The 69,665-nt window shown below is 50.6% G+C and overlaps 3 protein-coding genes across 3 annotated transcripts; 1 reads left to right on the top strand and 2 right to left on the bottom strand.

Moving 5' to 3' along the window:
• Positions 1-16: 16 nt before the first annotated feature.
• ZNF335 (zinc finger protein 335) lies at positions 17-14,639 on the bottom strand. Its single transcript, XM_070744378.1, is given in 26 exon segments — positions 17-351; positions 908-1,121; positions 1,217-1,282; positions 1,383-1,466; positions 1,558-1,638; positions 1,998-2,086; positions 2,597-2,739; positions 3,284-3,426; positions 3,507-3,821; positions 4,294-4,369; positions 4,484-4,707; positions 4,801-4,895; positions 6,085-6,151; positions 6,244-6,467; positions 7,637-7,797; positions 8,291-8,367; positions 8,455-8,571; positions 8,777-8,795; positions 9,835-9,947; positions 11,952-12,129; positions 12,216-12,284; positions 12,286-12,475; positions 13,598-13,732; positions 13,819-13,965; positions 14,038-14,247; positions 14,511-14,639. Coding segments are annotated over 26 exon segments (3,417 nt in total). The 5' UTR covers positions 14,590-14,639; the 3' UTR covers positions 17-250.
• A 23,887-nt stretch (positions 14,640-38,526) lies between these two features.
• LOC139163539 (matrix metalloproteinase-9-like) lies at positions 38,527-54,655 on the top strand. The gene is made up of 13 exons (XM_070744371.1): positions 38,527-38,803; positions 39,187-39,416; positions 39,607-39,761; positions 42,156-42,287; positions 42,379-42,552; positions 44,473-44,646; positions 44,874-45,047; positions 46,112-46,267; positions 46,995-47,181; positions 47,282-47,436; positions 47,571-47,721; positions 48,022-48,125; positions 54,048-54,655. The coding sequence occupies exons 1-13, from the start codon at positions 38,645-38,647 to the stop codon at positions 54,155-54,157; spliced, it is 2,061 nt and encodes a 686-aa protein (XP_070600472.1). The 5' UTR covers positions 38,527-38,644; the 3' UTR covers positions 54,158-54,655.
• A 4,191-nt stretch (positions 54,656-58,846) lies between these two features.
• LOC139163542 (interstitial collagenase-like) lies at positions 58,847-64,297 on the bottom strand. Its single transcript, XM_070744374.1, has 7 exons — positions 64,053-64,297; positions 63,440-63,663; positions 63,068-63,216; positions 61,346-61,477; positions 60,383-60,538; positions 59,773-59,884; positions 58,847-59,152 (listed from the first exon to the last, which is right to left on the bottom strand). The coding sequence occupies exons 1-6, from the start codon at positions 64,209-64,211 to the stop codon at positions 59,778-59,780; spliced, it is 927 nt and encodes a 308-aa protein (XP_070600475.1). The 5' UTR covers positions 64,212-64,297; the 3' UTR covers positions 58,847-59,152; positions 59,773-59,777.
• Between the last annotated feature and the right edge of the window lie 5,368 nt (positions 64,298-69,665).

Here is a 69,665-nt window from a genome sequence, read left to right as displayed (position 1 = left end):
CCCCCACGCACACACGTCCAGAGTGCATTTTATTCAGCAATGCCCCGCCAGGCAGCCCTCGGGCGAGGAGGAGGAGGCGGCTGAGTTGAGCCTCTGTCTGGGCAGGGGTCCCTGGGGACAGCCCCCACCCCCACCCCGACCTGGCCTGCCAGGTGACCTGCAGAGCGGCCAAGAGAGAGGAGAGAGGGCCCAGTCCGGAGGGAAGTCTGGGCTGCCCCCATGGAAGGTCCGAGAAAGAGGCCGAGTCCAGTCACTCTCCGACGGTGATGATGTCGTAGTGGACGCCCGGCTGCAGCGGCTGATCCTGTCCAGACTCTGTGGCGAAGGGAGCCACGGCCACGTCCGCCACGGCTGCAGGGGGAGAGGAGGGGGGCAGGAGGGGGCTGTCAGGCCGGTGCAGAAGTTGGGGGTCAACCAAGGGTTTGCCCCGCTGTCTGCAGAAGGCCCTGATGCTGGTGGGAACTGGGGAGGGGGGACTTCCAGGAGGGAGCCTCCTTTCTTGCGGGGGTTCAAGGCCCTCCTAGGCCCACCCACCTGGGCGGAAGCGGAAGGAGGACCAGACATGCTGGCACCATCTGAGGGGGCAACACGACACGTTTGTGGGTGGGACGTGAACTTTCAAGTGGGGGGGAAGCTGAGATTCGGGGTTCCCCACTGTGGGTGCCAGGAGGGTTCCGGAAATAAACGGGGGCTGTGACTGGGACTCGGATGTAGGTTTGGATGCCACCTGGAGCCTCGAGAGGGGGGGAGAGAGCAGAAGGGAGGGGAGGGGGCAGCTGGATGGGAGACAGCGGGCAGGTCAAGGGCAGCCGTCCGCTCTACCCTGGTGGACAGAGGGGGGGGGGGGGCTGTGGGGTGGGCGGATCCAGGCCCAGAGGGTTCAAGTGCCCCCCTCCCCCTGCGTCACCTGTGCAGAAGAGGCAGCCGGGGGGGGTCTTCCCTTTGCCCAAACCGGCTGCAGATCTTCCCAGAGTGACCGGCAGCAGCTCCTGCTCGCCTGGCGCCTCCTTGCTGCCCCCGGCCCCCCCGATCACGGCCACGGCGGTCGAGTGTCCTGCGGCCTCCAGCTGGGCCTGCGTGACAAGCTGCTGCTGCCCAGGGGAGAGGGGGACGTACTGGATCTGGGGGGGGGGGAGAGAAGGTGTCCGTCAGAGAGAGACCCCCCCCATTGCAGACCCTGCCCCCACCCAGGAGCTCAGCCTCCCCCCCTCCCTACCTGGGGCTCCTGCACGAAGGAGCCGCCTTGCTCGTACTGGATGTGGGTGATTTGCCCGTCCTGCACCTGAAAGAGCCCCCGGGACCCCTGTCAGACCACGTTGGGCTGACGGAAACAAACAGACACCCCCCTCCCCTCGGTGTTTGTGGGAAGGGGGAGGCCTCACCTGGATGTGGTGACCCTCGGGCAGGACCACGTACTCGTGGGGCAGCAGCTGCTGGACGCCCTCCTGGGTGATGATGTACTGCACCTTTGGGAGGGATGGAGGCGGGGGAGAGGTTATGGGGGGGAGGGCCCAAAGCGCCCCTCCCGGGGTGGCCAGAGGGGGGGAGGGGGCTCACCTGGTTCTCGGTGGTCAGCAGGTGCTGCACCATCTGCCCGTCTGCCGTGGCCATGATCTCCTGGATGTAGGTGGCCTCCTCCTGCAAGGAAGCGGGCGAGTGAGGGTCCGGCCTTCGCACCCAGACCGGACGCCCCACAGCAGGGAGGGTCCGGGCCAGGCCGGGTGCGTGTGTCAAGGGGGGGTTGGGGGAAGCAACTGCCGACGCTTCCAACATGGGGGCTTCCCAGGGAGCAGCAGCGCAAAGACCCACAAAACTGAGCCCCCTCCCCACCACCACGGGTTCTCTGTTAATTTGCATACTCTCCTCCCCCCCCCCCCAATTCTCATGGCCATAAGATCTCACCCGGACAGGTGCTTCCATAAACTGCTCCCTAGCCTTGGGCTGTGCCCCCCCATGTAAAAGAGGCGCCCCCCCCAGGTAGGGTCAGCCGAGCTCACCTCGTTGGGGTCCCCCTCCTCCTGGGTGACGATCATGTGTTCCTGCTCCAGGGCCTGCTGGAGCGTCTCCGGGCCGGACTGCAGGGCCGCTGAGGGACGGAGAAGAGTGTTAGTACTAGGTCCATAACCTGGTTGGGTTTGGCAATATATAAACCAGCCATCAATGTATGTTTAAGTGAATTATAACACTGTCGCTTTAAGAGTTAGTGTTGCCCTTAGCCACAAGAGGGAGCTAGACAGGGCTCTCTGGTTACTCTCTGCCATTTCCCCTTTGTCTGTGTTCAAATGATGGTTTAATGCATTTTGTGAGGCTTGTGGTGGTGTTTCAGGGACTGAGAGTTATTGACTGGGTTAATTGTGACGCAACTGTTTGCCAAAGTGAACAATGTTTTATATACTTAATGTATCTGGATTGGATTCCTCGTATTTCCTCGGCCACCTCCGTGTTTCCCCTGCGCTTCCTTGCCAACTCCAGGGCTACTCTGCTGACCCCTTTAACAAAGGAGCTGGGGTGCCCCCCAATGGCCAAGCGGTGGGAAGGCCCCACCCACCACCCTCCTTCCCAGGGAAGCCCCCTCCCCCTCCTCCCGGCCGCTCACTCTGCAGCGTGGCCAGGGTCTCCTCGGGGCTGTTCAGGAGGATGGTCTGGGAGGCGGTGGGGAGGGGCTCGCAGGCCGGGACCCCCCCCTCGGAGCTGTGCAGCCTCTGCATGTGGAACTTCAGGTGGCCTTTCCGGTTGAACCTGCAGCCAACGGCACCGAGACTCATTGACCGCTCCACGGTGCCTTTCCAGCCCTCTCTGGTCAGCCTCTGCCCCCCAACAATCTGGGCCCCCACCTGACCCACCAAGGAAAGAAGGGAGGAAGGGAGGGAAGGGAGGGAGGGAGTAGCCACAGCATTCAGACTTATCTACTGCTTTTCCAGCCCTCTCTAAGCGGTTTACACAGTCAGCCTCTGCCCCCCAACAATCTGGGCCCCCACCTGACCCACCAAGGAAAGAAGGGAGGGAAGGAGGGAAGGAAAGAAGGGAGGGAGTAGCCACAGCATTCAGACTTATCTACTGCTTTTCCAGCCCTCTCTAAGCGGTTTACACAGTCAGCCTCTGCCCCCCAACAATCTGGGGCCTCATTTGACCCCAAGGGAGGGAGGGAGGGAGGGAGGGAGTGAGTCTGAGTCAACCTGGAGCTGGTGGTGAGATTTGAACTGCTGACCTACAGCTGGCAGTTAGCAGAAGGAGCCTGCAGTGCCCTCACTCAGACCCCCCCACAATGCCCCCCTCCCCCCACCTCTGGCCGCAGACGTGGCAGGCGAAGGGCTTCTCGTTGGTGTGGGTCAGCGTGTGTCTGCGCAGGTCCTTCTTGTTCTTGGAGGCGAAGCTGCAGTGCTGGCACTTGTGGGGCCGGAGGCTGGCGTGCTGCTCCAGGTGGCTCTGGGGAGGGGAGGGGGGGGAGAATGAGAGGGGGAGGCCCCACAGTCCCATCTCCCCTTCCCTCCCGCCGGAATACCTACCCGGACGTCCGGCCAGGCCGCGGCCGTGAAGGGGCAGTCGGGGCACTTGAAGCCGCTGGGCCGGACGTGGGCCCGCTTGTGGCTCTCCATCTCTGCCCGTCCAGCAAAGGAGGCGCTGCAGATCTTGCAGGAGAACCTCTTGGCCAGGGGGGGCTGCTGGCCCGGAGGGGGCTTCTTGACCGGGGGGGCCTGGCCCAGGGACGGCTCGGCCGGCGGCAGAGGGACAGCGCTGGTCTCCACTGCTGGCTCCGGGGCCCCCCAGGTCAGGCAGCGCACCACGGGCCACTGGACGGCCGGCAGGGGGTCCCCGCTGACCTGCCGTGGGGAGAACCAGCACCATAACAGAGCGCCCCCTAGAGGTCAGCAAAGGCCTGGCTGCTCTGTGCTCTTCCCTCCCCCCTCTGAGCCCGAGAGCCGTGTCAAGCTCGTATGGAAGTGAGTGACCACTGAACAGCCTGCCACCCTTGTGTCCAGAAGGCCTGGTGTGGATGGTGGATGCAGCCACAAGGCCTTCTCTCAGTGGGTTCAAGGCCATCCTACGCCCACCCACCTGGGCAGAAGCGGAAGGAGGAGTTGCTATGCTGGCATCACTTGAGTGGGCACCGTGAAAAGCTTTGTGTCCAATGAAGATTGTGTTCTTTATAAAAATGGGAGGGGGGACAAGGGGGCGTGAACCCCCAACCAGGTGTTCCCCAGCGTGGGGGCCTTGAGGAATGCCTCGGCTTCGGCCCCCTAGGACCTGGAGGGCTGGGCTGCCCTGGGCTCCCCCCTCCCCTCCCCTGCTCACCTCCCCGGAAGGCGTGGGGGGGGGCTGCTGCTGGCCCCCCCCCGTGAGGGACTCTTCTCCGGGGGCCCCCTCCTTGCTGTGGAGAGAGGGGGAGAGGGTGGGGAACGGGCATGAGGAGGAGGAGGGGCTAAAGGACCACTGCCCCCCCCTCTGGTTTCTCTTCCCCCCCCTTCCCCAGACGGGGGCTCACCCGCAGAGCGTGCTGTCCACTTCCTTGCTGGCAGAGGCCTTGCTGTACTCAGAGGCGCCGCAGAAGGGGACGGTGATGTGCTGGACCTCGGAAGCCGCCGTGGAGGGCTGGACGAGGGGCCCGCTCTGCTCTGCGCCCTGGGCGGTCAGCACGTCAGGCCCCAGCTCCTCCGCCTGCCCCTGCTGGCCCTGGGACTCCGAGGGAGCCTTCTCCCCCACGGCCACCTGCGCGAGGGAGGGGCAGAGCCAGGGTCAGGCTCAAGGCTCGGCCACCTCCCCCCACCCCCAGGAGCTGGGACCCCTCCCCCCGAGCCTCACCTCCAGGGCCGTGGCCGGCAGCTCCCTCTGGCCACTCATGTTCAGCAGGAGGTCCAGGGCGGTTTGCGTGGTCACCTCTGCCAAGCCCTCCACCTCTGGGGAAGGAGGGGGGGAGATCAAAGTGAAGCCTTACACACACACACACACACACGGGGGGGGGGGGGGCTTCTGAGCTACTCTCTCTCTCTCCTGCTCCCATCCCCCCACTGGCCCTCCCCTCCAGGCCTCCCCCAAAAGAGGGAGGGTCTCCTTGGCCTCTGACTGAAGGAGTGAACCTTTTGAAGACCTGCACCCAAATCTGGCTCCGAGACCCTCTGGAGGGGGGGGCTGGGGGAGGGGGATTGCTAGCCCAGTCCTGCCCTAGTGAAGCCATCCCCTCGAGGCTCAGTTACTGCAGCGCGCTCTCCTTGGGGCGGCCCTTGGAGAATGTTCGGAGACTTCAATGAATGCAGCACACAGCCACGCGAACAGCCACGCTGAGCCTGCCCAGCCACACCCACATCCGCGGGCTGCACCGGTTGCCGATCCCAGGCACTGGCTCTCCCCTACAAAGCCCTCCATGGCCCTGGACCAGACTGTTTATGCAGCCGCCTTCTGCCTCCTCTACCCGAGGGGCCGGTTCGGCCGCACAAAGTCCGCTATCTCTGGGTCCCGTCGGCTAAGCAAAGGCTTGCAGGGAAGGGCCTTCTCTGTTGTGGCCCCGACTCTCGGGAACACACCTCGGGCTGTGAGCGATAGTTCCCGCTCCGCCCAATAGTGAGTGACTGTGTTATGTTGGGATTTATTAAAATTGTTCTTAACTTTTAAAAACATTGTTCATAATTAACTCAGAGTCTACGGAGGGGGCAGCATACAAATCTAATAAATAATAATAATAACAATAATAATAATAATAATAATAATAATAATAACTATTTTATTGTTCTATTGTATTTCATTTTTGTAAGCTGCTCCGAGTCCTGGTGTCTGTGTCTCTGTGTGGGGGGAAGCAGGCAGGGTTCCCTTTTGGTCCCATTGGTTGGGGGTCCAGGGAAAGGGAGGGTCCGGCCTTCTCTTTCTGCTCAAGATCCCCCTGGACAATTGGGGGGCCACTGTAGGGCAGAGAAGGCTGGACTCGAGGGGCTTGGGCCCCATTCCGCATGGCTCTTCTTAGGCTCCTATCTAATCAACCAATCAATCCACCAGCCCCTTCCCCTCAAAGGCCGAGGGAGTCTGCCCCTTAAGGAGGGAGACTGCCCACCTCGAGGGCCCCCCTGCCTGACCCTCCTCCCCCCGGGCACGTACCTGGCTGGAAGAGGAGGATGGCTGTGCCCTGCAGGGGCTCCTGGGGAGGGTCGGGGGGTCCCGGCGCCTGTGGGAGAGAGCCAGCCGGTCACCCAGCAGCCTCAGCAGCAACAAGCCCCCCCTCCCACCAAGGACGGGGGCCGCCGTGTGTCCACTCACGGGCGGGCTGGTGGTGGGGGCCGGGGGGGCCTGGCCGTGCTGCTGCTTGAGCTCCTCGATCTGCTGGGGGCTGAAGAAGGGCCGTCGTCGGCAGGGCCCCTCCTCCGGGTGGTGCTGCGCCCACTCCTCAAACTTCTCCGGGTGGCGGCACTGGACATGGAGGCGCAGGTTCTTCTTGTGCTTGGTGGAGAAGTGGCAGAGGCCGCAGGCGAAGGGCTTCCCGCCTGCAGGGGCCACCCCAGGCTCAGCGGGCCCTCCTGGCCACCAGGCTCCCAATCATGCCCCCCACCCCACCCACACGCACAATCCCCCCTCCTCACAAAGGAGGAAGCAACGCTACAGCCGAATCGGGCAGTGAAACTGGCTGACAAGCAGAGGCAGACAATGGGGGGGGAAAGGGGCAGGCGGGGGGGGCAGCCAGCCCACCCACCAGTTCTCCCAGTGGGGAGTCATCAGACTCTGAAGGGGACATCATGGATGACCCAATTTTGGATCAGGATTATGAGACGAAGGGATCAGTTGCACAGGTGTCAAAGGAGATAAGAGCGTACAGCTGTTCAGGGGATAATTATGCTAATGAGGCTACAATAAATAAGGGAGGTTGGGAGTTTATCCATTTTGTGAGAGTGTTTGGAAGAAGATTGGAGCAGCGTGGGGTGCTCACACTTCAGGGCAAAAAGAGCTTTGAGGAATTTGGGGTGTGAGAAGTGGGGCTTCATAGCTTCGCCATTTACTCCTTTGTTTTGGCAAACTCCAGCGTCAGTGAACTTTTAGGTGAGAGTAATGTGACTTCTCTTGGGAATTGTGTTGCAAAGACTGTATATAAATGTGATTTGTTTTAGTGGCTGTGTGTTTGAAACTCATTCTGAGCTCGTAGGGGGCTAATTGTCAAGAGCCCAGCATAGCAGCCTGGGGGCCACGAACTCTGACATCAGACGTGCCTGAATTATGTCTGGCTGGTGTGTATGTTTGTTAGACTGTATTTTTTGGGTGGGTGGGTGGTTTACAATGGGTTCATTGGGGTTATAATGAGGTTTTAATCTACTGTTGATCTTTGACTTCTTTTTATTATTGTACTATTGTGTTATTTTATATAACACAATAGTACAATCCCTGAGTCCTATGGGATTGGGCAGCGTAGAAGTTGAATAAATTAAATTAAATTAAAATTTCCCCGCGAGAGCTGTGTGCCTTGTAACCTTCCTTTCTCGCAGCATTGGCACAACCAAAGTTGCAGCTCAACCTCTTGTGGATGGGGGCGTGGGGGGCTTGAGTGAAAAGCCGTGGCTGCTGCAGAGGGCCACAAATCTGCCGTCTCACCCCGAGGGGCCCCAGTTAAAGGGTTCAGGCTCCAGGCCTTCCACGGCACCCCCAGGCGCCTCCCCCCACCCACCTGTGTGCTTGACGGCGGTGTGGGAGAGCAGGAAGTCCTCGCGGACGGTGGCGTAGGGGCAGAGGCCGCAGCGGAAGGGCCGGTCGTTCACGTGCATCAGCTGGTGGTTGAGCAGCAGCTTCTTGTCCTCGCACACGTGGTCGCAGAACTCGCACTTGAACCTGCCCAGAGGAGGGGGAGGGGGAGGAGAGCCTGGTGACTGTTGTGAGGGCCCCTAGTGCCCCCCCCAGGCCGTGTCAGAGTCTGAGGAGGATGAGCCCGGCCCCTCTGGAGACCCTGGGCCAAGGGGGGGTTGCCAGCGGAAGCAGAGAGCGAGAAAGTGTCCTGAGGAGCCACTAGGGGGGGCTGGTGGGACAATGGGCGAGTGGTCCCAGTCAGAGGATGAGGAAGACAGGGGAGTGGAAAGCCAGTGGACGGACCCTCGCTATAGATGTTCTCTAAGGAATTCCAACCAGGCCGAGGAGGAAGACGACTCCTTCTCTCTTGCCACTCAAAACCTGCTTTTGTTACGTGTGATTTTCTCAATAAAGAGTTTAGCATAAAATAAGGGATTTGTGAGTCGGGGGTTTCAATCCAAGGGCCGTGCACGGAACAGTGAGAAGAGCCGCAGCCCTGGAGCCCCCCCCCCCGGAATGTCCCGCCAGCCGCTCTCACCTGTGGTTGGCCACTGCCTGGATGTGGGTCAGCAGGTGCATTTTGAAGGTGTAGCGCTTCTTGAAGGACTTCCCGCACTGCGAGAGGGGGGATGGGGTCAGCTGAAGGGGGAGGGGCTTTGTGCCACCAAGCCCCTCTCCCTCCCTCGGCAGGCCCACACCCACCTTGTCGCACATGTGGGGCTTTTCGGAGCTGTGGGTCTTCATGTGCTGGGTGAGCCTCTTCTGCATGGGGTAGACTCGGCCGCAGACCGGGCAGGGGAAGGAGCTCCGCTTGGGGGCCTGGAGGGGAGAGGCTCCGCTGGGTCAGGCCCCGGGGGAGGGCGGGGGCTCCTCTGCAGGACTCCCACTCAGCTGCCCCCAGCCCAGCACGTCCAGAAACACGGTGGGCCTCCCGGAAAGAGCTGAGCTGCTGCAACCCCCCCCCCCCCCCCCAACTGAGGGCAGGCAGGGGAGATGCTGGGCTCACGAGACCCTCCTCGCTTACCGGGTCCGTTCGCTTCTTCCTGGAACAGAGCAAAGGGGGGGGGGAGGCTTCGTAAGAGAAGGGGGAACGGATTTCTACTTGGTATGCTCAAAAAAATAAAGGGAACCCTCAAACCACACAATATAACTCCAAGTCAATCAAACTTCTGTGAAATTAAACTGCACTTAGGAAGCAACCCTGATTGACCATCAATGTCACATGTGCTGTTGTGCACCTTCGACTTTGCACAGAACCAAGTATCCCATGAGAATATTTCATTCCTTCAGATCTGGGATGGGTTCTTTGAGCAGCACATAGGAGTTTTTGCTGTCTACATAGGGATTTATATTATTTTTATTGTTATTAATGCTCGAATTTGACTTCTTACTGTATTGCTCCATGGTTGTCAGCCGCCCTGAATCCTGTGGGATTGGGGGGCATAGAAGTCAAGTTATTTGCTACTTCTTTGTTATTGAATTCGACTCCCACGCCGCCCAATCCCGAAGGACTCACGGGGGCCGGCAATAACATAAAAAATACAAATTACAATAAAAAAAGAAGTCAAATATAAAAGTCTAAAACTATAAGACCCCAGTTAAAACCCAGTTTGACCATCCAATCCACACACCTGCATACCATTCACACAATTTGGTCGTGATAGGTGTCAATTCGTGGACCCCAGGCCCTGCCACCAAATAAAGCCAGGTCTTGCCACGAAATGAATTTTAATCTATTTATAAATACAATAAAATAAAGAAAGGGAGGGAGGAGGGAAGGAATTGAGATACCCCTGGGCATATATTGTTTATACATAGTATTGATTGTGTTGCATGGTTTTAATGACGGGTTTTAGATGTCTTTTAAATATATTGGATTTGTCACATTGTTGTTATTGTTGTGAGTCTCCAGAGAAGGGACGCATACAAATCTAATAAATTATTAATTATTATTATTAAGGAAGGGAGGGAGGGGGGGAAAGAGAGAGAGAGGAAGAAAGAAAGACCCCCTGCAGAGGCCGTAAAAGGCCACACAGGTTGTGTGTGTGTGTGTCCAGGCAGGCCCCCCCCCCCGGCACTCACTTGTCGCGGTTGTGCACAGCCGAGTGACGGATGACGTCCTTCTTGTACACGCTGGTGTAGTCGCACTCCTCGCACTTGTAGGGCTTCCGTCCCACGTGGTTGAACATGTGCTCCTGCAGGGGGCAAAGGGGACAGGGGGGCGGGAGGGGGCCGCTCACTCATTCATTCACAATAATCACAACAAATAAAAGCAGAACAAAATACAACAGCAATGAAAGCAATGAAGAGCATTAAAATACACGAACACTCTGCCCAAACCAGGCATGCGCTCGATCATTTATTTATTTATTATTATTTATTTACTATTTGGATTTGTATGCTGCCCCTCTCCGAAGACTCGGGGCGGCTCACAGCAAGTAGTACAAATCATAAATAATCCAATTAATTAAAATATTTAAAGATTTTTTAAAAAACCCATATACTAACAGACACACACACAAGCATACCATGTATAAATTAAACGTACCCAGGGGGAGATGTTTAGTTTCCCCATGCCTGATGGCAAAGGTGGGTTTTGAGGAGTTTACAGAAGGCAGGAAGAGTGGGGGCAGTTCTAATCTCCGGGGGGGAGTTGGTTCCAGAGAGCCGGTGCCGCCACAGAGAAGGCTCTCCCCCTGGGGCCCGCCAACCGACATTGTTTAGTTGACGGGACCCGGAGAAGGCCCACTCTGTGGGACCTAATCGGTCGCTGGGATTCGTGCGGCAGGAGGCGGTCCTGGAGATATTCTGGTCCAATGCCATGAAGGGCTTTAAAGGTCATAACCAACACTTTGAATTGTGACCGGAAACTGATCGGCAGCCAATGCAGACTGCGGAGTGATGGTGAAACATGGGCATACCTAGGGAAGCCCATGACTGCTCTCGCAGCTGCATTCTGCACGATCTGAAGTTTCCGAACACTTTTCAAAGGTAGCCCCATGTAGAGAGCATTACAGTAGTCGAACCTCGAGGTGATGAGGGCATGAGTGACTGTGAGCAATGAGTCCCGGTCCAGATAGGGCCGCAACTGGTGCACCAGGCGAACCTGGGCAAACGCCCCCCTTGCCACAGCTGAAAGATGGTTCTCTAATGTGAGCTGTGGATCGAGGAGGACGCCCAAGTTGCGAACTCTCTATGAGGGGGTCAATAATTCCCCCCTCAGGGTAATGGACGGACAGATGGGATTGTCCTTGGGAGGCAAAACCCACAGCCACTCCGTCTTATCCGGGTTGAGTTTGAGTCTGTTGACACCCATCCAGACCCCAACAGCCTCCAGGCACCGGCACATCACTTCCACTGCTTCACTGACTGGACATGGGGTGGAGATGTAAAGCTGGGTATCATCTGCATATTGATGATACCTCACCCCATGTCCTTGGATGATCTCTCCCAGCGGTTTCATGTAGATGTTAAATAGTAGGGGGAGAGGACCGACCCCTGAGGCACCCCACAAGGGAGAGACCTCGGAGCCGACCTCTGACCCCCCACTAACACCGACTGCGACCGGCCAGAGGTAGGAGGAGAACCACTGGAGAACAGTGCCTCCCACTCCCAACCCCCCCAGCCGGTGCAGAAGGATACCATGGTCGATGGTATCGAAAGCCGCTGAGAGGTCAAGGAGCACCAGGACAGAGGATAAACCCCTGTCCCGGGCCCGCCAGAGATCATCCATCAACGCGACCAAAGCGGTTTCCGTGCTGTAACCGGGCCTGAAACCCGACTGCTGGGGACCTAGATAATCGGCTTCTTCCAAGGACCGCTGGAGCTGGAGCGCCACCACCTTCTCGACAACCTTCCCCATAAAGGGAAGGTTGGAGACTGGACGATAGTTGTTAAGTACGGCTGGGTCCAGGGAAGGCTTCTTGAGGAGGGGGCGCACGAGCGCTTCTTTATCATTCCCAGTCCCAGGCCTGCTGGAAAAGCCAGGTGGGGATAGCACAGATCTCTGAAGGGAGTTGATTCCACAGGGTCAGAGCCACCATAGAGAAGGCCCTTCCCCACGGCCCACAGCATTGTTTGGCGGGCGGGACCCGGAGAAGGCCAGCCCTGGGGGCTGTGACTGGCCGTTGAGAGGTATGGGGCAGGAGGGGGTCCCGTAAGCAGCCTGGCCCTGAGCTCCTGGGGGCTTCCTCGCTCACCTTCAGAGAGGACCAGCGCCGGGAGTGGTAGCTGCACTGCAGGCAGCGGAAGAGCTGGGGGTCCCCGGCCTCGTGGGAGTTCACGTGGAAGCGCAGGTCCTCGTGGGTCAGGAAGCGGGAGCCACAGATCCGGCACAGGTAGGGCCGCATCAAGGGCTTGCTGGACTTGTAGCAGTACCTGTGCAGGGGGAGGGCTGTCACCCGAGGGGGAGGGGTCCGAGCCAGAGGCCTCCCTCTGAAGCGCCCCCCCTCCCGACCTCTCACCTTCGCCCCATGTACTTGCGGTATTTCTTGCCCAGGAGCCGGTGGGAGGGACGGCCTCGTCGGCGGGGGGGGTGCTTCGGGCTGGCCGAGGGAGGCGGTGCCAGAGGGGTCCCTGTTCTCCGAATCTGACTGGCCCACCACCACTCCCGCCAGGCGGCCGGGGCCCTCAGGGGGGGAGGCTGGGACGGCGGCTGCCTCGGAGCTCCTCGGGGTCCCCTGCGCGACACACGGGGAGGGGCCGGCCGGCTCTGCATCGCCACCTGCCGAGGGAAGAGCTCAGGTGTGCAAAGCAGCACGGAGGGCCGCGGGAATCACCCAGGAAACGGTCAGCTCTGCGGATCCTGTCCTGGACGGGAAGAGTGGCCATTCCCCAGAGGGATCTCGGCTGAGACAGAGCAGAGGCCGCCAGGGTCAAGGGGCCTGCGTGGTGCTGGGCCAGCAACATCGAACTGCCCCTCGGAAGGCCAAGAGAAAAGGCCAGGAGTGACCAAAGGTCAAGAATTAACCAGCAGAGAGACTGTTGGGGGGAAATCAGGCAGCGGCTAGAGGAGATTTTAGAGACAAGTCTTAAATGGAAAGCTGAATTATTTTTGCTGGGGGTGTCTATCGATAAAGACCAGAAGAAGAGGAAGAGGAAGATATATCTAAGGCCACATAGCATCACTGTGACAAAGACACCAAACGTCTCCACAGAAGAAGAGAATTTATTTAAAATACTAACATGTGGAGAAATGGACAGATTGACGTTAGAGTTAAAGGACAAATTAGACAGGGATTATTACAAAACCTGGAACAAATTATATAATTGGATAGAGAGGAGAACCAAGATTGAAGATTAGAAAATATGAAGAAGAAGAAATTACAAATAAACCAATATTAGAACAGACATTGGATAAAATTAATAAAGGGGGGGAAAGGGGGACAATTAAACACTGAATAGACAGGCAACTCTTCTTGTTTTGGTGGTCTGTCTGTATTTTATTATATATTGTAATATATGTGTTGTTTTTAATTGTTTCATAAATCAAAACCTTTTAACTGGGAAAGCCTCACTGACTCCATCCATCTGGATACAGAAGAAAAATCTCTGTAGTGGACCCTGAAAAGAGCGGGAGGGGTCCAGCCCTGCAGGGAGGCCCCTTGGCCAGCGGCAGTCAGTCTTTCTTCGGAAGGGAGATTCCCCGGAGACCCTCCGTGCTGTGCCTGCCTGCAGGGGCCACGCTCAAAGGGCCCCGTGGCTCTGGCCCTCTGGCTACAGCCCCTGCTGAGCCTGCAGGACAGAGGGCAGCCCTGGCCAAGGGAGACTGCCCAGTGACTGGGTCCACACGGGAGCCCCCCTATCCCTCCCGCCCGGCCCTTCTCCCCCTTCTGCTCCTCCTCACCTTCCAGGCGGGTGAACTTGCGGGGCCTCCCGGGCCGCCTGCGCACTCCCTGCCTGGGGGACGGGGGCAGCAGGCGGCTGATCTTGGGCAGGCGGCCTCGGGGCTCATCCTCCGACGGGCTGTAGTCGCTGTCCACTGCAGAGGGGCAGAGGGGGTGGGTGGGTGGGGGGCCAGCAGCACAAAGAGAGGGAGGGGTCCCCCACACTGCCTCCCCCCCTCACCTTCAGGGTCATCGATGGCGCCAGCGTCCACTATGTCGTCCTCCTCCTCCTCCTGGGGCTCCTCTTTGGCCTCGGCCACCTGCTCCCCCTCCGGCACCGCAGGGCCCTTGCGCGGGCGGCCCCTCTTGGGGGTCCCGGGGGAGGCGCCTGCAGCCAGAGGGCAGCGGTCAGCGGGGCCCCTCCCCCTCCAGCCCCCCTCCCCCCCAGCCCCCCCCATACCTGGCTGCAGGTGCCTCCGCTGGACGTGGCGCAGGAGGGTCTGGCGGGCGGCGCTGCGGAACGGGCAGCGGCGGCACTGGAAGCGCTGCACCACCACCACCTCCACCAGCTCCTCGGCCGACGGCGCCCACCCGCCCAGGCCCCCCGGGGAGGAGGGGCCCCCATCCTCCGCCCCCTCCCTCTCGCCCGGGCCGCTCGGCGGGGCGGGGTCTGCAATGGGGGGAGAAGGGGGGAGGTCAGCCGAGGGGAGGGGTCGCGCGAGGGGAGGGGCCTGGAGTGTCTGTGGCGGCCCCGCGCTCCTCCCTCCGCCCCCTCCCTCCCTGGCAGCGGGGCCTGTGGGAGCCGGGCTGCCCCTGGCGCTGCCTGCGCCCCGCTCGCCCCTCCGCCATCTTGCCCGGCGGTCCTGGCCCCTCCGCCGGCCGGCAGCCCCCGCGGACGCCCGCGCCCCCTTCCCTTCGCCGCCCCCGCCTCACCGCCGGCCGCTCCGCCCGGGGGCTCCGGGGGCTCCGTCGGCGGCTCCGGTTTCCGTTCCGGCACCGCCGAAGACGCCATGGCCGCTTCTCTCACGCGGCGGAGGGATTCCACGCCCGGGACCTCCACCGTTCGGGACAGCGCCGCCGCCGCCGGAACTACTTTTGTGGGGAACGTGTGGGAGACGCGCTTCTACGCTGGGGTTTATTTTGGGTCGGCTTCCGCGGAATCGTCGCCGTCTTTGGAGGCGCGTGCGCGTGCCTGCGTGAGGGGCGGGGCGGCCGTGGAGGAGGCGGGGAGGGCGGGGCCGGAGTGGATCCCGGCCCTGCGAGGCTGCCTGCAAACCATGATGGCTTGTGTCCGACCGTGGTCTAAACATCAGCTGGGCCTACACAGGGACTTCCGCCCTCGGCCTCTTGAGCAAACCGCGGTTTGCGTGCTGGGGAGGCCCACAATCGTGGCTTCGTTGCGGGTGGGGGGATGGCGACGAGGCCCCCCTGAGCCCCCCCGGGCGCTGATTGGGTTGCGGGGGGGGGGCGGTGTTGGCTCTTCTATGACTTGTGGACTTCAACTCCCAGAATTCCTCAGCCAATCAGGCCCCGTCAGGAACTCTGGGAGTTGAAGTCCGTCTGGCCTAGCGCTGCCCTGGGGCGTTTTGTGGGAGAGGCAGCTACAGGGGCTGCCAGAGGTGGGGAGGGGGCTGCCTCCAATCGGTGTTCTTTTTCTGCGCTTGCAGGTGGAGGCCCCTTGGGCGGGGGGTCACCAGAAGACCGGGCCTAGAGCTTCGCGGCGCATCGGCTGCAGCCCCGCCCGTGCTCAGGCTCCGGGGGGAGGGAGGGTGCAGCTTTGCCCTCCACTTGCCCCCCCTCCCCAAGGCGGCCGCAGCTTCCGCTTTCCCCCACCCCCGCCGCGAGGGTCCCCTCCCGAGCCAATCTGGGCAGGATCAACACCCCCCCCCCCCCGAAAAAGCCTTGCTTCATCCGAGGTTGCACAAAGCTTCCAGGCAGAGTCCGCCCCCCCCCGGCATTGCCTCACCCTCCCCTGCAAGGGTGGGGGCGGGGGGGCTGCAAGTGGGGGTTTTGCCGAGGGAGAGGCATAGTGGGGGAAGAGCACTCAAGGGGAGGGCTCCTGCAAGCCCCCTTCGCCCTGGAGCAGCGGCTGCCCCAAGCCTAACGGGGGGGGGGATGTCTGCAAGATTTTAGGGAGGCTAACTGGCTGTCCACACCTCCCCCCCCCCCTGGTGCGAGTGCTTTGTTGAGGACAGGGAGGGGGGCCTTCCTTGAGTGGTTGGCTGCACCTTTCATATTTTGGGAAGAGGCCAGAAGCCCTGTCTGCACAAAGTGGGTGGGGGGGGGGAGAGGTTTCTGTGTGTTTAGGGACTTCCTGGGGGGAGGGGGAGGTTTCCCTGATGGGGCATTTGCTTGCAAAACTTTCCTTCTGCTGGGACCAGGAGAGCAGGAAGTCCCACTTCCTGGTGCCTTTGCAGCCCCCTCTGAGCCATTGGGAGAGTCGGCCTATTTCCCCCCATAACCTGGGGCCTCATTTGACCCCCCTGGGAAGGCTGAGTCAACCTGGAGCCGGTGGGGAGATTTGAACAGCTGAACTACAGCCAGCAACTCTAACCACTGCGCACCCGGCTCTTTTCTGAGTTGCCTCAGTTTCCCCATCGGGCAGGCAAGGTCAGTCTGGATTCCCTCCTTTGCTGGCTCTTGGGCCTGACCACCCGCAGGAGGTGACCAGAGAGCAGTTAAATCAGCTTGATTTAAATCCTAATTTTTTAAAGAGCAGCTGTCCTCCCTGTCCTGCAGCGGCCCCTCCTCTGACCCCCTGCTGACTCACCCACAGACCCACTCACCTTAATGGGGCACAGCTGGTGACGGGCGGGTGGCAGGCAGGGACACAGGCAGGAATGGGGTGGGCAGCAGCTGAGTGGGTGGCAGGGTCTGAAATGGCAGGTGCTCTTTAAATGTAAGGACTCGTTCTTGCTGGTAGTTAATATATTATTATACTTATTTATACTTTATACTTGTAGCAGCCCCAAGGGGAGGCATACAAAACTAATAAATTATTATTATTTAACAAAATCAAGGTTTCCTATTTAGCTTGCAGAGCTTGGATTCCTTGAATGAGTTTACCAAAAATATTGCATAATATTTAACAGCAGGGACTCGAAATTTTCTGAAGTGTGGGATGTATTTTAGGATTGGTGAGCAAGGAGGAAATAAAAGGAAGCTGCTCAAGGGGAATGTGACTAAGGTTGAATAGACAGACAGCTGTATTGTTAAGAAAGTAAAGAAGTAAATGTCTGTAAAAAAGATGGAGAATAATGAATGGAAGTAAGGTGATATAAACAAACTTTAATATAGGAAATGACACCAAGGGAGTTGAACACTGAACGTAAACCCTGGATATTTAGCACTGTAAGATTAATCAAGAGGAAAAAAAGTTGAGCTGTCAAGTTAGGATTGTTTGTATCTTTTTTGGATTTTATTTTTCCCCTTCCTTCCCTTTCCCTTATTTTTTTCTGTTTAGCTGTGTTAGGTGTTACTATGTTGTTAGGGTTACGATCTACACTTACAGATTGTGTAATGTTTATAAACGTTTATAAACTTAATAACAATTGTTTTAAACTTTTTTTAAAAAAGATCAGAATATTTACAGCCTCGTGCTACATTAAGCTCCCTTTCACGCTGAATAAACTAAATTATTAACTTTATCTTAAATAGAAAACTATCTTTAGAGAGATTTTTACTCCAAAAGCACCCTTTTATTCAAATACATTGGATGAAGATCAAGGAGAAAAAAAATCTGATTTAAGTTTAAAAATTCAACTTTTTAAATTGTTTTTTAATCATTGATTTTTATCTTGCCCTGGTTCCAGCAAGCACAGAGTTGAGAAAGGGGCACCAGGAGTTCAGGGCTGCTCTTGACCTTCTTTCACACAAACACCCCCCCCCCTCCGGCCTGCTTCTCTGAGCCCCCCTCTGCGGTCCCTGGCGGCCTCCCGCAGGCTCAGGAGGGGCTGATTCATCACTCAGGAGGCTGCAAAACAAGGCAGAACCACAGGGCCAGGCTGGAGCCAGGAAGCCCCCAGCTGGGTTGAGGTGCCGCCGTGGAGGCAGCTGACCCCCCCCGGAAGCCCCCTCGCTGATACTAGCAATGGGGAGGGGCTCCCCCTGTGACGAAGGGGGCGGGGGCTCTTGACAGCTCTGGGGTGCAATCGCTCTCTTTTGCCCCATCTATTTTATTTTATTTATCATCCGAGTTGGAAGGGACCTTGCAGGTCATCTAGTCCAGTGATTTTCAACCTTTTTTGAGTTGCGGCACATTTTTTACATATACAAAATCATGGGGCACATTGAGCAGGGGGGAGGGGGGGCTAAAAAAAGTTTGGACAAAAAAAATTATCTCTCTTCCTCCCTTTTACTCTTTCTCTCCCTCTTTCTCTCTCTTCCTTCCCCTCTCTATCCATCCCTCTTTCTTTCTCCCTTCCTCTCTTTTTTGCTCTCTTTCTATCTCTCCCTCCTTCCCCGCCTCTCTTTCTCTCTCTCTTGCTTGCTTTCTCTCTCTCTCTCTTGCTTGCTTTCTCTCCCTCTCGCTTTCTCTCTTGCTTTCTTTCTCTCGCTTTCTCTTTCTTGCTTTCTTTCTCTCTCGCTTTCTCTCTCTCTCTTGCTTTCTTTCTCTTTCTCTCTTGCTGAGCTTCGCGGCACACCTGACCATGTCTCGCAGCACACTAATGTGCCATGGCACACTGGTTGAAATACACTGATCTAGTCCAACACCCTGCTCGAGCGGGAGACCCTAAACCACCCCAGTCAGATGGCCATCCAATCTCTTTTTGAAAGTCCTGAGTGTTGGAGCCCCCACGACCTCCAAAGGCAACTTCTGTCCCACCGGTTGATTGCTCTCATCTTCAGAAAGTCCCTCCTTATTTCCAGATTGAATCTCTCCTTGGTCAGCTTCCATCCGTTGTTCCTTGTCTGGCCCTCTGGTGCTTTGGAAAACAGCCCGACCCCCTCCTCTCTCTGGCAGCCCCTCAATATTGGGAGACTGCTATCATGTCTCCCCTGGTCCTTCTCTTTGCTAGACTGTCCATGCCCAGATCCTGCAACCTCTCCTTGTAGGTTATAGTCTCCAGTCCCCTGGTCATCCTGCTGGCTCTCCTCTGCACCTTCTCTAGAGTTTCTATGTCTTTTTTGTAGTGTGGGGTCCAAAACTGGATGCAGGACTCCAGGTGGGGTCCATCTCAGGCTTTAGAGCCCCTGCGTAGTCCTAGACTGGATCCCTCTGTTAATGCAACTCGGAATTGCATCGACTTTTTTGGGCTCCTGCTCCACATTGCTGACTTGTGTTTAGTTGGTTGTCCAGCAAGACTCCGAGAGACCTTGAACCTGGCCGGTGAGGGGGCCTGGGCAGCCCCAGGGAAAGAGTGCCAGCTGGGTAGGGAGGCCACCCTCGACTTTTGCCACCCCACCCACAACCTCTACCTGGTGTGTCAGTTCATGGGATACAGAAAGGGCAAATAGGACAAACGGCTTAATTAAATTTAAGCAAGTATTAATCTTAGCACATAGCATGTCAAGAATATACACTGCACATTTTTTAATTTTAATTGTTTTTAAACTTTATAGTTTATTTTTTAGTATTTTGAATGTTTATTTTTTGTTGTGAGCTGCTCAGAATCCCTATTATTATTATTATTATTATTATTATTATTATTATTATTATTATTATTATACAACACAGCAAACGAGATAACTGCTGGATTTCGTATTTCATCCCCAGTCAGGCGCTTCCCAAGCACCTAGGACTGCGTGATGTAGCGGCGAATTATGTTTGCCGATCCCAGTAAAGCGGCCTTTTGCAATTGACAGATGGAGATTTTGTCAATTCCGATGGTTTTCAAATGTCCGCCAAGTACCACTGGGACCACTTTCACGGGCTTATGCCAGAGTCGTTGCAGCTCGATTTTTAGATCTTCGTATTTCACTAATTTCTCTAGCTGCTTCTCCTCAATTCTGCTGTTTCCTGGGATTGCGATGTCGATGATCCATACTTTCTTTTTCTCCACGATCACAATGTCTGGTGTGTTATGCTTCAGAATTCGGTCAGTCTGAAGTCGGAAGTCCCACAGTAGCTTTGCTTGCTCATTTTCGACCACTATTTTCGGCTTATGATCCCACCAGTTCTTTGCCACTGGTAGATGGTAGTTCTGGCACAAGTTCCAGTGGATCATCTGTGCCACAGCATCATGTCTATGCTTGTAGTCAGTCTGTGCGATCTTTTTGCAGCAGCTGAGTATGTGATCGATTGTTTCATCTGTTTCTTTACAGAGTCTGCACTTTGGATCGTCTGTTGATTTTTCAATTCTGGCTTTGACAGCATTTGTTCTAATGGCCTGTTCTTGTGCCACCAGTATTAGTCCTTCCGTCTCCTTTTTGAGTGTTCCACTTGTAAGCCATGACCAGGTCTTTTCTTTATCCACTTTACCTTCAATCTTCTCCAAGAACTGGCTATGCAATGCTTTGTTCCGCCAACTTTCCATACGGCATTGAGTTACATTTTTTCTGTACTGGTCCTTAGTTTGCTTCACCTTGAGAAGCTTCCTATTGTTGACCTCCATCAACGCTGACTCTTTGCTCTCCTTCACATAATCAGCTAATGCATGCTTCTCTTCTTCCACTGTCTGCCTCACTTGCAAAAGTCCTCTGCCACCTTTTTTCCTTGGTAAATACAGCCTGTCAACGTCACTGCGGGGGTGTAGTGCATGATGGATTGTCATTAATTTTCTGGTTTTCCTGTCCAGGTTGTCCAACTCTGCTTGAGTCCAGTTCACTATGCCAGCTGTGTATCTAATGACAGGTATGGCCCAAGTATTTATAGACTTGATAGTGTTGCCACCATTCAGTTTGCTCTCCAAAAATTTTCTTGTCCTCTGGATGTACTCTTTGCTGACCACAGTTTTCACATGGCCATGCTTGATATTATCCAGTTGCAAGATGCCCAAGTGTCTGTAGGCTTCTGGCTGGTGGCACTTGATGGTTTGACCATTTGGCATTTCAATGCCCTCACTTTCAGTGATTTCCCACTTTTTCAGTGCCACTGTGGCACATTTAAGTGTTGTACCACAACACTTAAGTGTTGTACCACATGATTCTTGACAAATGTATATTTTATTTTATGTACGCTGAGAGCATACGCACCAAGACAAATTCCTTGTGTGTCCAATCACACTTGGCCAATAAAAATTCTATTCTATTCTATTTATCCAGGCCAAACTCCATAGAAACATAGAAGTCTGACGGCAGAAAAAGACCCCATGGTCCATCTAGTCTGCCCTTATACTATTTTCTGTATTTTATCTTAGGATGGATATATGTTTATCCCAGGCATGTTTAAATTCAGTTACTGTGGATTTATCTACCACGTCTGCTGGAAGTTTGTTCCAAGGATCTACTACTCTTTCAGTAAAATAATATTTTCTCATGTTGCTTTTGATCTTTCCCCCAACTAACCTCAGATTGTGTCCCCTTGTTCTTGTGTTCACTTTCCTATTAAAAACACTTCCCTCCTGGACCTTATTTAACCCTTTAATATATTTAAATGTTTCGATCATGTCCCCCCTTTTCCTTCTGTCCTCCAGACTATACAGATTGAGTTCATTAAGTCTTTCCTGATACGTTTTATACTTAAGACCTTCCACCATTCTTGTAGCCCGTCTTTGGACCCGTTCAATTTTGTCAATATCTTTTTGTAGGTGAGGTCTCCAGAACTGAACACAGTATTCCAAATGTGGTCTCACCAGCATTCTATATAGCGGGATCATAATCTCCCTCTTCCTGCTTGTTATACCTCTAGCTATGCAGCCAAGCATCCTACTTGCTTTCCCTACTGCCTGACTGCACTGTTCACCCATTTTGAGACTGTCAGAAATCACTACGCCTAAATCCTTTTCTTTTGAAGTATTTGCTAACACAGAACTGCCAATACAATAGTCAGATTGAGGATTCCTTTTCCCCAAGTGCATTATTTTACATTTGGAAACATTAAACTGCAGTTTCCATTGCTTTGACCATTTATCTAGTAAAGCTAAATCATTTACCATATTGCCGACGCCTCCAGGAATATCAACCCTATTGCACACTTTAGAGTCATCGGCAAATAGGCAAACCTTCCCTACCAGACCTTCCCCTATGTCACTCACAAACATATTAAAAAGAATAGGACCCAGAACAGACCCTTGTGGCACACCGCTTGTAACCTGACTCTGCTCAGAATACTCGCCATTCACAACAACCCTCTGGTGTCTACGCTTCAGCCAGCTGCAAATCCATTGAACTATCCAGGGATTAAGTCCAATCTTCACTAATTTATCTATCAGCTCTTTATGTGGAACCGTATCAAAGGCTTTGCTGAAGTCCAGGTAGGCAATATCCACGGCACCACCTTCATCCAACACCTTTGTGACATAGTCAAAGAAATCAATGAGATTAGTCTGACATGATTTGTCTTCAGTAAAGCCATGCTGATTTGTGTCTAATAAGTTATTGTTTTTTAGGTGCTGATTTATCCTCTTTTTGAGTAGAGTCTCCATCATTTTAACGACAACTGATGTCAAGCTAACTGGCCTGTAGTTACCAGCTTCTTCTCTACTGCCCTTCTTGTGGATAGGCACAACACTTGCCATTCTCCAATCCTCAGGAACATCTCCTGTTAACAAGGATTGGTTAAACAAATCAGTCAGGGGGGTAGCAATGACAGATCTGAGTTCTTTAAGAACTCTGGGGTGGATGCCATCTGGACCCATTGCCTTATTTATCTTTAATCGTTCAAGTTCTTCTAAGACATCGGCTTCTAAGATCACTGGAGCTGAATCCGTACACTTGGAGGCAATGCTATATCCCTCTATAGTATTATTTTGTAAGGTGTCTTTTGAGAAAACTGAACAGAAGTAGCTATTGAAATGGTCAGCGATCTCCTTATTCCCATTAATGCATGTATTTTTCTCGGTACTAAGCTTCGTGATGCCGCAGTTTTTCTTCTTCTTATCACTAATATATCTGAAGAAGGTTTTATCCCCCTTCTTTAGAGATTTGGCAATTTCTTCCTCTTTTGAGGCTTTAGCAGCATATATTATCTGTTTCGCCTCCTTCTGTCTCATTTTATACACCTCCCTATCAGCTATACTTCCAGACTCTCTATACCTCCTATAGGCAGCCTTTTTTTCATTGACTATAGTCCTTACATCATTGCTAAACCATAGCGGTTTCTTCTTCCTTTTACCTTTAGTTATTTGTCTTACATACAGTCCAGTGGCTTTTAAGATGGCCTTTTTAAATACAGTCCACTGGGTGCTCGCTCCTGCCATTTTATCCCTCCCCTTTAATTCATTATCTAAATATTCCCCCATTGCATTAAAATTTGTTTTTCTGAAATCCAATACTTTGGTTGCATTATAGGATTGCTCACAATTAGTTTTTACATCAAACCACAAACATAGATGGTCACTGCAACCTAAATTTTCTCCCACCTTGACATCTGAAACCCAATTCCCATTCGTAAAAACTAAATCTAGAATATTCTCCCCTCTAGTTGGTGTCTTAACCAGCTGTGCCAGAGCTGCTCCTGTAAAGGCCTCTACTATATTCTTACTTTTGCATGTAAGGGCACTGGGGATATTCCAGTCAACATCAGGCATGTTGAAATCACCCATAACCACAATATCTCCCTTTACTGCCATTTGGGTAATTTCATCCACCATCTTGTTGTCATATTCCTCGGATTGCCCTGGAGGCCTATAGATCACCCCAATTCTAATGACAGAACCGTCTTTATTTTGCATGCAAATCCAGAGGGTCTCTAGATCTTGACATGTATTTTGAATTAGTGTTGTTTTTAGAGTTTCTTTAACATAAATGGCTACTCCACCTCCCCTTCTCTCTATTCTATCCTTCCTATACAGTGTATATCCTGGTATGGATATTTCCCATTCATTAGAATCCTTAAACCATGTCTCAGTTATGGCAACCAGGTCCAAATTATCTCTAGATATTATGGCCATTAATTCACAGAGCTTGTTGCTCAAGCTTCGAGCATTCGTGCACATTACACGAAGAACATTATTTTCATTATTAGTTTTCCCCTTATCATCAACAACTACATCTATTTTATTTGCAGCTCCCTTTTCATAAGCTTCCAAAAACTGCTTTATCCTCATTGGTCGGGGACAGAAATCACCCACATCAGTTACATCTCTGTCCCCTTTACCTAGTTTAAATGCCTGTCCAAAAAAGTTCTGAATTCCTCACCGAGTACCTGGGTACCTCTGTATGATGGATGCAAACCATCCCTCTTAAACAACTCCCTTTTAGACCACCTACTGACATCATGACTTACATAGCCAAAACCTTCAGCTTTACACCACTGCTTTAACCACACATTAAACTCTCTGATACACGTTGTTTTATCCTCTTGGCCACAAACCGGTAACACCTCTGAGAAAGTCACTGAATCTGCTATTTTACCCAGCTCCACACTTAGACATTGAAAATCTCTTTTTACTACATTGACATTTCTCTGGGACAAATCATTTGTGCCAAGATGCACCACCACATCAATGTTATTACCTTTACTCACAGTCTTAACAATGTTTGTAATCCGCCTCCTGTCCCTGCTGGCAGTGGCCCCTGGGAGACACCTCAGCACCTTCACCACGTCCTTACTCTGTCCCAAATCAACACCTCTAACAGTCGAATCACCCACAAGAAAATGTGTCCTCTTTATATTTCTACTAACTGCACTTGATGGTTTGGTGACATTTACAACAACTTCCCCTTTGAATATCCCCTCATTCTCTGCCTGAGGGGCCTTGCTAATATCTCCAACATCCTTACTATTTAAATCCGCAAGAACAGTATAGGAATTCGATAAAGAGAGACCAAAATTACTATGTTTTTGCTCAACTGCACGCAATCTTCCTGAACCGACAGTTGTCCACACAGCCCTCCTCCTCGGGTGGCGCTGTGGAAGTGGAGGCTGGACACATGGCTGCATTACAGCACGTGGCTGGGACAATCTTTCCACTTCTGACTGCAAGCTACAAACTAAGGACTGCAATCTAGAGATCTCGCCATCTAACCTAGATGTCCTAATGCAAAGAGGGCAGTACCCCAAGTTCCACAAGGTACTACGGAAGACAACAGCCAAACAAGTGTTACACTGCACCAAGCCAGTCATCTTAACAATGTACAGTGATCCCCCGTTTATTGCGTCCCCAACCATTGCGAACAGGGTACTTTGCTATTTTTCAACCCGGAAGTCAAAATACCATCTACGCATGCGTGCCCGTTTTTTCTATGGGCACGCATGCGTAGATGGCAACCGGGAGATCAGCTGCTGGGCGGCTTCCCTGAGTCTTCCCCCTCTTGCTGGCGTCAGCGAGGAGTTTCCCCACCGCCCACGCAAACTCCTCGCTGCCGCCCGCCCTTCGCCCGCCCACGCCGTTCATTCTCGCCGCTTTCGAGCTGAGTCCGGGAGCGAATTCGCTCCCAGACTCAGCTCAAAAGCGCCGATAGCAAGCGCCAAGGAACGGCTTGTCCACGCTGGTTCTCGGCGCTTTCGAGCTGAGTCCGGGAGCGAATTCGCTCCCGGACTCAGCTCGAAAGCGCCGAGAACCAGCGTGGACAAGCCGTTCATTGGCGCTTGCTATCGGCGCTTTTGAGCTGAGTCCGGAAGCGAATTCGCTCCCGGACTCAGCTCGAAAGCGCCGAGAGCCAGCGTGGACAAGCCGTTCCTTGGCGCTTGCTATCGGCGCTTTTGAGCTGAGTCCGGGAGCGAATTCGCTCCCGGACTCAGCTTGAAAGCGCCGAGAGCCAGCGCCCCCCGGACCCCCAACCCGGGTTTGGGGGGCTGCTAGGAAGCCCTCCATGCCGGCGGCAAACAGCCGCGCCGCCCCCAATCTTCGGCTCCTCGCTAGCGCTGTGGGAGTAAAAACACCATCTGCACATGCGCAGATGGTGTTTTTACTTCCGCAGCGCTACTTCGCGAAAACCCGCTCGTTGCGGGGGGTCCTGGAACGGAACCCTCGCAACGAGCGGGGGATCACTGTATTGAAATACAAGTACTTAGCAATAAAATCCACAACCCCTATTGCTACCAAACTTTGCTGATTTTGGTTTATAGTTATATGATTCGCGCGCCGTTAGGCGCGCGGGCCACTACCTTCCTCTCCTTCTCTGTGATCTGAAGTGCAAATTAAAATGGCTTTTTCCTGTTTTTATCCTTCCCTTTGTCTGTTCCAGCCAGTTAAATCTCCCCCTTCTCCTTGAATTCCAAAAATGCAAAATGCAAAAAGTAAAAAAGGACTACCTTCCTCTCCTTCTTTGTGATCTGAAGTGCTGATGTCATTGCTGAAGATTCGCACAGTGTTGGTTAGTGACTGTATCTCAGTTTCTGATTTTCCGTACAACTTCAGGTCATTCATATACAGCAGGTGTGAAATTTTCGGTGAATTCCTAGCAGTTTGGTAGCCTAGGTTTGTTTTCTGTAGGATGAGTGACAGCGGGATTATAGCGATGATGAATAGCAATGGGGACAAAGAGTCCCGGTCCAGGTAGGGCTGCAACTGGTGCACCAGGCGAACCTGGGCAAACGTCCCCCTCGCCACAGCTGAAAGGTGGTGCTCTAGGGAGTGGGCAGCATAAACATTGAATGAATGAATGAATGAATAAATAAATAAACGTGCAAATTAGAGGAACTTGGAAACCCAATAACTTTATTTTTGCTGTTTGTTTTGTCTACTTTTTGGGTTTAGTTTACCCCCGGTAAGTACCAGCATAATGGAGACCTCAGCATTAACTACTAACTTAAAATATAAATGTTTATTGTACAACAAATTTTGTAGCATGCTTATGGATATACTGTAACTCATGTTTGTTTATTAGCATTTACTTGTAGCTTTGGGTGAAAATTAACCATAATGTCTATTAGCATCCACATTTCAAATCGCACTTGATACTGACACAAACTATTTTTTTTCCTTTGACTGCAAAGCTTCAGGTGTTTTTTTTAATGTTAAGAACGTCAACCACCTCGATCCAGCACTCCTTTTAAAATAATGTAATAATTGTACTAAAATAAGGAAACAACTTATGGAGATTCAACTTACAGTGAGATGTGCAACACTTAAGGAAGATAATTATTTAAAACTTAAGAAACAGATTGAGAAAGATTTGGAAAAATGAAGAAATCTTCAACTATCATTGATGAGTAGGATTCCTCTAGAAAAGATGAATGTTTTACTGAGGTTACTTTTTCTATTTGCAATAATACTTATAAAAATATATAAAACTTTATTTAATGAACTGAACAAAATAACAAAATTTATATGGCAATGGAAAAGACAGAATACATTTAAAAATGCTACAAGATGTGAGAATTGGGGAGGGGGGGTTGTTGGCCTTCCTAATTGGGAGTTGTATTATCAAGCAGCAACAATGACATGGAGGCATGAATGGATACTATTAGAGAATAAAGGACCCATGGACTTAGGGGGACATGGTTTACAGGTGGGGTGGCATGCACTTATTTGATATGGAAAGAATAAAATACTGTACACAGCTACTTCCAAAGACGTGCAGTTAGAAATTCATTATATGTAGCATGGGAAAAATAAAATCCGAACCTTACATGACTGCACCACATTGGATATCTACTATTTATTTATTAGATTTGTATTGCAGCTTTATCACATCAGAGTTGAATTAATTGGGATTATATTCTAAGGTATAAGGATATTTTAACAAAGAATGGGGAATTAAATCAGCATGAATTTTAGATAAACGGGGAAAACAAATGGATTGGCTCATGAGATGGCAGTTACAACCGAGACTTCATACAGATAAGAAAGCAGAAGGTATTAATTTAGAAACCACTAACTAGATGAGATTCTGTTAGGGAAAAATGAAAAATTGGCATGATTATTAACTTAATGTTGACCTACAATTTGAAGAAGAGACTATGATAAAATGGATGATACATGATGGACATATGATAGAATTGGGAAAAATGGCAGCAACTGGAAAGGAATTATAAGATGACTATGGCCAAGGCTGACAAAGAAAATTTGTATAAAATGTTTTATAGTGGCATACGTCACCAGAGAAAATAGCGAGAATGACTAAAGATAATTAGTCTACGGAGAGGGGCGGCATACAAATTTAATTAAACAAACAAACAAATAAATAAATAATTCTATGAAATGTGAGCAAATCCCAGGTTCTTTTTAATCACATGCGCTGGAGCTGCACTGAAGCGAAAGAATATTGGACTATGATTAAAACATGGTTGGAAGAGAGTTTGGACTAAACCCAGAGCCGTTTCTATTGGGAATTTTGTCAGAGAATTCTTTAGAAAGAAGAAATATATTTGATTATTCATGTGGTGACTGTGGCAGTGAATAGCATATGCCCAAAAATGGAAATTGAAGTTGGTACCGACCGGAGGGGAAGTGATGAAGAAGATACTAGGCTGCGCAGAAATGGACAGATTGACAATGAAAATTAAAGAAGATTCTGACTCTTATAAAATATGGATGACTCTTTATGTGTGGTTAAATAAGAAAAGGAAAAGGTTGAGTTAATATTGAAAAGAAAGGGGATCAGAAGTCTTATTTTTAACCCAGGTGACGAGAATAGTGGGGAGGCAGCAGTGATTATAGTTATACATCCAAGACCATTTATTTTAGATTTAAAATAATGATTTAACAATAAAAGCTTTGGCAAGATGACAAAGCAAGATAAAGAAACTGCCAGTCGGTTACAATAAAGGGATTTCAGTGCTGTAGACACTTCACTCGGGAGGATTAAGGGGAGGGGGGGAGAGAGGGAGGAGGAGGAGGAGGGAGGGGAAGAAGAGAGAGGGGAAGAAAAGTAGAAAGTAGATGCTCTTCTTGCCATTATTTGGTTCGTGTGGAGGTAAATATTTGATGTATGTTGGAGGGAAATTGTGTGTGTGTGTGTGTAACACACTTTTGCTGATAATGAAAAGGAAGGGAGGCCGGTATCTCTACCTCCGAAGGCCTCTCCTGAAGAACCTTTCTAGCTAAGAACCGGGTGTTCACCATTTTTTTGAGAGCGGCACGAAGGCCCGGCCAGTTTCCTGTCATTCCCCCTTTAATCCCGGCCATCTCAGGCTTTTCTGGGCTTGCAGTGGAGCCTTTTGGTGGCGCTGAAGGAGGCTTTGAAGTCCAGAGTGAACGGAGCGTTTCCCTTTCTCCGGGCGCTTGGAGAGGGAATAAACCTCTGCCAGTGTCCAGAGAAAAGAAACGCTCCCTTCACTGGGCAGCCCAGAGTGAACGGAGTGTTTCCCTTTCTCAGGGCGCTTGGAGAGGGAATAAACCTCTGCCAGTGTCCAGAGAAAAGAAACGCTCCCTTCACTGGGCAGCCCAGAGTGAACGGAGCGTTTCCCTTTCTCAGGGCGCTTGGAGAGGGAATAAACCTCTGCCAGTGTCCAGAGAAAAGAAACGCTCCCTTCACTGGGCAGCCCAGAGTGAACAGAGCGTTTCCCTTTCTCCGGGCGCTGCCTCAGAGTCCCTCTTTTTTTTTTTAAGTCTTAAAGTTTTGGATTTTTTTGATTCCCCCCACCCCACCTTCCTTTGGCAGCGACTGTCCTCCTCCTCTTCCTCCCCCCACCCAAATTCCGACCTTTTATTTCTTTCCTAATGGGTTTGCACGTATTATTTGCTTTTACATTGATTCCTATGGAAAAAATGGCTTCTACTTAAGAAGCTGGTCACGGAACAAATTAAGTTCTTAAGTGGAGGTAACACTGCATAGGTCTATTTCAAGCTATTTTGCTCTCAGCAGCTAGCCATACCCTTACCAGGATTTGAACCTGGGGAGTCTGCCTGTAATTTGAGATATCTATTTCAAGGAAACAAAGGCTTTAAAAAGCTGCTTTTCACAAGAACTTCCTTTGTTGGTCAATGCATGCTTATCATTCCTTGACTTACAACCAGAATCCAGCCCAAAATTTGTTACTAAGTGAGACAGACTTTCAGTGAGTTTTGCCCCATTTTAACATGGGTATCGCTGCCATTGTTAAGTTAGTAACGGTTCTTAAGTGAATCCAACTTCCTTCCTTCGTATCAGGAAGGGGAACGGGATCCCCTGAGCCCAGGGCACTGCCACCTGTCATAAAGACGAACCAGTTTGTAATATCCTAAGGTGTGAGTAGTTAGTCCACTTCAACTCCCATTCGCTAGCCAGACCCATTCGATTGGCTGCCTCATTTAGTGTAGGTGCATATAGAGCGCCATCGTGGTTTGTTGCGTGCTTTTACTTGTAATAAGACGTTGTCCTCCTTTAACACAACTGGTGAGTTTCCTTCAAGAACATAACACAATTGCCAAGCGGCTGGATTTTGATCTTGTGACCACGTCGATACTTGTGGGGGAAACGGTCAAGTGGGACTTTGCAGAGTCAATAAACTGGTGCTTGCAAGTGGAGGGCGAGTTGCCTCTTTCTCCCCACGGCTGCCCTGGCCTGGCAAGAGACCTCGCTGTGTTGCCCTGTTGCGGGGGCAGCTGAGCCCCGTGGCCGTGCCGGGTCCTCTCCTCCCGAGAGAAGCCACAGCAACAGTTTCGCCTGTGGTTGGGTGAAGATGCCAGGGCCACCGACCACCGTCCAGGCTCCGGCCCTCGCTCCCTGGGCTCACAGCCCCTCCAAGAGTAGCCACTGAGGCCACGGGCAGGGGTGCTACGCTTCCGGAGATGCCTCCAGCCAGCCAGCCCAGCTGACCCTCGCGCGGCGGGACAAGCCACCAGTTCCGCCTTCTTTTTTATTTGAGTCAAGTCAAAGTTGAATAAACATTTCGTCCTTTTAAGATTCATCGAAGACGTCCAAATTGCAACTTTAAAACAGTTAAGAATGTCACCGGTCAGTAAATGTCCAGCCATCTAAATGAAACCATGAAAAGGCAAACAACAACATCCTCTCCTGCCATTGCTTTGGTACTACATTTTTGAGGAAGGGGCTCCAGAAAGCAGGAGGAGGGGGGGAGTGGTGGAATCATCGATTAACCTTCTCATCCCCGTCAGCCGCGCGTGAGGCTTCCCGGCCAAAGGCGCAGGGGGCTTCACTCGGCTGCACGTGGGGTGCCCCACTGCCTGCCTCACTTTGGGTGCCTTGCTGGCAGAGCTCTGCTATGCGCGGTGGCCGAATAAAGGGCCATTTGGCCCAAAGGCTCCAGGGACCCATCAAGGAGGGGGGCCACCAGGGGCTCCCCGGGTGGTGGTAGTAAGAGTGGAGAGGAGACCCTCTCTGTCCATCGTGGTTGGGTCTGCCGGGCTCAAAGCTGCCCACCGATTCTCGCAGGGGAGACCAGAGGGGGGGCCTGCCCCCCCCCCCCCACGTGCTCCCAGCTGCCAATCCTGCAAGGCTGGCCAGCTCCCAAGCAGGTGGGGAGAAGGAAACCCTACGGGACGGTCCTTTTCATTTTGTTCTTAATCGTCAGAAGGCCGAGCGTTCCGGCCGTTTTTGGGCAAGGCTGAGGCCCAGTCCGTTTGCTCCCCGGGTGCCTGAAGCAGCGGGACAAGGCCAGGTCTGCAAGGGGAAGGCCGGGCCTGAGGCCAGGAGGGGCCAAGACTGCCCCACAGCCCCCCCCCCGGGGGGCTCCTGATCGCTTCTGCAGGGGGGAGGCAGGCGGTCTGACCGGCAGCTCTTCCTGGCCCAGCCCAAAGCTTCAGGAGGGGGGGGGGCTCCTGCGTGTCCCCCCTCCTCCCAGATGTCCCCCTTGCCGGCCGATGGAGCCCTGCAGATGGATGGACTTCCTGATCATTTCTGCAAGGAGGTGTGGACTTTAGAATGGTGTTCATGTGTCTGGACACCCGCATCAGGGCTAGACTCAAGTGAAGCTCTGGGAACCAGGCATTTTTCATGCTGTGTGTGAACAAGGCCATCACTCGAACCCAGGACAGGGTTTGTTTAGCAGGCCCCATAAGTCCTGCAAAGACTTAACTTGTCCAAGGAGCCCCCTCCTGTGCTGTCCATCAATGCGCCCCCACACCCGGCTGGACATGGCAAAATCCGTGGTTTGTTTTATTTTATTTTATTTATTTTGTACGTATTGGTGGTATACAAAGATATAACAATGTTTATATAGATGATATTAGTGAGAAACATTAGGACAGGGGATGGAAGGCCGGCTGGTGCACTTAAGCACGCCCCTTGCTGACCTCTGAGGAATGTGGAGAGGTCAACAGTGGAGAGTCTAAGGGTCAGGTTTTGGGGGTTAGATGAGTGGTAATGAGTTCCAGGCATCAACTACTCGGTTATTAAAGTCGTATTTCCTGAAGTCGAGTCTAGAGCTGTTTACTTTAAGTTTGTGTCTGTTGTGTGCCCGTGTGTCCTTGTGGTTGAAGATGGTTGTTGACAGGAAGGACGTTGTGGCAGATGATTTTATGATGTCAGAGACTTTCATTGGCCGGGTTTGTATAGCTGAGCCCCCAGGAGCTGTGCCCCCCCTTCAGCCACCGGATCCTTCCCACTCTGGGTTCGGTCTGGCCGAGCGGTGTGGGTGTTGCTCCGTCCTTTGAGTGGTGCGGAAAGTAACAATGGGGAAGAGAAATGGGGGCAGCACGGTCCTGGGTTGCAGGGAGGTTACGCTTACGGGACAGGGGTGTGTATGTGTGTGGGGTGTCATTTGTCATGGATTGTATCAGACTGACCAGGGCTGGGAGTCTCAGCTGGAGGGCGATTTGGGCACCGAGGGGCAAAACAGCCCTCTGTTGGCAAAACAGCCCAAAGAGGAGGACCAGGGGAGACAGGATGGCCGTCTTCCGATACTTGGGGGGCCGCCACAGAGAGGAGGGAGGGGGTCAGGCTGTTTTCCAAGGCACCAGAAGGCCAGTCAAGGAACAATGGATGGAAGCTGACCAAAAAGAGATTCAATCTGGAAATAAGGAGGAACTTTCTGATGGTGAGAGCGACCAACCAGTGGGACAGAAGTTTCCTGTGGATGTTGTGAACGTTCCAAGAGGAGAGTGGATGGCCATTTGTCCAAAGTGTCATAGGGCAGTGATGGTGAACCTTTTTTCCTCAGGTGCCGAAAGAACGTGTGTGGGGGCTGTTGCGCATGCGTGAGTGTCCACACCCATAATTCAATGTCTTGGGAGGGCGAAAACAGCTCCCCCCACCCCCGGAGGCCCTCTGGAGGCTGGAAACGGCCTTTTCCCCAACTTCCCCACTAGAAGGCTCGTGTTCCACCCTCCCCAGGCCCCACAGGCTTCCCTGGAGCCAGGAGAGGGGGTTTATACCCATCCCTCGGGAAGGTCTCTGGAAGCCAAAAACGCCCCCCCAGAGCTTCTGTACGAACCAAAATTCAGCTGGCCGGCCCACACGTGCGTGTTGGAGCTGAGCCAGGGCTACGGCTTGTGTGCCAGCACATTATGGCTGTGGCACCGGAGCTACAGGTTTGCCAACACTGGTATAGTTCATCCTGCCTGAACAATGAGGCCCTTCTCCGTGTCTGCGGGCAACTTTTCTACCTGCCCAGGTGCAGCAGCGTTAGTGCACTGGACTCCACTAGACCCCAGAGCTCTGGGGGTGAGCACACGTCACCGTTCCACCTTAGCAGCCCATAGGCAGCCTCTCTGAGAGAGCCCCCCCCCCAGCAGCCATGCTGGGATGGGTCTGATCGCATCCATCTGGGGGACGGGAGGCCACCTGGAGTCCCCAGGCTGTTCCCAACGCTCCCTGAAAGGCTCAGCAGGCCAGTCTTCATTTTTATAATTTGTAAAAAAACTTCTCTGCCATAAAAACATGGCTTGTAATATCATATACCTTCAATGCAACTCAAAGATCTATCTTTTTTCCAAATACAATTTCGTAAACAAACTCCCACAGCTGTATCTTTGTATATATTGCTTAACTTGTGCTACCAAACGTTATTTTCCAATTATCCTTACTGCTAATATTCCCTTCACCTATTCAGTCGTAATATATCTCTGACTTCTTAAATCCAAGCTGTAGTGACTCCTACTTATTTTTTTTTATTTTCCTAACAACTAAAACCCTTGTCTCTTAAAAAGTCCAAATTCACTGATAATATTTAACAACAAATAAAGCATAAATACTGTGATTTTCTAGTTAATAACCTAACTAATAAGTTTCTAAAATATCATATTCTTCATGTTCATAATAATTTATCTTCTTCCCAATACTGTTATATATATTCATTAATTCAAGAATTCATCCAAATCCATTTAATCTTCATTCAAATTACATAAATTTGCACTGCTCAAAAAATAAAGGGAGCCCTCAAAGAACCCACCCTAGATCTGAATGAATGAAATATTCCCATTGAATCCTTTGTTCTGCACATTCTCATTGTAATATTATCATCGAGTCCTTTGTTCTTTGTTCTGTTCTTTGTTCTGACACTCTTGAAAGTGTCCAGAGTTGGGGAGTTTCCAACCTCCACTGGCAGGCCGTTCCACTGGTTGATCGCTCTGACCGTTAGGAAGTTCTTCCTTATTTCCAGGTTGAATCTCTCCTTGGTCAACTTCCAGCCGTTGTTCCTCATCCAGCCCTCTGGTGCCCTGGCTGGAGAATAGAGTGACCCCCTCCTCTCTGTATTTTTTAAACCAACTTAAGGCATAATAAAAGAGCAAAACGAGGTTATTGTCCGAGGTGCCCATGCCTGGATGAGGGGAAGGTCTGGATGGGAGTCGACAGGCTCAGACTGGACCCTGACCAGACCCAATGGCTGTGGGCACTGCCTCCCAAAGATCACATTGCTTGTCCATCTTTGGTTCTATGGGGGTGAAGGAATTACCCCCCTCAGAATGGGTTTACAATTTGGGTGTTCTCCTAGCTAGGGTTAGACCAACCCCTGACAGCTGTGGCTGGGTGGAACCTTTCCACAGGTTGGACTAGTGCACCAGTTGAGACCCTACTTGCATCGAGAGACTCTTCTCACAGTCACCCATGCCCTCACGGCTAGATTATTGCAATGCGCTCTACATGGGGCTGCCCTTGAAGAATGTTCGGAGACTACAGTGGGTCCAGAATGCAGCTGTGCCAGTGGTTGTAGATATGCCCAGGTACACCCACACTTCACCAATTCTTCGTGAGCTGCACTGGCTTCACATCGGTCTCCGGTTATAATTCAAGGTGTTGGTCATTACCTTTAAAGCCCTCCATGGCTCAGGGCCAGGCTATCTTTGTGACCGGCTTCTACCACATACCTTCCAGTGACCAGTTAGATCCCACAGGGTTGGTCTTCTTTGGGTCCTGTCAGCTAAGCATTGTTGGCTGGTGGGTCCATGGGGGAGGGCCTTCTCTGTGGTTGCCCCGACGCTTTGTAACCAGCTATCTCCCGAGATCCACACTGCCACCACCTCTACTGGCCTTCCGAAAGGCCGTAAAGACCTGGCTTTTCCAACAGGCCTGGGGCCACTGACCTTGGGGGGGGGGATGACTAGCGAGATCAGCCATGAATGTATGGATGGCTGCAATTATTTTAAATTTAAATGTTTTTATACTGATGCATGTTCATTTTTGTTGTGAGCTGCCTAGGGGTCCCTAGGGCAGTGATGGCAAACCTATGGCGCACATCCAGCAGTGCTGGCACGTGAGCCGTTGCCCTACCTCAGCTCCAACGTGCATGTGGTGCTGGCCAGGTGATGTTCGGCTGGCACAGAGGCTCTGGGAGGGCGTTTCTGGCTTCCAGGGAGCCTCCAGGGAGATGTGGGAGGGCCTTCTTACCCTCCCAGGGCTCCAGGGAAGCCTGTGGGGCCTGGGGAGGGCGAAACATGTGCCTACTGGGCCCACCAGATGTTGGGGAAGAGGCCGTTTCCAGCCCCCAGAGGGCCTCTAGGAGGTGGGAGAAGCTGTTTTCGCCCTCCCCAGGCATTGAATGATGGGTGTGGACACTCATGCACCCACACACTCTTTCGGCACCCAAGGGAAACAAAATGTTCGCCATCACAGCCTTAGGGAGTTTGGCAGCATAGAAATAAATATAAACAAACAATCCATTTCCTTCTCTTGCACCCAGAGGAGGTGGGGGGGGTTCCTGCTGCTCTGAGACGGGTGGGGGGGAATCCCCCATGACCACTGGTGTGTCAAAGGCCCTGTGGTGACTCAGAGGCCAGTGGTGCTCACTTCCCACGGGGCTCTTCCCTTTTCTCCCATGAGAGCCTGACTACTCACCCAGGGCCTGGGGGGGGGGAGATGGGGCTGCATCCCTCTTGGGTCACTGGGGTCTCCTGCACGACTGGCCCATCAGGGGGGCTCCCCGCCCCCACCCCTCTCCCAGAACCTCCCTCCCTCCGGCCCTGCACCGGATCCCCCAAAGCCTGCCGGGATCCTGCCTGCCTGGCCGAGAGGCCTTGGTGACAGATGTGACCACGGCTGTCGTGGGGGGGGGGGTGGCAGGGGACAATGAGCTCATCCTTTGTCTCAACATCTAACTGGCAGTGCCCCCCCCCACACGGTGTGAATGTCCCAACTGTTGCCCCAGGGATGTTTTTAAGAAGAGGTTGTCTGAAATAGTCTGGGTAGTGTTGGAGAACCTTTTTTGGTTCACGTGTCCAAAGGGTGTGTGCGCATGCACCCTCTCCCACCCTCACATGCACACAACCCCTCCCCTGGCTGCCTCTGCGCATGCACACAGGCGTCACCTAAGGCTTGGGGTTGGCAAAGACAGTTAAACTGGGCAACCAAAAATGCATTCCTGGTTGGGCCGTTTTTCACACTTCAGGGAAGCCTCCTGAAGCCTCCAGAGGGCGAAAACGGCCTTCCCCAAGGCCAAAGATCAGCTGGTCCTCTGCCCATCCCCCCATCCAGGGCAGGAAAGTTAAGTGCTGCTTCTCAGGCATCAGAGCGGGGTCCCCGATGGGGCTGTTGCTGGGGAGCCTCCTGCAGTGGGGCCAGGGTCTCCCGCCCACAACCATCCAAAGCACACCGCGCTCAGGGCAAGGGGCACGGCTCCTCCAGCAGCAGGAGGATTTGGCCCAGTAAACGCTCGGCCAGAGACCCCCAGTGAGGGGGCCACTTCCATCCCATGGCTGGCTCGCTAGGAATCTCCCCTGCCCACCGGAGACCTAGGGGGCCACCTCAGTACTGCTGGCTGGTTGGGAGCCCGCTAATTGTGAGTGCTGAGTCAGGCGCTCGGGACGCCCTGGGAGCAGCCGCCGAAGCCCGTGGCTGACCTCGCCGGCTCCCAAACGGAGGCTGCCGGATTCTCACTGCCCCCCTTGGGGAAATTGCAAGACGTAGGCGGGTGGGGAGACACGTTCCAGTCCAGGACTGCGCAGAGGTTTCATGTTGCCTGCGTAGCCACACAACTTAGAGGCAACAGTGGAGCTGACATAGGGCAACGCTTTGCTTGCCCTGCGATATCCATGTGCCCCCTGTGCCATGCGTGCCATAGGTTCACCATCACTGGTCAAGGGTCTCCTGCTTCAGCAGGGGGCTGGACTAGAAGACCTCCAAGGTCCCTTCCAACTCTATTGTTGTTATTATTATTACCCCCAAGGCCCCTTCCCACTCTCTCCTTCTGTGGATCAGTGCTCAGTTAACCTGGATTTAGTGCCAGTCAATGCGCAACCGCAGTCACCCAGCATGCGGAGAGGGGCGGCATACAAATCTAATAAATAAATAAATAAACAATAAATAAACAAACAAACAAACAAATAAATGCATGCATGCATGCATGCTCCCCTTGGAAAGCTTGTCTGAACAAGTCACAAAGGGCCACCTTCACACACCTCCCCAAATTTCTGCTTCACGCTGAGCCCCAAGCGGCTCAGAGGAACAGGCCGGGCATGAAACCTCCCCCCCCACAGCATCTCTCCCCCCTCCCCCATCTTTCCATCTGGGGAGTTCCCCATGAGACACCAGGGAAGGAGCTGAGAGGCAAAGGGAGGCCCCACCCACTCTGTCTGGGAGCAGAAGAGGGAAACTCCAGGGGGGGGGGAAAGAAGAGAGGGTTCCCTTGCCCCCCCCCCAGTCACAGGATGGTCCCCAGGGGTTCTCGGCTCTCAGGGGCTCCAGGAATTGCAGAATCAGCTTTCCTCAGGAGGCAACTGGGTTGTTTTGGGTGTCTGTGTGTTTGTGTGTGTGTGGTGTGGCTCTCCCCACGTGCACTCTTTTCCAAAGCATTTCTACCCACGGAAGAGCCACATTGATCTGTTTGTGGGGGTAGGCTGGCCCCCTGGGCATGCTCCAAGTGGGAGGGGGGCTGTGCCTCCCCCTGGAGAGGAGGGAAGGAGCCGGGCATTGCTGGAGGGGCGCGAGGGGCTGCCGTCAGCAGAGATTGCGGCACGAGCGCTTCCTCCCTGGCGGCTGGACAGGCCGTGCTGTGCTCAGCGACTCCAGCTCAGCATGATGAAACCACAGGTTGCTGGGTTAACGCACAATCACACACATCTCTCTCCCACCCACCCACACACTTCGAGGGCCAAATCCAGAGGCTTTGTGGAACGGCCATAAAGGCCTCAGCCGACAGGCCTGTGCAGCGCAAAGGGACGGGTGTGTGGAGGGGCCAAGGTCCCCCAGTCCTGCTCTGCCCCCCTCCCCGGACTTTGGGGGAGCTGGCTGGGAGGGCCGGCTGCAGGGCAGAAGCAGGGTGCCTGTGGGGTTATTGTGAGTCCTGCTGGAGTTGGGCAGCATAGAGATATCAATAAAAAAGGGAAGGAAGGAAGGAAGGAAGGAAGGAAGGAAGGAGGGAGGGAGGGAGGGAGGGAAGGAAGGAAGGAAGGAAGGAAGGAGGGAAGGAAGGAAGGAAGGAGGGAAGGAAGGAAGGAAGGGATTTATTTCCTTGTTCCTTTGTTGTCTATCCTGGCAAAAGCGCCCAGCTGCCCTCTTGGACCCCTTGGCTGGTGCCGGCCGCCTTTCGCGTTTCCTGGTGAGACCAGGCGGAGAAGGGGCAGCGCCCCGCCGGTTCTGCCCCTCTTCCACCGGGGGAGGGACCGCGGCTGACTCAGCCTCCCCCCCGTCTCCTCCCCTCTCCCCGCCGACCATAAAGGGCCCCGCCGGCAGTCGGGCTGCAGACGGCTGTGCTCGACTGAGCTTCGCGCTTCCCGCAGAGCCCACGAAGGAGAGACGCGCCCTGCCCGAGACCCTCCGCAGCCATGAGCCTCCCAGCCCCGGCCGGCCTCCTCCTCCTCCTCCTCCTGGCGCTCCCGCCGCTGCCCTGCTCACGGGCCGCCCCGACGGAAGGGAAGGGCCCCATGGTCATCACCTTCCCCGGGGACGCCCTCAGCCCCCTGAGCGACCGGGAGCTGGCCTCCGTGAGTCTCCGAGCTGCGCGCTCTGGCGGCGCCTCCGCTGGACGGAATTACGCCCCCCCCCCCGCCTTCCTACTCCGCCGGAGCCCGAGAGAGCCCGAGCGCGGCTGGAGGGCGAGAGCGGCGCCGCTGTCCCTCCGGGGCGCCCGGTTGCCTCGAGTCCCCCGCTGGCGCCGGGCGCCTTAAGTGGCGGTGCGCTCCGCTCGCCTGACCCAGGTCAGGTTGTGTGAAGGCAGCCCCGCCAGGGACTCCCGGGGACTGTGGAGGCGATCCGAGGGATCCGGTCCCGGGAGGAGGGTTGGGGGTCGACACCTGGGCCCACCCGCCGCTTGACCCAGAGCCCCCATCCCGCCACCTAGCGCCCGCTTCTCTCTCTGTTTCCGCAGCGCTACCTCCAGCGTTACGGGTACCTGACGCGGACCAACCCGGTGGGGCAGGTGAAGCTGGAGACCCCCCTGAAGGCCATGCAGAAGCAGCTGGGCTTGCCGGAAACAGGGGAGCTGGACGCCCCCACCCTCACTGCCATGCGCGCGCCCCGCTGCGGAGTCCCCGACGTGGGTCACTTCCAGACTTTCGAGGGCGACCTCAAGTGGGACCACACGGACATCACGTACCGGTGAGCGAGTGGGCACCTTCGGCGGGTTCGCGCCCCCCTCTCAGGCTACAAACAGAGGGGACCCCAAGACTCCTGGTGGGGGGACACAGCAGCCTGGGAAGGCCGCGTTTGTGTGTGTGAGGAGGGGGCTGGAGGCGGGGCTTGCTCGAAGGCACCAGGCAGCCTCTGAGCCTCCTCCGCTCTTGGGCAGGGTGGTCAACCATTCCCCTGACCTGGATGGCTCCATCATCGAAGACGCCTTCGCCCGAGCCTTCGATGTCTGGAGGCAGGTGACGCCCCTCACCTTCACCCGCAAGCAGGATGGGGACGTGGACGTGGACATTCTCATCCGGTTTGGAACTCGAGGTGAGGGGGAGGGGAGGGTGGAGATGGGGGCAGCTGGGATCACCCCCTCCCCCATCTGTCTGGGAGCTTGGGAGAAATATATACACAGTGCTCAAAAAAATAAAGAGAACACTTAACACAATATAACTCCAAGTAAATCGGGTAAAAAGAGGATAAATCAGCACCTAAAAAACAATAATTTATTGGACCCAAACTGGCATGGCTTTACTGAGGGCAAATCGTGTCAGACTAATCTCATTGATTTCTTTGACTATGTCACAAAGGTGTTGGATGAAGGTTGTGCCATGGATATTTCCTATCTTGACTTCAGCAAAGCCTTTGATACGGTGGTTCCACATAAAGAGCTGATAGATGAATTAGTGAAGATTGGACTTAATCCCTGGATAGTTCAGTGGATTTCAAGCTGGCTGAAGCGTAGACATCAGAGAGTTATTGTTAATGGCGAGTATTCTGAGCAGAGTCAGGTTACAAGCGGTGTGCTACAAGGGTCTGTTCTGGGTCCTATTCTTTTTAATATCTTTGTGAATGACACAGGGGAAGGTTTGGTAAGGAAGGTTTGCCTATTTGCTGATGACTCTAAAGTGTGCAATAGGGTTGATATTCCTGGAGGGGTCTGTAATATGGAAAATGATCTAGCTTTACTAGATAAGTGGTGAAAGCAATGGAAACTGCAGTTTAATGTTTTCAGATATCAAACAATGCACAATCTGAGTATTGTATTGGCAGTTCTGTGTTAGCAAAAACTTCAGAAGAAAAGGATTTAGGGGTCGTGATTTCTGACACTCTCAAAATGGGTGAACAGTGCAGTCAGGCAGCAGGGAAAGCAAGTAGAATGCTTGGCTGCATAGCCCGAGGTATAACAAGCAGGAAGAAGGAGATTGTGATCCTGCTGTATAGAGCATGGTGAGACCACATTTGGAATTATACTGTGTTCAGTTCTGGAGACCTCACCTACAAGAAGTTATGGATAAAATTGAATGGGTCCAAAGATGAGCTACAAAAATGGTGGAAGGTCTTAAGCATAAAACGTATCAGGAAAGACTTAATGAACTCAATCTGTATAGTCTGGGAGACAGAAGGGAAAGGGGGGACATGATCAAAACATTTAAATATGTTAAAGGGTTAAATAAAGTTCAGAAGTGTTTTTAATAGGAAAGTGAACACAAGAACAAGGAAGCACAATCTGAAGTTAGTTAGGGGAAAGATCAGAAGCAACATGAGAAAATATTATTTGACTGAAAGAGTAGTAGATGCTTGGAACAAACTTCCAGGAGAAGTGGTTGGTAAATCCACAGTAACTGAATTTAAAGACGCCTGGGATAAACATATATCTATCCTAAGATAAATTACAGGAAATAGTATAAGGGCAGACTCGATGGATCGGGAGATCTTTTTCTGGTGTCAATCTTCTATGTTTCTATTGTAAATCAAACTTCTGTGAGATCAAACTGTCCACTTAGGAAGCAACAGCGATTGACAATCAATTTCACATGTTGTCAGCACATTCACCTTTGTACAGAACAAAGTACAGTATTCCATGAGAATATTTCATTTATTCTGATCTAGGACGTGTTCTTTGAGTGTTCCCTTTATTTGAGATTTTTTAGCTCTCATCAGCTAGGCATACCCTCATAGGATTCAAACCTGGGTTAAAGTTTCTAACCACTAGGCAATAAGCTCTACCCATATTAATCAGTTTGGATCTGCCAGGTGACTTGACAGAAAAAAAATTCCCCTAGCTCAACTGATAAAAATGAGTAGAGTCTCTGGCCTAGTGGTTAGAACCATTAACCCAGGTTTGAATCCTATGAGGGTATGGCTAGCTGACAAGAGCTAAAAACCTCAAAATAGATCTATCCTGGCCCCACTCTGTTTCTTTATCAGTTCTTTAAAAAATGTGATTTGGTGTCTGGATGAGCCCTGGAGTGGGGCTGGGAGGCAAAGGCCCCCTCCCATGTTTGGATCTACTGGGGGACTTGACAGAAAAACATATGTATGTATGTATGTATGCATGTATGTATGTATGTATGTATGTATGTATGTATGTATGTATGCATGCATGCATGTATGTATGTATGTATGTATGCATGTATGCTGCCTGAGCAGAGGGTTAGACTAGATGACCTACAAGGTCCCTTCCAACTCAATCAATCAATCAATCAAACAAACAAACAAATAAATGCAACAACAACAACAACAACAACAACAACAATAATAATAATAATAATAATAATAATAATAATAATAATAATAATAATCTGCTCAGCTTCAGCGTGGTGTCATAACCGGGAGTCTTATTCTATTCTATTCTATTCCATTCCATTCATCATCATCATCATCATCATCACCATCCCCAATTCCTGCTCAGGCTGTGACCTCTCTTTCCCCCCACAGAGCACGGTGACGGCTACCCATTTGATGGCAAGGATGGACTTCTGGCCCACGCCTTCCCTCCCGGCAAAGACCGGTTCAGCGGGGATGCCCATTTTGATGATGACGAGCTCTGGACGCTGGGCAGAGGGGTCGGTGAGTGGGGGCCCTTTTTGGCAGGATCTTCTCTGGGCCCTGGAGCCTTGCCCGCATTGATGCCCGGTCCTCCTCTCTCTTCTCTGAGCAGTGGTGAAGACCCACTTTGGCAACGCCAACGGCTCTCTCTGCCGCTTCCCCTTCGTCTTTGATGGCAAGAGCTACTCCTCCTGCACCACGGAAGGGAGAGAAGACGGGCTGCCCTGGTGTGCCACCACCCCCAACTTTGACCAGGACAAGACATACGGCTTCTGCCCCAGCGAACGTGAGTGGCCAGGACTTGGAAAGACGGAATGGGGATGGTGGTGGAATGGGATTGGACAGGGCAGAATAGGAATAGACCTCGGAGGTCTTCTACAGCCAGGGTGGCTCAGTGGTTAGAGTGCAGCACTGCAGGCTCCTTCAGCTAACTGCTAGCTGTAGTTCAGCAGTCCAAATCTCACCACCGGCTCAAGGTTGACTCAATTGCTTAGGGAGGGCTGGAAAACCACTAGGAAACGATATCTAAGTCTAAAACGCTACTGCTAGTCCAGCCCTCTGGTCAAGCAAGAGCTCCTAGACCAGTGGCCTCCAACCTTTGGGCACCAGGGACCGGTTCCGTGGAGAGGGGGTTCTCAGGGGACCGGAGGAGCCGTGGTTTCGTGTGCTGCCCGATGGGGCTTTGTTTGTTTGTGCATCCCAGTCTCTGGCCTGCCCGGCCCAGTGCTGGTCCACAGAGCTCGGGTTGTGGGCTGGTAGATTGTTTAGGGAAAAATATATACACAAAACAACTCAAAAACAGTACTAGGTGTGAGTGGTAATAGCAATGGACTGTTCAAACACATAAACCAGTACAAAAAACATCTATTATATACAGCAACGAGGTAGAATAATCTCTTTATGCTTCTAATAACAAATACACTCTCAATATCCAATACAAACCAGTTAACATCCGCAGACAACTCTAGACACCCCCCCCCCAAACCAAAACTCCGTTGGCGCCCTCTCATGGCCAACTGTGACCCATCTCTTAAAGGTATACCATATAAACATACATTAGAAACATAGAAACATAGAAGATTGACGGCAGAAAAAGACCTCCTGGTCCATCTTGTCTGCCCTTATACTATTTCCTGGATTTTATCTTAGGATGGATCTATGTTTATCCCAGGCAGGTTTCAATTCAGTTCCTGTGGATTGACCAACCACGTCTGCTGGAAGTTTGTTCCAAGCATCTACTACTCTTTTAGTAAAATAATATTTTGTCACATTGCTTGTGATATTCATTCATTCATTCATTCATTCATTCATTCATTCATTCATTCATTCATTTCATTCATTTATTAGATTTGTATGCCACCCCTCTCCAAAGACTCCCCCAACTAACTTCAGATTGTGTCCCCTTGTTCTTGTGTTCACTTTCCTATTAAAAACACTTCCCTCCTGAACCTTATTGAACCCTTTAACATATTTAAATGTTTCGATCATGTCCCCCCTCTTCCTTCTGTCCATTCATAGCTTATATGTATTGTAACCCAATATAATTACATACAGGGCACTGATAGGGGCCCTGCCCTAGACTATTTCAGATAAGTGGTTGACCAGTCTCTTTTTAAATAACAAAAGCACTTAGACTTATATACCGCGTCACAGAGCTTTACAGCCCGCTCTAAGCAGTTTACAGAGAGTCAGCCTCTTGCCCCCAACAATCTGGGTCCTCGTTGGACCCACCTGGGAAGGATGGGAGGCTGAGTCAACCTGGAGCTGATGGTGAGATTTGAACTGCTGAGCTACAGCCACCAGTTAGCTGAAGGAGCCTGCAGTGCTGCACTCTAACCACTGTGCTACCCCTGCTCTTAAGGGTGGCCAGAATGGGGCATTTGGGGACATGGAGGGGTGGCCAGAAGGGGGCACCTGGCTTTGGAAAGCTGCACAGTCCCTCCCAGGGGGGAAAGGAGGGGGAGCAAACAGGCCCCAAATGACAATCTAACCAGGAGCTGGTGGGCGGGGCTTCTTAAAGTGTCCCTCCCCTCAAGCAATGTGCTTCTTGTTTAGTTAAGAGTCACTTATGTGATTGGGTGGCTATAAATTTCAGGAATGAGCAAATAACAAGTGGGGCTGAGCTGCCTCCCCAGGGAAGGCAATGGGGGAAGTTTGGTTCCCTGGAATTATTGGTCGAATCCCTTTTTCCTGGCTGCTTTGCTAGTCCTCTTCACCTTCGATGGGAACAGCAATGGGGAGAAGTGCGTCTTCCCCTTCGTCTTCGAGGGCAAATCTTACCACGGATGCACCACCGATGGGCGCACAGATGGCTACCGCTGGTGCGCAACCACCGCCAACTTTGACCAGGACAAGAAATACGGCTTCTGTCCAAATAGCGGTAAGTGGGACCACGTGGCATTCAGGACGGGGTGCAGGGTGGGGAAAACTCTCTGCATGTGCTCAGGGACACCCTCAGTCCTGGCATTACCAGGGAGGGGGCTGCAGCTGCAGAGCCCACGGACCAGCCCTGAGGCTCTCACCTTCAGCTTTGGGCCTTCACGGAGTCCTGCTTGTCAGTTGCAACCGCTGGGGGCCACAGCTGACCTCTCCCCTCCCCTCCTGCAGACATGGCCGTGATGGGCGGGAACTCCCAGGGCGAGCCCTGCGCTTTTCCCTTCAAGTTCCTGGGCAAGACGTACAGCAGCTGCACCGCGGAGGGACGGACTGACGAGAAGCTCTGGTGCGCCACCACCAGCGACTATGACGCAGACCAGAAGTGGGGCTTTTGCCCTGACCAAGGTATTGTTCTGTCCACGACCCCTGGAGCAAAACCCCCAACTCAAAACCCCTTTATTTTGTGAATAAATCAAACTCTTTATTGATATAAGCACACATAATGAAAAGCAGATTTTAAACTACAAGAGAAAAGGAGCTATTTTCTTCTTCGGAGCTAAACATAAACAATGTCGGGAAAGGCGACAAACTCGGCCTCAGCAGCATTCCTTAGATAACAAGTCCATTCACCATGTAAGCATATGAACTTTGCTCATCGGAGTCCTGGGAAGCTGGTGGGGAGGGGGCTCAGCACACCCACCCACCAGGCACGAGTAGCTCTGCCATGAACAACACTCAGCTTGTCAGATGACGGCCCGAGTGCCGTGCGACAGGCAGGGTGAGGTCCCATCCTTTGCTGCAGCTCCTGATGGAAAGCATGCAACTGTGAGTAGATCAATAGGTGCCATTTCAGAGGGAAGTTAGCGGCATTCGATCCGCTTTTAGCGTATCCCTTTGCTGGCCACATGGCCCCAGAAGAGGCTTTGGACAACGCTGGCTCCCTTGGCCAAGAAAGAGAGGCGAGCACGGTGCCTCAGAGCCAGACATTTTAGCAGCAAAAGTATCTTGCAGTTCTGCGCTCTAACCACTCCGCCACCAATGCTCACTCTAATCACTGCACCCTATGACTTGTGGACTTCAACTCCCAGAATTCCTCAGCCAATCAGGCTAGCTCAAAAGTTCTGGGAGTTGAAGTCCGCATGTCACAGAAGAGCCAACATTCCCCACCCGTGGCCTAGGGGAAGGGCTGCCTTCCTCAGCAGGGGGAGGGGTGGTGAGGGGAGAGGATGACCCAGGGGCCCCAGGGATTGTTGGCCCCAGTTGAGGCCTCCAGACTAGATGGGAGTCTGTTGGATCAGTCTATCTGGCTGGGGTGGTGTTGGGTTCCTGCTTGAGCAGGGGGTTGGACTAGATGCCCTGCAAGGTCCCTTTCAACTTGTATGAATGAATGAATGAATGAATGAATGAATGAATGAATGAATGAATGAATGAATGAATGAATACCCTCTGCTGTCGCTTCGAACCCCCAGGTTACAGCCTCTTCCTGGTTGCGGCACATGAGTTCGGCCATGCGCTCGGCCTGGAGCATTCCAGCATCCGGGAAGCCCTGATGTTCCCCATGTACACTTACCTGGCTGACTTCCAGCTGCATGCGGACGACATCGAAGGAATCCAGTATCTCTACGGTGAGCAGGAGGTGTGTGTGGGGGCTGCTGGGGGGGTTGAATCAGGCAGCCACGTGGCCCTGCCTGGGAAGCTCTCGAAGGAATCGGGGGGGCTCTGGGCTGGAAGGTCCTGTTCACACACTGTGTCCTGAGTGACCCTGGTCTGGAAGCCCCTTCCATGGACAACATGAAGCCCATGTTCATTTACCATGATGTGGAGGGACCCCTGGAGGTCCACTAGCAATCCCCACCCTCGAAGGAGACCCTCCCCACCTCCTTGGCTCCATTCTTGAGCTGTTTCTGCACTAGGGCAGGGACTTTTCTGCCGTCTCCTCCCACCCCCAAATCTGGACCCCTGATGTTTGTGTTGCTCTGTTAAGTGCGCAGAGTAACCCTGGAGTTAGCAAGGATGCACAGAGGAAACGTGGAGGGGGCAGATATCCAGTGGATGGTCCAGAGATATGAGTAGTGGTGCTGATAACCAGATACATGAAGTGTGTAAATATTACTTACGGTTAAATCAGTCAACACATATACAATACTATATCTTACATGTTCAGAGAGAGAGAGAGGGAGGGAGGGAGAGATGCTTCTGTCTCCCTCTTGTGGCTAACTGTGGTGCTACCTCTTAAAGCTATGGCATTATAATTCATTTAAACATACATTGATAGTTTTTTTATATATTGCCAAACCCAACCAGTTATGTACATAGGACTCATAGGCTCCTCCTTCTCTCCCCCACCACTAGGCGAAGGATCGGGCCCACAGCCCACAGTGCCCATCCCCCCTTCTCAGGCCCCCACCGAAGCCGAGGACGATGATGACTCTTACGTGACCGAGACACCTGCCGTGGATGGCCGGAGCAGGGCCTGCCAGGTGGAGACCTTCAACGGGGTGGGCGAGATCCAGAAGGCGCTGCACTTCTTCAAGGATGGGTGAGAGGCAAGGCAGGAGGGGGGCTGGACCTGGGTCTGCCTGCACCCATGGGCACCGCAGGGGAAACTGAGGCCAGGCTGAGCTGCCTTTCCTGCGCAGGCAATACTGGAAAATGTCGGGCACCGGACTGGGCCCCAGGAAGGTTGACCTCCTGGAGGGCCCCCTGCGGATCCAGAGCACCTGGCCAGCCCTCCCAGATGTGATTGACGCGGCTTTCCAGGACCCTCTGACCAAGAGGCTCTTCTTCTTCTCAGGTGAATCCCCCCTCCCCACACAAAGGGCCCTTATGGGGGCAGCCCCCCGGCTCTCTCTACGTGGAGGGCCCTCAAAGCCGGCTCCTCTTCCCAGGGAGTGGCCCCTGCTCAGCCAACCCCCTTTCCTTTGGCAGGCCAGAGCTTCTGGGTGTACCAGGGGGCCCGGGTCATTGGCCCTCGGAGCCTTGAGAAGCTGGGCATCGGGAGAGACGTGCACAAGATTGTGGGGAGCCTGACACGGAAGAGGGGGAAGGCCCTGCTCTTCAGCGGAGATCAGTTCTGGAGGTACGTGGCCCAGGAGGGGGCCACAACATGGGAGCCAAAGGCTGGGTGATGGGACGGAGCGGCTCGGCCTCCAGGAGCCCCAGGCAGCGGCATCCCCAGGGAATGCCAGCCCCCAGCCCCTTTGGCCTGAGCTCCCCTCCCATGGCTACTTTGCCTGGTTTGTCCTGGCTCTCTGCGCTGGGGGGAGAAAGAAAGCAGAGCTTGGGTTACCCATCTCTGCACAGGTAGAGGTGCCCTCGGGGGCATCTAGAGGGCACCTGGTGGGTCCTTGCTAGCTTTTTTCTCCTCGTCCCCAACTAGGCTGGATGTGAAGAAGGAGCAGGTGGACAAGGAGTACCCCCACTACATTGACAGCCTCTTTCCTGGGGTCCCCACTGATGCTAACCTGGTCTTCCAGCACAAAGGTAAGAGGGGCAGGAGGGGGGACATCCCCCCTTCATGGGTCCTCTACAGGGGGCCTCTGTCATGCAAGCGGGCAGCCTCAGACATTCCTCCCTGGTCCCACAAGCAGCAGTAGGTGGGTGGGATTCCTCTTTTGGGGCTGCAGAAGACAGATTCATTTATCTATCTATTTATTTATTGGACTTTTATGCCGTCCATCTCTGAGGACTCAGGGAGGCTCACGACATACAATAAAACAATACATAACATTTTGGGTCCAATTAATTAAATATATACAGTGGTACCTCATGATACGAACCCCTCACCATACGAACAACCCGAGATACGAACCCGGGGTTCGGAAATTTTTTGCCTCTTCTTACGAATTTTTTCCGTCTTACGAACCCGCCGCTGTTTACGAGAAGCCCCCCCGCCTGGCTGTCGCTTTTTGAAACAGCCAGGGGGCTTCTCGGCATCCTCCTGAACCCGAACGCCAAACCTAAACCTCCGGGTTTGGCATTTGGGAGGCCGCCGAGAAGCCCCCCGGCTGTTTCAAAAGATGACAGCCGGGCGGGGGGACTTCTCGGTGGCCTCCCGAATGCCAAACCCGGAAGTTCGGCAAAAGTTCAGGTTCAGGAGGCCGCTGAGAAGCCCCGCCACCCTGAACCCGAACGCCAAACCTGAACTTCCGGGTTTCGGAGAAAACTGAGAAGCGCCCGGCTGTTTCAAAAGGTGACAGCCGGGCGGTGGTGGTTTTTTGCGGGGTTTTTTCGTTGTACGCATTAATTCATTTTACATTGTTTCCTATGGGAAACAATGTTTCGTCTTATGAATGTTTTGCCTTATGAACCTCCCCCCGGGAACCAGTTAGGTTCGTAAGAGGAGGTATTACTGTAATCTAAAACTACAACCCCTAAAAAAACCAGTCCTTCTGATTCAATCTGTTTCTCTCAGTCCATTCATCAGCCAGGGGGCAAGAATCTAATTGCCCTAGGCCTGGCGACATTAATGAGTCCTGGGACTCTTGCAGAAGGCAAGAAGGGTGGGGGCAATACGGATCTCCCGGGAAAGCTAATTCCAGAGGACCGGGCCCCCCACAGAGAAGGCTCTTCCTGAAGGTCCTGCCAACCGTCATTGTCTAGTTGACGGGAGATGGAGAAGGCCGACTCTGTGGGACCTAACTGGTTACTGGGATTCATGAGGCAAGAGGTGGTCCCGTAGGTATTCTGGCCTGATGCCATGTAGGGCTTCATAGGTCATAACCAATCCTTTGAGTGTTGGAGAGACAGGTAAATGTCTGGGAAGCCCAGACTACTCGCCCGGCTGCGTTCTGCACAATTTGCAGTTTCCGAACGCTCTTTTTTTTTTTCCAATATTTTTTTATTAATTTTCTTAAAATAACACACAGACTTACAAACATTCAACATAAAATGTGGGGATGTATCTTCCCCACTTCTCTCAAAAGTATAAATGCAGATACAGAAAAAGGAATACATAGTTAAATGCATATTTCAATACTACTAATACAAAATATCTAATAAGGAAAAAGTGATATTATAAAAAAGAAAGATAATTATAACTAATATAAAACCAAACAATCTTATCAATTCTATGTATATAAACTAATTCTAATATTATTCTTAATAAAAGAAAAAAAAGATTTAAACCAAAACATCTATACTTATTATTAATCTTCTGTTGTTGTTGTTTTTTTCTTATCTATCCATACATAAACATTGTTCCATGTTTCATAAAATTTCGTTTCGTCTTGATCATTTAAGCGTCTTGTCATCATATCCATCTCCGCGCAATCTAATATTTTTGTGATAACTTCCTCTTCTTTGGGGATATTTCCCCCTTTCCAATTTTGCGCGTAAATAATCCTTGCCGCTGTAAAAATATGTATGATTAAGTATAAAATTTCTTTTTTGTAATTTTGGTTGGTAATTCCTAGTAAACAAAACTCCGGGGTAATTTCTATGTTTTGCTTTGTAATCTCTTTTGTAATTTTCTCTATCATTCTCCAGTACATTTTAGCTTTATTACATGTCCACCATTGGTGGTAGTAGGATCCTATTTCTTTCTTACATTTCCAACACAAAGGTGATGTCTTGGGAAACATTTTTGCTATTCTACATAGTAGGAGATGCCATCTATAGAACATTTTAATTTGATTCTCTTTTAAAGAAACTGATTTTGTCATCTTCCAATTGTGCATCCAAACTTTCTCCCATGTGTCTAAATCTATTTCTTTACCTATATTTCTACACCACAGTATCATACTATCTTTTAATGTTAAATCAATATTCTTGTGGGCAATCAAGTATTTGTATATTTTCCCAATTACCCTGTTTTGATTTTTGGTAATTAAATCACTTAATAGATTTTTATTTCTATTAAATATATAAAGTATACTGTCTTTCTGGTATCTAGATCTAATCTGTGCATAGTGCCACCAATCGATTTGTATCCCTTTGTCTTGTAATTTAATTCTAGTTTTTAATTTCATTTGATCATCTAACAAATCTTTATATCTTATTATTCTTGTATCCTTAATAGAATTTGGATGTATTATTGCATCTAATGGGGCAACCCAGTCCGGAATTGTTAAGAAGTGGTTTTTCTTTATATCTTTCCATACATCAAATAAGTATTTTCTTAGTGTATGTCTTTTAAAATAAGAATGATTTTTGTCTTTATTGTACCAAACAAAGGCATGCCAGCCAAGCATAAGATCATGTCCTTCCAATTTTAATGTTCTCGTGTCCTCTAGGGTTATCCAATTTTTAATCCATGTTAAGGCGGCTGCCTGGTAATATAATTTCCAATTTGGGAGGGCAAAACCTCCCCTCTCTTTTATATCTTCTAACATGTTTATCTTAATTCTTGCCTTTTTGCCTTGCCATAGAAATTTTCTAACCATATTTGTTAAATTTTTTAAAAAATTTGCCCCTGGATTTATTGGGATCACTTGAAATAAAAATAAAACCTTAGGTAAGATATTCATCTTAATTGTGGCAATTCTTCCCAGAAAAGATATTTTTAAGTTATTCCATATTTCTAAATCCTTTTTAATTTCATTAATTAATTTTATATAATTATCATTTTTTAATGTTATTGTTTTGGCTGTTAGCCATATTCCCAAGTACTTTACTTTTTTAACTATTTGTATTCCAGTAATACATTCTAAATTGCTTTCTTGTGATTTATTCATGTTTTTTGTTATAAATTGTGTTTTATTTTTATTTATTTTCAAACCTGCTACCTTACCATATTATTCTATTGTCTGGATTAATCTTGGTGCTGTAACTATCGGATCTTCCATTATAAAGGTCAAATCATCTGCAAACGCCTAGACTTTATATATCTCTTTTCCAACTGTTAACCCTTTTATCTTTGAATCTGCTCTTATTTTTATTAATAGTGTTTCTAAAGTCATAATAAACAGGAGGGGCGAAATAGGACATCCTTGTCGAACTCCTTTATTTATTTTAAACGCTTCCAATTGCTCATTATTTAATATGATTTTTGTTGTTTGTTCTGAATAGATAGCGTCTATTAAATTAACAAATTTAGGGCCAAATCTCATTTTATTTAGTTGCATTTTTATAAATGTCCAATTAACATTATCAAAGGCTTTTTGAGCATCTAAGAACATTAATGATAATGTTTTATCTGGATGTTGCTCATAATATTCTAATACATTAATAATTGTTCTAAGGTTATTTTTAATTTGTCTGCCTGGCAGGAAACCATTTTGGTCTGAGTGGATTTTACTATTTATTACCGTTTTCAACCTATCTGCGTATATTGCAATAAATATTTTATAGTCTACATTTAATAATGATATTGGTCTATAGTTTTTAATTTTTTCCTTTGCTGTGTCCGATTTATGAATTAAAGTTATCAAAGATTCAGACCATGATTTAGGAATTTTACCATCTAACCTGCATTCATTAAAGATTTGCAACATATTATTTATTAATGTTTCATTTTCTATTTTATACCACTCTGCTGGGATAGCATCTGGTCCTGTGGCTTTGTTATTTTTTTGCTTTTTAATAGTTATAAGGAGTTCTTCCATTGTTATGGGACTCTCCATCCTCTCCTGTTGTTCTTCTGTTAATTGTGGTAACTCTGAACTTTCTAAGTATTTAAATACTTCATCTTCCTCAATATTATCATCTTTATACAATTCTTTAAAAAACTTTTGTACTATATTTGCTTTTCCTTCTGTGTCATATTTTATTGTTCCATCTTTGTCTTCTAAATATTTAATTAATTTAGATTGTCTCTGTTTTCTCAGTTTATATGCTAACCATCTACCTGGTTTATTGGCATGTTCAAAATATTGTTGCTTAGCTCTTTTTATTTTTTCCAGTATCTGGTTTTGTTCTTCCAGTCTAATTTTATGTTTGATTAAATTTTTTTTTTCCAAATCCTTATTTTTCATATTTTGTTGTGATATAAATTCTAATTGTTTTAATTCATTCGTTAATTGTTCATATTTTCTTTTCTTTTCTTTGTTGTATTTTGCTGTGTAAGATATTGTTAATCCTCTTATGTATGCTTTAGTTGCGTCCCATAAATTTTGGGGAGTAGTATCTGTATTTTTATTAATTTCAAAAAATATTTTTAATTCCTTTTCAATCCATTCTTTATATTCTTTCTCTTTCAAAATATTTCTATTCATTTGCCAGTTGTAATGCTTTTTACTATTTCTCATATAGACTATAACTGGGTTATGGTCCGCCCAAGTATTAACATCTATTTCCACCGCTTGTATATACTCTACTGTTGTTTTAGGAGCCCACACCATATCTATTCTAGTCCAAATTTTGTGGGGGTTTGAGTAAAAAGTATATTGCCTTCTTTGGGGATGCCTTTCCCTCCAGATATCATTCAGTAATAATTCTGCTTTCATTTTTTGAAAAGTGGAGGGTAGTAAATTCTTTTTTTTCTTTTTACTATTTTTCTTCTCCCCCGAGTGGTCTAATTGCCTATTTGTTATGGCATTAAAATCTCCAATAATTATCATATTTTCCAAATTTAACTCTATAATTTTTTGATGTAGTTTTTTATAAAATGCAATTTGATCATCATTTGGGGCATATATAGAAACAATAGCAAGAGGTCTAGGTTCAATATTTACCTGGACAATCAAAATTCTACCTTCGTTGTCACTAAATAATTGTTTGGAATTTATAGAACTCTCAACATACATTGCTACTCCTCTTTTCCTTTGATCTGCTAATGCAGCATACATATTTCCCATTTTAGTATTTAGCAATAAGTTCCGATTACTTTTTTTTATATCTTCAGAGGTAGCCCCATGTAGAGAGCATTGCAGAAGTCGAACCTTGAAGTGATAAGGACACGAGTGACCATGAGCAAAGCCTCCCTGTCCAAATAGGGCCGCAACTGGTGCACCAGGCAAACCTGGGTGAACGTCAATCTCGCCACAGCCAAAAGATGGTGTTCTAAAGTCAGCTGTGAATCGAGGAGGATGCCCAAGTTGTGAACCCTCTCTGAGGGGGTCAGTGATCCCCCCCGAGTGGTGGATGGACAGATGGATGTGTCCTGGGGGGGGACAGTACTCACAGTCACTCCGTCTTGTCAGGATTGAGTTTGAGCCTGTTGGCACCCATCCAGACCCTGACAGCCTCCAGACACTGGCACATCACTTCCACTGATTTACTGAGTGGACACAGGGTGGAGATATATAGCTTACTATCATCAGTATATTGATGGTAACCGACCCCGTGCCCTCGGATGATCCCACCTAGTGGTTTAATGTAGATATTAAACAGCAGGGGGGAGAGGACCAACCCCTGAGGTACCCCACAAGGCAGGGACCTAGGAAGCGACCTCTAAACCCCCCCCCCCCCACTAACACCACAGTGCCCTCCGCTTACCTTAACCATCATCCGTTTCCCCTCTTCCAGGGAGGTTCCACTTCTGCCGTCACCCCTTCTGCTGGCAAATGAGCCCCCGCTACCAGGTGACCCGGGTGGGCTACTTCAAGCAGGACATCCTGAAGTGCCCTGAACAGTGAGAGACGACCACGCCCCACTTGGACTCTGCTTCAGAATGCCTCTGGATGCAGCTTCAGCCTCTCCTTGGCTGGCCAGCCGATGGGGCAGCCTCTCTGATTAGTGGGCCAAATGCTGCCCTGGCCCTTGGGCCTCCTATGGGTCCCAGAAGACTTGTCAGGGAGAGGGAGGGACTGAAGTGAGGGGGAGAGTTCTCAGCTGTGCCCCCCAGATCCACTGAATGGAGTGGAAAGCTCCGGCCACAAGCCCTCCCCCCAAGCACCTCTATTTATCAATTATTATTTTTTATTTTATTTTATCAAATTGCTCAGGATCGCTTGCTATCACTTGCTCAGGAAGCAGAGAGGGGAGGAGGAGGGTGACTTTGGGGGAGGAGGGGGGTCTTCACAGCTTTGCATCTATTTGTGATTGGAGTGGGGTCTGTCATCTGACACCCCCACTTTGCTTCCTCTTGTCTGTGAGAGCTGGATATTTTAAAAATTAAAGTTTTGTACATAAAACTGTGTGACCATTGTGTGAACTCTCCTTTGGTGATTGATTAGTAGTTTCATGAAGAAGGAAACATGATTTATAAAGCAGCTCAGGAAAAATATGATAAAGACCATCCTCCACAGCAATTGGGAAGGGGAGACATAGTCCCGGAAGTCAAACCCACCTGGGACCTTAACGTGTCATCAGATAGACAGGAAATGACTCAAGTGAGAGAATGCCTAATGGCTGGAATGAACATAGGGGTTCCCAAACCCCATAATATAAAGGTAGCTCATCAGGTTACTCAGGATAAAGGTGAGGGTCCCATAGAATTTCTTAGAAGACACAAGGAGGCTTTCTGTAAATATGGAGGGATAGATTCAGATGCAGAGGAACATGAGAGGGTTCATAAACTACTTTCGTAAACTACTCAAGACTCATTTATACCACCAGGCATGGGGGAGTTGAGATATTCCTTTCCCCTAGGCCATTACAAGTTATGCATGGTATGTTTGTGTGTAGGTTTGGTTTTATAATAAGGGTTTTTAGTTGTTTTATTATTGGATTGTCACATGCTGTTTTTATCATTGTTGTTAGCTGCCCCGCGTCTACGGAGAGGGGCGGCATACAAATCCAATAAATTATTATTATTATGAGGGAAATGTGAAGGTGCAATTTGTAGTAAATTCAAGTCCTGGCATATAGGCGAAACTTCAGAAAATGAATTGGGGAACCCTAAGTTTGGATGCCCTTCTTAAAAGGGCTCAAGAGGTTTCTGTGAATTGGGAAGCTGAGGTCCAGAAGAAGAAGATGGGGGTTCGGACAGCCCTGCTGTAGGAAACAAAGAAACAGAATGAGGCTAGGACAAAATTGGTGGAGGAAATGAAGACGGCAGTGACAGGGATTCCTAATAAGGTTCTTACAGGAACCAGAGGAGGAGGACGTGGAGGGAATTTTGGCTAGAGAGGTAGAGGGAATTGGGGGGGGGGGAATTCCTGAAGAGGTTTTCCGAGTACTTTCTGGAGACAACGAGGTGGTATGGGATCCAATTATGGACTCACTCGAAGAGATTGTTTTAAGTGTAGAGAGTTGGGACATTTCACAAGAGAATGCCTGAACCAAAGGAAGATTGAGCAGGTGAATAGGATGATGGAGGGAGATGGATGTAATAGATCAGCCCAATATTAGGGGTGTCAGGGATCTCTGATTATAATGGCCTGCCAGGAACCCTTGATGAATCTAAAGGTGGGTGAAGAGATTTTACCTTTCCTAGTGGATATCAGAGATTCACACTCCTCCATGAGTCATCTAACCCCCTCTCTTCAAATTGACCCTAATAGAATAGGGCCACAAGTAACTGGAGTGGGTGGAACTGGAGTAGGAGTACAACAATTATTACCTATTGAAGTACAATATGAAGATCATAAAATAGCCAGAGTGGTTTTCTTATACATCCCTTCAGCAGGAATTAACATATTAGGATGAGACATGATGACCAGGTTACAAATATCCATTCAATTTCAACCTGAATACACACGAGTGTATGTTTAAACTGAAGAAGTAGAAGAACAGATTGACCGTATAGCCTGGACAGCTAAAGGAAATGGGGGGGGGGGGAGAGAGATATCCCTCCCATTGAGATTAAATTAAAACCAAATGAGGAACCAGTTCATGTAAAACAATATAATATTTCTCAAGAGGAGAGGCTAAGGTTACAGCCAGTCATTGCTCACAGTAGCTCATGCCCTCATCACCTCAAGATTCGACTACTGCAATGGTCTCTACATGGGACTACCTTTGAAGAGTGTTCGGAAACTTCAGATTGTGCAGGATGCAGCCACGGGAGCTATCGTAGGGTTACCTAGGTTTGCCCACGTCTCTCCAACATGCCGTAGCTTGCATTGGCGGGCTATCAGTTTCTGGTCGCAATTCAAAGTGTCGGTAATGACCTTTAAAGTCCTGCATGGCATCAGACCAGAATACCTCCGGAACCGTCTTCTGCCGCACGAATCCCAGCAGCCAATGAGGTCCCACAGAGCTGGCCTTCTCTGGGTCTCGTTGACTAAACAATGTCATCTGGTAGGCTCCAGGGGAAGGGCATTCTCTGTGGCGGCCCCAGCCCTCTGGAATCAACTCCCCCCAGAGATCAGAACTGCCTCCACCCTCCTTGTCTCTTGCAAATTACTTAAGACCCACCTATTTTGCCAGGCATGGGGGAATTGAGACATCTCCCCCAGGCTTTTATAGTTTTATTTATGGTATGCGTGTGTTGCATGTTTTTTAAATTATGGGTTTTAAGATGCTTTTTTAAAATTAGATTTGTTTACATTGTCACACTGTTTTATTATTGTTGTGAGCTGCCCCGAGTCTTTGGAGAGGGGCGACATACAAATCTAATAAATTATTATTATTATTATTATTAAGTCCAGGGACCTCCACTGCCAGCCCAGCTACCTCCTTGAGCAGCGCAGGCAGGGCTGTTGACCTACAGCTGGGAGGCAGGTAAATGAGCAACAAGCCCACCGGAACCCCTAGGTCCAACTTCACAAAGAGGGACTCAAAACCTGCAATCTTAGGAGCAGTGAGTCTGCCTAGGCAAACTCTATAATAGCCAGCCCCCCTCACCTTCCATGGGGTTGTGGTTGGGCCAAACCTGAATCCCAGCTGGGCAAATTTCAGAAAGACGAACTCCTCCCTCTGGGCCCAGCCAGGTCTCCGTCACACAAACCAGGTCGGCCTCCTCTTCCAGGATCAAATCCTAGATGAGGAGAGCTTTATTTACAACTGACCTGGCATTAAGTAGCAGCAGCCTGAGCCAAGGGCCAGGATTTCGCTCGTCACCAGTATCCCGTGTTGAGGACATGGGGCCGGAACAAGGGTTCGCTTTCAAACAGTGAGCTCTTGTTCCCCGAGAGCGGCCTACCCCATGTCTCCTGCCATATCTGCCTATCCCGAGCAGAACCGGAATATTTTGGCCCTCCACCACCCCAGAGACAGACTCCCCCATCCCTCCGGCCTCTACGTCGCCAGGTAAGCTGACCTTTCCATTCATAACATTACTCTCATTCATATCATACATGAATAGAAGAGAGCAGTTACGGAGGTATTACAAGAGATAAGAGAGTTCACCGGTGGTTGGGTGAGGTTCAACTAATAAGGGCTGCTGATAAATGGGCAGCGTGCCAGCCTCTCAGTGTGGAAGATTATCTGTTTGTTGATTTGCCTCCACTCTCTGGATTCTCCAAGGACCCTGTGCTGTGATATCTGGACTCTGAACGTAAATCATAGTTAACCGTGTGAGTTAAACCAAAGTCTGAAGGAGTGTAGCTGTGACGACTTCACAACTACTTGTTAACTGCCTTCAAGTCTGTTTGTTTTACACATGAGCCCTTTGACTCCAAAAAGAGGGTTTTGCTTCTATTTTCTGTGCATAAAGAATGTATTGTTGACTTTTCATGTGTGTGTGTGTGTGTGTGTGTGTGTGTGTGTGTGTCTGTTTTGGCTACTTTTGTGTTCAATTAGAGGCTCGTGCCAAGAGCTGGCATAAAAACTACAGATGTTAAAAACATATAAGAATAAGGTATAATTAAAAAAACAAAGACCTTGACCCTTCAGAGAATGACCAGGATTTTGCATATGTCCACAGATATTGTCTTTTCCTTAATATTTCACTTCCTCCTCCTTCTCTTAAGACTTTAAAAACAGAAATAGAATAAGAGGAGATGCAGTTATCATGGTCATAATCTCTCTGACCCACAATCCACAACTGTCTCTTAGGGACAGAGTTCTGCCAGGGAACACGTAGCATATTGAGGAGAGGACAGAAGACTCTCAATATAAGGTGAGTGGGGGGCTGTAGTTCGTTCTATATCCCCCTCTTCCACATTGGTGGAAGAGGAGGGATATAAGCCGTAAGTCAGCTTTTTCATTATTGTTGTAATTTTGGTCACTAAATGAATGGTTGCAAGTTGGGGAGTATCTGAAATACAATTTGTGGACCCATTTAACATCATAGGTTTTCCCAATTGGCCTGGCTGGACATCTTTTTTACAATTAAAAGTGGGGCATTGGTGGCTTTTCTCAGCTGCAGGTCCTCCCATGCCAGGCCCAGGATTGAAAGAAGCCCCCTCCTCAAGACTGGCACCAACCTCCAGCATGATTTCTCCCCCCCCCCCCCAGTAAGCAGTTTCACCCCAATGGACAGAAAACATCAAGAGATGAAACAGAATCTAACTTTTATTTCCCCCCAAAAAATAACAGCAGTGATACGAGGCACCTTGTCCAATTTACAGCAACCCAGGCAATACTCCAAGTGAACACCGATGTGTGTGTGAGAGAGAGGGGGGGGGAGGGAGAAAGAGACGGGGGAGGGAGAGAGGGGGGCATGAGCGGAGGCATTTGGAAGCAGAGTCCTGGTGGGGGTCTGGTCCTCTCTCCCTGTTCAGGGCACAGGATGTCCTGAGTGAAGTACCCCACGCGTGTCAACAGGTAGAGGGGGCTCCTTTGCCAGCAGAAGTGGGACCTCCCTGGAAGAGGGGAAACCAGTGAGGGGAAAGGTGAGCGGAGGGCACTGCGGAGCAGCTGCAAGGAGGGAATGGCAGGGACCCTCAGGGGAAAGCCCCTCCTGTGGGGCCAAGGAGGCTGGGCTGAGGAGGGGACTGGGGTTCAGGGGCAGCACCCCCATTCCTGCCAAGGCTCTGGGAATCTCTCCCCTCAACCGGATACAGAGCTCCCTGGCTCCATCTCTCAGGTTTGGGGGGTCAAAGGGGATTCTTCCTCCCTGCAGGCCTAGGATGGCTGGGGGGCATCCACCTGGCAGCCCCTTCACCTTCTTCTCAAAGTTGCCTTATTCCCTGGGAGGGAGGGAGGGAAAGTCTCTTGAGGGGGGGCAGCATCCCCACTGACATAGATGCAAGTGCCAGAGGTGGCCGGCAGTCTCCTGCCCATCGGCTTTGCATCCCAGAAGGGAGTCAGGGGAGGGGGCAGAAAGAGCCCCCAGGCCACAAGCATCAAGAGGAGGAGAAGTTCCCCCTCACTCCCAGCAATTGAGTCCCTCCCAATGAGCCTCTTCCTCTACACTGAGGAGGGGGCTCTATCCACTGAATTCAGCCATTCAGGCATGCCCCCCTCCGGCCTCGCCACTCACCCGTCCTAGAAGAAGTCCAGCGCCTCGTCAACCACATAGGAGGAGTCCTCAGCTTCGGTACGGGCCTGAGAAGGGGAGAGGGGCGCCTGGTGCTGACCACCCGATTTTTTACCTAGTGGAGGGGGATACACTTCATGTATCTGGTTATCAGCACCACTACTCATATCTCTGGACCATCCACTGGATATCTGCCCCCTCCACATTTCCTCTGTGCATCCTTGCTAACTCCAGGGTTACTCTGCACACTTAACAGAGCAACACAAACATCAGGGGTCCAGATTTGGGGGTGGGAGGAGACGGCAGAAAAATCCCTGCCCTAGTGCAGAAACAGCTCAAGAGGGGAGCCAAGGAGGTGGGGAGGGTCTCCTTTGAGGGCCGGGATTGCTAGTGGACTGGAGGATCTCCAGGGCTACCTCCACATCATGGTAAATGAACGTGGGCTTCATGTTGTCCATGGAAGGGGCTTGTGGACCAGGGTCACTCCAGACACAGTGTGTGAACAAGACCCTCCAGCCCAGAACCACCCCGATTCCTTCGAGAGCGTCCCAGGCAGGGCCACGTGGCTGCCTGATTCAACCCCCCGACAGCCCCTCCCCCAACTCCTGCTCACCGTAGAGAGACTGGATTCCTTTGATGTCGTCTTCATGCAGCTGTAAGTCGGCCTGGTAGACGTACCTGGGGTACATCAGGGCTCCCCAGATGCTGGAGTGTTTCAGACCGAGCGAATGGCCGAACTCATGTGCCGCAACAATTAAGAGGCTGTAATCTGGGGTTTCAAAGTGACAGCAGAGGGAATTAATTAATTAATTAATTAATTAATTAATTAATTAATTAATTAATATAAGTTGAAAGGGACCTTGCAGGGCATCAAGTCCAATCCCTGGGGCCCCTGGGTCATCCTCTCCCCTCACCACCCTTCCCCCTGCTGAGGAGAGCACCCCTTCCCCTAGGCGACATGTGGGGACATGCAGACTTCAACTCCCAGAACTTTTGAGCTAGCGTGATTGGCTGAGGAATTCTGGGAGTTGAAGTCCACAAGTCATAGGGTGCAGTGATTAGAGTGAGCATTGGTGGTGCAGTGGTTAGAGCACAGAACTGCAAGATACTTCTACTGCTCACTGGCTGCCAGCAGTTCAACAGATCGTGGCCAGCAAAGGGATACGGCAACAGTGGATGGAGTGCCGCTAACTTCCCTCTGAAATGGCACCTATTGGTCTACTCACAGTTGCATACTTTCCATCAGGAGCTGCAGCAAAGGATGGGAACTCACCCTGCCTGTCGCATGGCACTCGGGCTGTCATCTGACAGGCTCAGTGTCATTAATGGCCGAGCTAGTCGAACCCAGTGGGTGGGTGTGCTGAACCCCCTCCCCACCAGCTTCCCTTGGGGGGCCAGTGAAAGGAGCTTCCCCCCTACCTCGGCCAGGGCAAAAAAACCCCTACTGGTCTGTGTCGAAGTCGCTGGTGGTGGCACACCAGAACCTCCTGTCGGTCCGTCCCTCCCTGAACCGGGAATCAGGAGGACAAAGCTCCAGGGCCCAGAGAAGATCCAGCCAGAAAGGGGGCCCACTCACCATCCTCACTGCCCAGTGTCCAGAGCTCATCTTCATCAAAATGGGCATCCCCACTGATTGGCCTTTTGCCAGGATAGAAGGCATGGGCCAGAACTCCACCCTCACCATCAAAAGTGTCATTGTCACCGTGATCTGTTGTGGGGGAGGGAAGAGAGGTCACCATCTGAACAGGAATTATATTATTAATATTATTATTATTATTGTTGTTGTTGTTGTTTTAAATTATTATTATTATTATTATTATTATTATTATTATTATTATTATTATTATTATTATTATTATTATTATTACCTGGAGTTGGAAGGGCCCTTGTAGGTCATCTAGTCTAAACCCCTGCTCAGGCAGGAGTCCACACACACACACACACACACACACACACACACACACACAGATATATATGTAAAATATTTTTGCTGATAATGAAAAGGAAGGGAGACTACAATAGATCTACTTTGGGCTTATTAGCCTTCATCAGGTAGCCACACCCTTACTGGAATTTGAACCAAGGGCCTCTGGCTTGTAAGTCTTAGCCATTAGGCTACAGGCTCATCCCCCATATCAGCTTGTACCAGGGGAGGGTTATGTGTGATTTTTTTTTGTCCAGTCACCCTGGTATATTGAAGGAGCATCACAGCTTCCTTTTTGCCTCTCGGCCCCACCAGGAGTCAAATTCCACGGCAGATAAACTTTTTTGTAGCTGACAACTATAATCTATAGGTGTAACATAATTTTACTGATAAGGAAAAGGAAATGAAAAATTATATACAATGGTACCTCTACTTAAGAACTTAATTCAGGAGGAGGAAGAAGAGGAAGACGTCAGTCGCTGCTGAAGACAGAAGGTGAGGGGAGGGAAATCAAAACATCCAAAACTTTAAGGCTTTTTTTTTTTAAAAGGGACTCTGAGGCGGCAAGGAGGAGCACGCACCTCCCATACACCCGGTGCGAGGCTGCCTCCCATACGCTGCGCCAGAGAGAGGAAAACCCAGGTGGGCGAGAGGGGGGAACCTCCCGCTCCTTTGACCAAAAGGCTGCTGCTGCTGCTGCTCCCTGCTTCCTCTTCCTTCCCATGCTGAAGGGCTTCCCTCTCCTCTCACTCACTCCCTTTGTAGCCGTTGCCTTTCCTTCACTGTGGTGACTCCTCGGTTTGGCTGAAGCTGACTTGATTCAGCTGGGGTGAAGCGCCCCCTATTGCCTTTCCACACCCAGACGCTCCAGGAGGCAACTTGCGCCGGGTGTATGGGAGGCAGCGCAAGGGAGTCACCACAGGGAAGTGGTTTATTCCCTCTCCAAGTGCCCAGAGAAAGGGAAATGCTTTGTTCTCTCTGGGCTGCCAAAGCCTCCTTAAGCGCCACTGAAAGGCTCCTCTGGCAGCCCAGAAAAGCCCGAGGTGGCCGGGATTGAAGGGGGAATGGCAGGAAACTGGCCGGGGACATTTTTCCGGGCTCGGGTTCTCAAGTAAAAAAGGTTTCTTGAGAAGAGGCAAAAAAACCTTGAACACCCAGTTCTTATCTAGAAAAGTTTAATATGTATTTACATATTTTTGCTGATAAGTGAAAAGGAAGGGAGCCTGTGATAGATCTATTTCAACCTTGCTATGTATCATCAGACAGACATACCCTTACTGGGATTTGAACTTGTAGCCTTCTGCATGAACGGCAATTCCTTTAGGCCTGCAGATAGATGTGAGCGGTGTGATCACAGCTGCCCCTCCCCCTCACCTCCGGTTACAAACTGGATGAGAATGTCCACCTCCCCATCCTGCTGGCCAGTGAAAGTGAGGGGCGTCACCTGGCTCCAGACATCAAAGGCTCGGACGAAGGTGTCATCGATGGTGGAGCGATTCAGGTCAGGGGAATAGTTGACCACCCTGTGGAACAGTGGGGGAGGCTCAGAGGCTTAAATCAAACCCCACCTCCAGACCCCCTCCTCACACACACACCACAAACACACACACACAGAGGAAAGCACAGGTGTGCCTGGAGGAAGGGCAGCCTTCCCAAGTCTGCTGTGCCCCCCCAGGAGTCTTGGGGTCCCCTCGCTTGCAGCCTGACACGGGGCCACGAACACACCGAAATTGCCCGCCAGCTCACCGGTACGTGAGGTCCGTGTGGTCCCACTTGCCCCGCCGTGTGGCGTAGCGACCCACGTCGGGGACCCCGCAGCGGGGCGCGCGGATGGCCGTGAGGGTGGCGGCGTCCAGCTCCCCTGTTTCCGGCAAGCCCAGCCGCTTCTGCATGGCCTTCAGGGGGGTCTCCAGCATCATCTGCGCCTCAGGGTTGGTCGCCTCCAAGTACCCGTAACGCTGGAGGTAGCGCTGCGGAGAGAGAGGGAGAAACGGGCGCTAGCGGGCAGGGGAAGGGCTCTACGGTCTAGCGGCGGGTGGGCCCTGGGGTTGACCCCCAACCCTCCTCCTGGGACCGGATCGCTCGGATCGCCTCCACAGTCCCCGGGAGTCCCTGGCGGGGCTGCCTTCCCACAATCTGACCGGGGTCGGGCGAGCGGAGCGCACCGCCACTTAAGGCGCCCGGCGCCAGCGGGAGACTCGAGGCAACCGGGCGCCCCAGAGGGACAGGGCGCCCCTCTCGCCCTCTAGCCGCGCTCGGGCTCTCTCGGGCTCCGGCGGAGTAGGAAGGCGGGTGTGTGTGTGTGTGTTTGTTTCCGTCCAGCGGAAGCGCCGCCGGAGCGCGCAGCTCGGAGACTCACGGCGGCCAGCTCCCGGTCGCTCAGGGAGCTGAGGGCGTCCCCGGGGAAAGTGATGACCACGGGGCTCTTCTCTTCCGTCGGGGCGGCCCGCGGGCAGGGCAGCGGCGGGAGCGCCAGGAGGAGGAGGAGGAGGAGGCCGGCCGGGGCTGGGAGGCTCATGGCTGCAGAGGGTCTCGGGCAGGGCGCGTCTCTCCTTTCCGGGCTCTGCGGGAAGCGCGAAGCTCAGGCGAGCACAGCCGTCTGCAGCCCGACTGCCGGCGGGGCCCTTTATGGTCGGCGGGGAGGGGGGAGGAGGCGGGGGGGGGAGGCTGAGTCTGCCGCGGTCCCTCCCCCGGTGGAAGAAGGGCAGAACCGGCGGGGCGCTGCCCCTTCCCCGCCTGTTCTCACCAGGAGACGCGAAAGGCGGCGGGCACCAGCCAAGGGGTCCAAGAGGGCGGCCGTCCGCCTCCACAGGGGGCTCGGAGGCCGCTACAGCTAGGAACCCCCGGCCCTCGCCGCATCTGCCTCCCGAGTCCTTCGTGGGGTCACCCCGGAGTCCTTCGTGGGGTGACCCCGGAGCCCTTCAGGCGCTGCCCCACTCGCCCCTCCCGCCCTCTGATATTTATGTACTACACAGGGCTACCAAGAAATACTTTTTCTGACCTTGTACTTTTCTTTTTCTTTTTTTGAAAAAAAAAATTATGGGTTTTAAATATATTTTAAAACACAAATAAATAACAACAAAAGACAGACAGGTTACACAAAAACATCAGCAGCAATGACAACAAATTATAATATCAGCAAACATTCAGTATTTCTGCATTGCTACATCCGATATTTCATCAAGTCCTATAATAATATACATATGAATGTATTACAGTAATATCTGTATTATTTCATACAACCACAAAATCCCTATTCAAGTCATTCATATTCACATATTAATTGTCTTTATTTTACTAATCTTTATATATCTTTTGTAATTTTTATATTTCTATGTCTTGACTCTCAATCCATCTGTGCCATTGTGTCCATATTTCATGATACTCAGAATCTTTTTGGCCCCTTAGTTCCATCGCCAGTTTATCCATTTCAGAAAAATTATATATTTTATTAATTACTGCTTTTTCTGAGGGAATTTTTCTATTTTTCCAATATTGGGCAAAGGCAATTCTGGCCCCAGTTGTAGTATGAAATATTAGATATTTATCGGCTTTACTATATTGCTTTTTTATCAATCCCAATAAGAACAATTCTGGTAAGAATTCTATCTTTCTTTCTATTCTCTCTTGTAACCATTTGTGGATTTTATCCAGAATTTTTTGTCTCAACCACCACATGTGAAAGAAACTGCCATTGTTTTTTTTTACACTGCCAACAATTTGGGCTCAATTTGGGATATATCTTAGCATTTTATAGTAATTTTCCTTATAAGATACTGATTTTGATATTTTTAAATTTCTATTCCATATTTGTTCCCAGTCTGCCAAGTGAATATTGTAACCAGTGTTCTGTGCCCATGTCACCATAGGCGCTTTTACCACATCTTCAGGTCTTTCATATTGTACTATATATTTTGGAAATAATTTTATTTTCAGGTCCAGTTAGAAGTTTATCTAATATAGGTGTTGTGTTTATCCCATGTCCCTTCATGTCCTTTTTATACCTGGATTGTATCTGACTATATGGCCACCAATCAATAATTATATTTTGAGCATCCAATTGTGCTCTAGCTTTTAGTTTCCCAGTCCGGTCCAATATATCTTTATAGCTTTTCATTTTCTCTAAGTACATTCAGATACATTATAGCTTCCATCACTGATCACCAGTTTGGTATTTTATAGTAATGCTTTGTATAAAAATTCTGCCCATATTATAATAATTGTGTCTCCGATTGTTTCCTGAAGTAGGTGGGATTTTCCCTTCATTCCTGGTTCTAGGTCGTGTCCTTCTAATGTCAAAATTCTGTTGTTGTTGCTCAAATGAACCCAATCTCTAATCCAAGCCAACGTTGCTTCAATTGGATGTAATTTCCAATCTGGAATACCAAGACCTCCTCTACTTTTGGCATCTTGTAAATCGGTCTTTTTTATTCTTGGTTTTTTCTTTTGTCAAATAAACATTTTTGCATTTTTGTCTAAGGTTGTAAAATATTTTCTCTCTAGTTTAAGTAGAACAACGTGAAATAAACACAATCATTTTGGGAGTGTATTCATTTTAATTATTGCTATTCATTCCAACAGTGATAATTGTAAATTCCCCCATTTTTTAAAGTCCAATTTTTGTACCTTGTACTTTTCTGAATCATTTTTTTGGGGTTTGATTTAAAAAATGTCTATAGTTTCTCGGTAGCAGCTACAGTTTCCAGTGAGCAGCATCGTTAGTATAAGGGATAGGAAATATATTGGCCACATTAAGAAACATTGAAAATGCATGAAATGACATCATAACAAAAATGCTTCCATATCAGAAACTTTATGGGATAGAGCAAAACTAAGCATATTTTTGGAATCAGCACATCAAACTCCATAGAACTGACATGTTACCTTTGCTGATGATTTTTTTGTGCTGACCACTTCTATGCCGTCCACTCCCGATGGGACTCAGGGCAGCCTGACAGGGCAGAGGGGATGGGGACCCTCAGAGGGTGGGCTGGGACAGGAAAGGGGTCACCTTGGACTGCTAGCTGGACCAGCCTGCCTGAGCCTCCAACGGCCTCCAGCTGCCTGGGTATTATTCTGGCCCAGAGCCTCCTCTTTGTCCAGCCAAGCTCCCCCAGAGTCCCTGGGAGAGCGCTCAGAGGCAGCCCCTGCTCTGTCCTGGGCTGGGGGAGAAACTCCCGGAGCCCTTTCCTTCATGCCTCCCTCCGTCCCTCCACCAAGTGGACATAAATACCTTAGAAAGTGTCCAGCGATAGTTTATGAGAGGAGCCCCCCACTCCTCTGCCCGCAACAGAATCCCCTACGGAACCAGACTTGAAATGCTGGGCTTAGAAAGCTGAGAACTACGTCGCCTTAAACACGACCTAAGCAAAGCCCATAAAATCATCTGCTACAACGTCCTTCCTGTCAACGACTACTTCAGCTTCAACCACAACTACACACAAGCACACAACAGATACAAATTCAAAGTGAACCGCTCCAAACCCGACTGCAGGAAATACAACTTTAGTACCCGAGCAGTGGATGCCTGGAACTCCCTACCTGGCTCTGTAGTATCGTCACCTAACGTCCAAAGCTTTTCCCTTGGACTGTCCACTGTTGACCTCACCCGATTCCTAAGGGGTCAGGAAGGGGCCTGCATAAGTGCAGCCATCCACCCCCTGTCCTAATGTTTGTTTATTTGTTTATTATCAATTAGACTTCTATGCCGCCCTTGTCAGTTGACTCAGGGTGGCGTTTGCCTCTTATTATTACCCATCTCATGTACATAAACAGCATTATATCTGTGTATACCACCAATGCATTCTTGATAAGAACAACTATATTAAACCAAGTGGGTGGTCACCCCTCTCCTGGACAAAGGACGTGGCACCTGGGGCAGCTGGCTGGTCTGTGAGGGGGGCAACCCTGGGCGCGTTTACCAGGACAGACAAGGAAGTTATGGGGCATCCTGGATGGTGGGGGTTGCCCTGCTTCTGCCCTGCAACCTGCCCTCCCAGCCAGCTCCTCCAAAGCCCCAGGGGGAGGGCAGGGTAGGACTGGGGGACTTTAGCCCCTTCACACCCCCGTCCCCTTGCTGTGGACAAGCCTGCCGGCTGAGGCCTTTGTGGCCATTCCAGAAAGACGGTGGATTGGGCCCTCAAAGGGAATTCTTTCTTGTCCTGCCCTCAGGAGAATAGCTTGACTCCCTCTTCTTTGGGGCAGCCCCTGAGATACTGGAACGCTGCTATCATGACTCCCCTGGTCCTTCTTTCCATCAAACTAGCCATGCCAAGTTCCTACAACCTTTCTTCGTATGTTCCAGTCCCCTAATCCTCTTTCTGGCTCTTCTCGGTGATCTTGACACAGTGGACTTGGCAAAATGCAAGACACTCAAATCCCGTGGGCTAAATCTATTTATTCAAAACATTTAGATAATATTTGGTTGGATAATATTGATTCACCCGTAAAGCCCTACATGGCATGGGACCAGATTACCTATGGGACCGCCTTCTGCCACATGAGTCCCAGCGGCTGGTCAGGTCCCACAGTCAGCCTTCTCCAGGTCCCGTCAGCCTGACAATGTCGTCTTGCGGGGCCTAGGGGAAGAACCTTCTCTGTGGTGGCCCTAGCCCTATATAATGAGCTGCCCCCCTGGAGATCCACCCTGGCCCCACCCTGCTTGCCTCCCGTAATCTTTGAAAGACCCACCCGTGCTGAGAGGCTTGGGGCCGTTGAAATTTTAATACTTTGGCCGCCCAGTGAGTGAATGTGTGACGCATGAGGTCTGAATCTGTTGGGCTGGTTTTTAACTCTGGGGATTTTATTTTGTAATTTTATATAGATTCCTCTCATGTTTATACTACTTGTTGTAGGCTGCCCTGAGTCTCAGGAGAAGGGCAGCATAAAAAGTGAATTAATACATTAATGATGAATAAATAACTTTGCTCCGTATCTGAAGAGAATGCCTGCATGGACTCCGCACCAGGGCCGAGGGGAGCAAGGGGGTGATCCCATTTGGGTCTTGTGAAATATGCGCTAAGGTAAATGTAAATAGTTGAAGTGGTTGGTGCATTCTGATTGGCTAAGAGTTTGACAGTAGGATTTTAGTGGGAAAAATAAAGCATAAAAGGAGCGCACTGGCACTGTTTATTCCAGTCGCGTTCTTACTCGAAGTCACTTAGAAAAAGAGCTGTCCTGTCCTTACAAATAAAAAGAGCTTTAAGAACCGACTGTATCAATATTTTTCAGGTCTTCTTTGAGCCCTTGGACCTGCTTTCCTCTTTTCCTGTTCTGCCTTCCGTCTTCCTCCTCCTTTCTCAAGTTCCGCCCCTTCCCCCTCCCTTCCCCCAGAGCCTGCTTCTCCTGGCCTCTGTCAGCCCAAGACCCTCGTTTTGAGTTGGCCCGCCACAAGGAGAATTGCACCGTGGGGACTGGGGAGGGCTGCAGGAGAGGGAAAAACTACTAGCCACAACAAGTTCTTTCCAGAGATTCAAGGTCATCCCTTGTTCAGCACCAGCTGGAAGTTACAAGGGAGGATCATGGATGTTGAGAGAACCAGAGTGGTTCATATGAAATGGCGGTTAAGATGAAACATTGTTTCCCATAGGAATCAATGTAAAAGCAAATAATGCATGCAAACCCATTAGGAAAATCCAATCCTTCCTATCTTGCCCCAAATTCTTCCAAAAATCGCCACTTGAAAAGCTTCCTATCTTGCCCCAAATTCCTCCAAAAATCACCACTCCAAAAGCTTCCTATCTTGCCCCAAATTCTTCCAAAAATTACCACTCCAAAAGGTTCCAATGTTGCCCCAAATTCTTCCAAAAATCGCCACTCCAAAAGCTTCCTATCTTGCCCCCAAATTCTTCCAAAAATCACCACTCCAAAAGCTTCCAATGTTGCCCCAAATTCTTCCAAAAATCACCACTCCAAAAACTTCCTATCTTGCCCCAAATTCTTCCAAAAATTACCACTCCAAAAGCTTCCTATC

This window comes from Erythrolamprus reginae, chromosome 3 (assembly GCF_031021105.1).
Source record: "Erythrolamprus reginae isolate rEryReg1 chromosome 3, rEryReg1.hap1, whole genome shotgun sequence".
NCBI classification, from domain to species: Eukaryota; Metazoa; Chordata; class Lepidosauria; order Squamata; family Dipsadidae; genus Erythrolamprus; species Erythrolamprus reginae.
This window is presented reverse-complemented; position numbering and strand designations above follow the sequence as displayed.

Bases quoted from the DNA above. Each gene is read 5' to 3' on its own strand.
- LOC139163539 (XM_070744371.1), top strand. From the start codon at position 38,645: ATGAGCCTCCCAGCCCCGGCCGGCCTCCTCCTCCTCCTCCTCCTGGCG. The intron at 38,804-39,186 runs GTGAGTCTCCGA...CTGTTTCCGCAG, and splicing joins GCGACCGGGAGCTGGCCTCC to CGCTACCTCCAGCGTTACGG. The intron at 42,288-42,378 runs GTGAGTGGGGGC...TTCTCTGAGCAG, and splicing joins GACGCTGGGCAGAGGGGTCG to TGGTGAAGACCCACTTTGGC.
- LOC139163542 (XM_070744374.1), bottom strand. From the start codon at position 64,211: ATGAGCCTCCCAGCCCCGGCCGGCCTCCTCCTCCTCCTCCTCCTGGCG. The intron at 63,664-64,052 runs GTGAGTCTCCGA...CTCTCTCCGCAG, and splicing joins GCGACCGGGAGCTGGCCGCC to CGCTACCTCCAGCGTTACGG. The intron at 61,478-63,067 runs GTGAGGGGGAGG...CCCCCACAACAG, and splicing joins CATCCAGTTTGTAACCGGAG to ATCACGGTGACAATGACACT.